A 64,884-nucleotide genomic window follows, 5' to 3' on the forward strand; every position below is an offset into this window, starting at 1 on the left:
TCTGTCCCGCTATTAATGGTTCGTTTCTTTTCGGCACGGGTATTAAGGAGAGTTGTATTAGAGTATGTCTCACATGTTTAATGAATCATAAATATTGTTAACAAAGGAGGCCTTTGTTTCTCCAAAAATATACTGCCGTCGCCACCGGCGAGGCCGACGCTGGCGCCGACGCCGTCCCTTCCCCTTATCTGTGTTGTCGTCTCCCTCTACCCCTACACACCATCCTTTGAACAACCAACAAAGAACCAGTGACGGAAATCCAAGAATTTTAAGAAATCCAAGAACCAGAAAAGAAATTGTCTCCTAAAGAAATTGCCATCCAAGAAATGGGCAAAAACATTTGCAAGAAAATAAAGAAATTACCTCCTAATCTGTAAATTTCTTCACCACGAACTGATCTCGAATCTCGCCGCACAGAGAGTGGCGAGAAATGAAGGCGGTGGAGGGTGGAGGCGAAGGGCGGCGCGGGTTGCATCGACGAGCGGTCGTCTTCTTGGAGGCACAAATCTGATAAGGAAAGAGGCGGAGGCAGAGGGGGGTGGATGGGGGCTGTCGGTATGTTTTTCTGGAGAGGGAAGCTTGGGGGAAAGGCGACGCGAAGGTGGAGGCGCTACGTTGGAGGCGGCACAGTACATGAGGTGGCGCTACAATGGAGGAGGTGATGGCGGAGGCGGCTGGAGCGAGAGAAAGGCGAGACGACAGTGAAGGGGGAGGAGACGATGAGATCCGGCGGAAGTGGAGGTGACACACAGAGGAGAAAGAGAGAAGTAGCGGAGGGGGGTGGGTGGACGCGGAGTCGCCGCGCCGCCGTTGTGGAGGAGGAGAGACGGCAAGGGTGTAACATGAGAGAGAGAGAGAGAGAGAGAGAGAGAGAGAGTAGTCGGGAGAGAGAGAGAGAGAGAGTTAAAGTGAGAGGGGTTTGATTTTAATTAAATAGGTTTAATAAGGCTTTTAATTAGGGTTTTAATTAACATTAATCACTCCCTTATTTTTTTCAAAATAGGAAACATGCCATCAATAGCGGGAGAACCCAAAAAGGAGAACGTGCCATTATTAACGGGACGGATGGAGTAACTCATAAATTGCTGGTAATTCTATTAAGAGTAAAAATACTAAATTTCCAAATTTTCCAAATTTCAACGTATGGGAGGAGACTATATTAATTCTACTTCCTCCGTCCCTAAATAACTTACTAGGAGGAAAAGACACGAGTTTTAAGAAGAAAATGCGAGAATGTAAAAAATAAGGGTAAATGGAGTATTGAGAATGGTGAAATTGTGAAAAATAAAAGTAAATGAAATATTATTAGTAGTGGAGTACAATCCAAAAATAGAAAGAGAATTTTTTTTAGGACGTACCGAAAAGAAAAAGTTAAGAAGTTATTTGGGACGAAATGAATAGTACGTAAATGATATTTCTACTAATACTCCCTCCGTCCCTAAAATAACTTCATATTTTTCCATTTTGGGACGTCCCCCAAATAACTTTCTCTTTCTTTCTTTCCATTTTTGGACACCTACCCCACCACTAATAATACTTTATTTATTCTTACTTTTCACTTTTCACCACTCCCAATACTAATTATAGCACTTTTCACAACTTCCAATAATAATTATATCATTTTTTCTCCACTATCAATACACTTTACAACTTTTCATTAAAACTCGTGCCGTCCCCAAAGAGGAAGTCATTTCAGGGACGGAGGGAGGTAACAAATAACACTTTCATCAACAATAAATGATATTTTATGGGCTAACTGCCTGTAAATCTATAATGTATTTCGGCTTTTGGAAATTGCACCTATTTTCAAAAACTGACTTCAAAATCCATAACCTTTTTTTTTTCATTTCAAATTTATTCGGTGATCGATTTTTTCTTACTTTGATGTCGAAAATTGACACAGTGGTAGTCAGAAATGACACGACGGCCGCCGGAAATAAAACAAAAAAAAAACAAAACAAAACCCCCCACCCATCGTCTACCCCATTTCCCCTCACCCCCAAACCCTAATTTCCCATTCCCAAACTTGTCGTCACCGCCCCCTGCCGCCACCACCACCAGCGCCTGCAGCCACACCAGAAACATACAAACACACAGCTTGCACGCTCGAGCAAAATCGTCGCCGCTTCCCAGAACCGCCACCCCTCGTCTGAATCCAGCGAGGGTCGCCATTCCCATATCCACCACGTCCCTGTTTGGCTCTCTTCTCAATTTCTCTGAACCACGCATAATAGAGGCAAAATGGTGAGCCCTAATTTATCCCGGTTCAGGCGCTGAAGTGCGTTCACCGCATCGTCAGTCTCTGGGCTCTATAAGCTACCAACATCGCAGTTTTCCTTAGGCTTCTTCTTAGTAGGTGGGGCAGCAAGGGCGGGTTTGGAAGCACAAGCTGACAGCAGCTTGTATGAGCTCTTCACTTTCACGAGCTTTGCACCATGTGGCCTCCCGCCAGATCAGGAGCGATGATGAGGAGATATGGTTCCTCCTACACAATAAAAAAAGTGAAGTATTCTGTTTTCGACTTCGCGCTTGTGATGAAGTTGAATTTTAAGCGGGTCTTCCTTCGATCCAATCTGAGCACGACGTGCGACACGTGGAGGCATATCGACGATCTATGGTGACCAGCAGAGGACTATATCCTCTTTGATCAAGAAAGTCATCGACAGGGACCGTCGGATATGAAACGATGATGGTAGCTTACACCTTCATGATGTCCTTGTTTGGGTGGTCCACAGTCTTATTTTTTGATCCGATAGACCCGTTGGCGTTCAGACATGAGTTTAGGCATTGGTTGATGACTTGGAAGCATTTAATCGATTTTTATGGGGCTCATACGTTCACAAGATCTTTTACCACTACACAATAAGTGTCGAGACAGAAAAAAGTGGCATTACTACGAGCTCTCTTGGGCATTAGGAACACATGTCACATTATTTTCACTTCTATTACGTGAAACATAAATATGAGATGATATACTATTTCCACAAAAATTATGTACATTTCTTGTTCAAAAGCCCAGCTATTGCAAAATATGCCCGTGCGAATATATTGATTATGTGTTGGCCTAGCGATAGTGTGATTAATGTCTAAGATCAGAGGTTTTAGGTTTGAGTCCACCATGACTCGATCTTCAAATTTCTTTATTGTAATACCCCGTTTTTCCTTAGCTAAGTTTAGAGTTATTTTGAACTTAGAATTATGAAACGATTCACGCCGAAGAATGAAAATGAATTTATTTAATTCCAACAAAACGATTTACAACAGATTAAAAAAAAAAACTTAGTCATTTAAATTCTTATGAATCACATATTTATTTAAATAGAGCATTTACGCGCATGATTTATTTAACGAAACCCGAAAGAAATATTTTAGATCCAATTCTTTTATCAGAAAATTTTAATTATCATATCATTCAAAGCATAGTGTTTAAAAATATCTACCATCAACCATGACTCTCTTTTTCTCAAAGCCATACCACCTCCCATACCTCAAGTACACCTACTCCTACACAGCCATACCTCCGTCCACACCTCTCTGCCATATCTCAATTATATCAAACCAAGGAGACTTTACTCATTCTACACAAAAAACATGTTGCATTCAAGAAACTCTCATGTGCATTCAAGAAGGCAAGAACGCACAAAAGAAGCCACCAAGCACCAAGCACCAACCACCATTAACCCTCAAGGTTTTCATCTATGAACTCCCTTGACTAATTCATTTTTTATGCATGATTAAGGCATGCTATTTTCAGTCTAGCAAATCAATCACAAATTTCAAAAGGATCATGTTACGTGGTAGCCAACTCATTCATAAATGTGCATTATATGTTGGCATATACAAATGATTTCAAGAGCTCAGTACAAAATCTGTGAATCAAACTTTAAGAGAAGGGAATTCTTTGTGTGTTTGAGTCTCGTTTCTTGTTGTTGAGCGTCGAACTCAGTCGGGCTCGGTGTGGTTGCGGGCTGAGAGAGTCGAGAGGCAGAGGGAGGCCAGGGCTCGGCGGCGGCTCCACCGCTGTTGTCCGGCCGAGGATGGAGCATGCGAGATGAGGGCTGGGTCGGAGAAGAAGGGAGGTTGATGGAAATGAGGGAAGTGCGACGACGGCGGTTGGTGGCTGTCGTTGATGCGGCCGCCGGGGGTACAGAGGGAGATGAGGCGATGGTTGCAACTAACTGCTGCTGTTCGCTGGTCTGTTTCGAGTGACGTCAGGCGGCGGCGGTAGGCCTTGTCGGCTGCTGCGGCCGCCGATTTAGAGAGGGAGACGGCCCGAGATGTTTGTCTGGGCGGGGTCTTTGAGTCGGAGGGGTAGAGTGACCGGCGGCGTTCGTCGCCGGAGAAGGAGAGGCGGCGAACCTTGCGTCCGTGAGTCGGCGAATTTTGTCTGGTCGTGGGGCTGAATCAGGGAGATTTGAGAGAGAAAAAGTGAGTGGACGTTTTGAGGGAGAGAAGAAGAAAGGGGTTGGGGCTTTTGGGCTTGAGCTAATGGGCCTTGCTTTTCTTGCAGTTGGGCCGAAAGTTTATAAAAAATGAGTGGACTGTTTTATTTGGGATGGACTACTAATTCTTTTAATTATAGGCTGCGAAATTCTTTAGATAAAAGAGTTTGGGCCACTGAATTTATTTATTTAAGATGTGGGCTGTGCATATATTAAGTGTAATCACTTACTACATGATTAAAGTATGAAATGAACTATGCATTTGCATCATGATTTAAAATTGGCTTTCATTAAATCCAATAGTGAAGAAAATCGAGTAAGGATATTGTTGGTGTCGTTGACTCAAGAAAGTTAGTTTTCAATCTTTATTATTAAATTTTGAAACCCGGCATGACGAATCATAGAATGTTAAGCTTTTTTCCCTAAGTTATTAAGTTAGCTTCACGAGACCTATTAAGAATAGAATTTCTTGTAGGCTTTGTGACCAGGGGGATTAGCGCTGCTTTCCCAAGATGAGTTTATGTGATTATGACCTTCAGGCTTTGCCTAGCTAGGTGGGCTTACTTTCCAAATGTATAAAGTATGATTGAGCTATTAAGCTCTAAATGTTTCAATGAAATGCAAATTGTTTATTCAATGAAATGCAAATTATTTATTCAATAAAATGCAAACTGTTTATCCAATAAAATATTTTGTGCACTCTGCTCCGTTTAAGGCTCGCAACAATGAATCGATCGAGGTTCTCTCTTGACCTAACACGTTATTTGAGAATTGTGTACACCTATTAGCTGACCTGGTGGGTTGATCTCCATCGGGCACTAATCATGTATGAGGCGTTATAAGGGTGCTCGACGGGATGTGTTCCGGAGCATTGGGTCCCAAATGGGAACTTGGCTGGGTTACGCCCTCAGTTCAAGCAAGCGGGAGTAATGGATCTGTCGGTGGCTAAAAGGTCCGGGATCACAGCGAGTAACGGAAAGGGAGTGTGACATGTGCGCACAAATGAAAGAAATTATTTTAACATGCTTAGAAGTTCTTTCAATTTAAAACCTTCTAAGTCATGTCAAGTATGATTGGATAAACTGCTCTTACAAAAATATGAAATATTTCAGAAAATGCATGCCCACTGAGTACATTAGTACTTAGCCCAAAAATACTTTCACATGTTTTCAGGTTGGATGGCCGGTGCTGACGGGACTGAGCTGAGGTTAGGGTTCAACTTCCAATTAAGACTTCCGCTGCAGCAGTAAATAATATCTTGTCTTTTGTTTTCTCGACTTAAGACTTTCATGTTAGATTTAGAATGACATCTCTGATTGAGCTTAACCACTTAACTCCTAGTTTTATGCTAATGAATACTGGTTACCAGAAGTATGAAACAAAATTTGTGATCCAAAGGGGCCTAGCCCGACTTGTTAACATTTATTCGGTTTCAACAAGGATTTTCCCTTGTGTTATTTCCATTTATTGGTTGCACCTCGATTGTATTTATTCCTTCAAGAATTGGGGTGTGACATTTATTTACTTGTTAATTTATCAAAAAAAAAAAAATTGTCATCATGTAAATGAATTTTCTGTTTATAAATAATCATTTTAATAATTGTTTCATAACATAAATTAGATCTCGATTATTTCCTTTTTCTTCTTTATTAATATATACGTCAAAATTCATAAAACAAAATGCTAATATATCAATTCATCCTTTGAAGATTGACGGAACAACGGCAGGGCGCCACTTCGGGCAGTTTGCTCGGATTCTCGTTGAAATGGATGTGTCGCAAACTCTTCCTACTACTCTTTAAAAGGTCTTATTTGATTGATGGAGAGGATCGTTCTTCCTACGTTGAGTTTGTTTTTGAAAATGCACTTGTCCTTGAGCATTAAATGCACTTATCCTTGAGCATTTAATGCGGCATTTTCTGATACTCTTTACTTCAGTTCGATGAAGAGTGTCGACTAGTACTTGATTTGAACTTCAGTTCGACTATGATGTGAATTGCATGAGTATCTCTGATTGGTGACTGTTGATTTTCAGTCACGATGCGTCCTTTGGTAGTCCAGTTCAATATGCTTCAGTAAGCATCCTTCGTTCTTCAGTTTGGTGACTTTAGAAAAAAATCTCCAGTCTTTGCCGCTTCAGTCTAGTCTAGTGAGGACTAAAACACTTAAGTCCATAAGAGAAATACAAATAAGAGAAGCGTTCTAATAGTTTTGGTATCATCAAAAATCAAGAGGTTGGATATCTTTTTGTGTCCCAACATCGTCCCAGTCACCCCAGTTGGCAGTGAGCCATGGCTGATTAGACGTTCTGCCTATTTTCCTTCTAACAGTCAGTCTTGTTAATGGCGAGTCGGGGCGCGCTGTTTTTTTTGCCCAATTTTCTTCAATTAATCAATCCGGTTCACTGTGCGCCATGGCTCCCAAGACTTGTACATTCTTTTTTTTGCATCATTGTGAGCTTACTTCAAGATCTTTAAATGCTTCAATGTCAGATTCTTTTATTCTTAAACTGAAACATCACAATTTTACACTAAGGTCAACTTGATACACAAAAATCAAATATTACCAATAAATTACACAACTTTTGCAAGAAAGTGCGACTAAACTAGCTAGAGAAAACAACACAAATTAAGATGAAACATGCGCCAATTTGACGAAGCCATTATTTATCTTCGTGCAAATAAATTTGTAGATCGGTGCCCACAACTTACTCTAGTTAACAACTGATAACACTCGTTTTTCTATAGTTTTTAATGTTCCCATGATGTCAATTTTGTAGGGAATTGAGTGTTTGATAATTGTTTTGTGCTTAAATTGCTTTATTTTGTGAAATGTGATACCTGCTTGTACTTTGATAAAATATACAAAAATATCGAATCTACAGCTGGAGATAGGTACATTCGTTCTGTTCTTGTAGATAGACTTCAACAAGCCTGCAACTTGATCAGAGAGAATTCTATTCAAGCATGCTTCCTGCTAGGGTTTGCCTATATATATACGATGAAGAGGACTGTATGTACTGCTGCTTTTATTGTTACTCTACTGCATATTGAGAGTATTTTCGTGGCCTTTGTTCAGACCATACACTACATGTAAGTGTGTTCTAGTTTGTTGCTTATTTCATCTTGTAAGTATTGTGGGTTGGATTATTTCTTTGATTTCTTGCACCAGCCTGTTAGTGTGTGTTTATATTGTTAGGTTTATGTGGAGAATGTGTAGCATTCACACTTAGAGGGTGAGTCATTGTCTTGCTCTCAATTGTTCACATAGGTGGTGGTTTGAGAAGATATAGAGGCTAAGTAGATCGATTCTTCACGTGTAAGTCATTTGTATATCTTATCATCACTAGTGGATAATTTACCCTAGACAAGGCCCCCAGACGTAGGTGTTTTGTCACCGAACTGGGTAACTAATTTAGGTGTTCTTGTTATTTATGTTTTATGCACGATTACTGCATCAGTATCTCTGCGTGTTCTAACTCTTGGGTGTGTGAGATTTAATGTATTTGGATAGGTGAAAATTTCAACAGTTATAAATAGGGGTGATCATTCGGTTATATAGTTCGGTTTTTGCTAAAACCAAACCAAACCATATTTTAGTTCGGTTTAAAAAAAAAATCGAACCGAACCGAATTAACCGAACAAACCGAACCGAATTAACCGAAATTTTTATAATTAAAACCGAACCGAACCGAAAAACCGAATTAATCCGAAGAAAACCGAAATTTTCGGAAAAAAATCGAAAAAACCGAAATTTTCGAAAAAAAACCGAAAATTCCAAAAAAAACTACTCCCTCCGTCCCCAAAATAAGTTCCTCTTTGGGGACGGCACGGGTTTTAAGGAAAATGGTAAAGTGTATTGATAGTGGAAAAAAATATGTTATAATTAGTATTGGGAGTGGTGATAATGTTAAAAAGTGTTATAATTAGTATTGAGAGTGGTGAAAAAGTGAAAAGTAAGAATAAATAAAGTATTATTAGTGGTGGGGTAGTTGTCCAAAAATAGAAAGAAAGAAAGAGAAACTGATTTGGGGGACGTCCCAAAATGGAAAAAGATGAACTTATTTCAGGGACGGAGGGAGTATAAAATTAAAAAAATATTAGAAGTTAGATATTATAAAATTATAATTAAAATATTATATATATATATATATATATATATATATATATATATTTATATATATATTATAAATATAATTCGGTTTTTCGGTTTTGTTCGATTTTAAAAAATCCGAACCGAACCGAACCGAAAAACCAAAATTTTATGAAAAAAAAAACCAAACCGAACCGAAAAACCGAAAAAACCGAACCATATTTTAAAATTTCGGTTTGGATCGGTTCGGTTATTCGGTTTCGGATTTTTTGCTCACCCCTAGTTATAAATTATACTCCCCTAGTTATAAATTATACTCATCAAAATTTAAAAAAGAGTTAATGGGCTCAATTAGCCCTTCTTATATAAGAAAAGGAAAAAGTGTCCACTCAAATAAAAATATGAAAAAACTAACATTTTTTAATGTAAATGTACAATTATACCCTTAATATAGTTACACATTTTTTTGCAAAAGTGTGTAACGTAAAAGTGTGTAATTGCGAAAAAGTGTGTAACAGTATAAAATATACTATTACACACTTTTCAAAAATCGTGTAATAATCGTGAAAATCGTGTAATAGTGTATTTTACACTGTCACACTTTTTCACAAAAGTGTGTAATAACGTAAAAGTCTTTGATTGCGAAAAAGTGTGTAACAATGTAAAATATATTATTACACACTTTTTTGGTTTTAAAAAGTGTGTAATAATATATTTTACACTGTTACACACTAAAAGAGTATTTTAGTCAGAAATGCTATTATTTCCATATTTTTATTTGTATGGCTAGAATTTCCTATAATTAAAAGGTTTTGGCTACATTAGGGTGTTGCCTCAAATTAAAATATAGGATCCCAAGTAAAATATAACATAGGAAATAACGCACGTAATATTTGGGGAAATTGTTCAACACAGGGAAGTAATTAAAATGAAAGCAAAAACAGGAAGAAAAAAAATGATCAGTCTTGATTGGCGAGCAGAGTGAGGAGAAAGGCCTTGTAATCGCCGGAAGTTTCCTTAGCAATTGCAGCCTCAAGGCTCACACTGTTCCTCTTTAGGTAAACCGCTTTTATTCCTTTCAAGTCTTTCTCTGCTCGCGTCACAATCACGCGCGTCACTGAATCTTCGTCAGTCCCCGCCATGCTCAGAGCATGGCGAATTACCTGAGAATTGCATAAAAAATAATTAATAAATTTTAAATATAATAATATAAAGTATGAAATTTTAACATTACCTTCTCATAATACTTGTGATGGTCGGTTATGCATCGAATAGCTGTGCGTAAAGCAACTACATAATCACTAGACGGATCATCCCTTAAATTCTGCAAAAAATTTATATAAAAACTCCATATCACATTCATTCTCACGATTTAAAAGAAGAAGAAGAAGCATGATTTATAATGATTAAAGGTGTACCTTAGTGATTGATGTGGAATGATCATCTTTATACTTATTGAGAGTTGCTAGGATTTGGAGTTTGCTCCTAGTGGTTATGATTCTAACAACTTCTTCATCCCCATAAGCCTTGTCACTTATAGCTTTGTGAAGACAATCAGCCTCAGAATTCGCTAATCTCGCATTAATCTCATCGCCGTTGTACCTATATACGCCCACCACTCCAACCAGAAGCTGCATTCAATTTAAATCCACCCATAATCTTCACCATTTTTCTTACCAAAATTCAATATACTGCAATTAATAATTAGATTTGGGGCGAAAATTAGGTCACCTTGCGAAGATCGCCTGATGCGTGTTGAGCCAGATCTTCTTCGACGGAGTGATGGTAGCGATTTTGGTAGGCGCGCTTTATAGCTAAAAGCTCATCGGGCGAAGAAATGCACGAGATTTCGATGATGGTGCGATAATCCACCACCGGTTTTTTCTTCATCGCCACATTCAGTAGTACTGCTTCGCGCTCTTCTGGGTCTAGAATCCATCGATACACAGCTTTCTGTACGTATTGTTCAAGTATATATTGAGTGATTAATTATTTTTGCCTTAGAAATAAGCGTTTTGGATTATTTTATAGCGATTTTCCGAATGATAAGTTCAGGGTAAATTTAAATACGAGGCCGTGTGTACAGGGCCGGCCCTGAGGGTGGGCGGGCATGGGCGACGGCCCAGGGCCCCAAAAATTTGAGGGCCCAAAATTTTTAATATATCCTAATAATTATAGATCTTATGTATACTAACAAAATATTTCATCTATTGATTTTGGGCCCAACATAATTTATTGTCAAATTTATATTTATACTATATTAAAAAGAGAGTTTTCAATTTGAAATCAATTTCAAATTAATTTCAAAATTAAGTGACAATTTTGTAGTTATAATAAAATTGAAGGTTTATATAAATTAATTAATAACAATACTGGCAGCGCCACCGCCGAGTCGCCCCCCTCCCCCTCCCCGCCGTCGGTGATTACCGCCGCCGATAATTCTTGCCACAAATTGTGCATTTTTTTGTAGTGGTAGTATGATAATATATTAGGGCCCCATTCTTTAATTTCGCCCAGGGCCTCAGTTTTGTCAGGACCGGCCCTGCGTGTGTATTACAAATTTTTTAACCGAGTCCTAGTAGATAGTACTCCATCCGTTCTACTATAAATGTCTCAAAACTTCTTGTCACGGGAAACTAAAGAGAAAGTGTAACTGAGTTGAAAGTAGTAGGGCCTACATTTTTTGAAGGGTTAAAATTTTCTATTTATGGAAAATACCACTTATAGTGGGACAGCTCAAAATAAAATACAAGCTATTTTTAGTGAGACCGAAGGAGTAGTAGTATTTTAAGTTCCGAAAATATTTCGCAACATCAACATCAATTATATTTTATATTATGATTTTTTTTATATTTTTTTTTTGTGATCATGAATTATCGATTTTATGTTAACTATACTTACCATTCATTTTCCGATTCTAAAAAATTAACGTGGTTCAGAGGATGCTAGGATTTATTTAGAATTATTATTATTATTATTATTATTATTATTATTATTATTATTATTATTATTATTATGTGCAATGTAAGTATCCAACAAGCCACATCAGTTTTTCTAAGACAAAAAGTGGATGGATAATATAATTGTTATCAAATCGATAATTCAGGATTTAAAGTAGACAAATGAAAATAATTTTGAGTTTAAAGTGGTACTTAAATTTTGTTAAATCGCGCGGACACAATTTTCCCAGAAAAACAAAGGATAAATTTTTTAAAAAAGGCCATTTATCCAATCAAAAGAATGGCGAGGGTTCAATTCAAAATTTCCCAACCCTCAATAAGAACTTTCCTTTATAAGATAATATCCGGTTGTCCTACTTTGTTTTTTCCGCATTAGTTTTAGATTTAGTAATTGTGGATCAAAATTGAATAATATTCAATTGTGGCTAGATATCATCAAATACATTAATACTTCCTCCGTTTACGAAAAAAAATTCTAAGAAAGAATGAGACGAATTTTAAGAGAAAAGATTATTAAGTGTATGAAGAGTGGAGAAAAAAGTTGTTGAATATATATATATATATATATATATATATATATATATATATAGGGTTGGGATCCATGAAGAATTAATATGTATTAGAGAATTGAGAATAAATAACTACCGTTAGATTAACATGATCATGCGGCCACCATTTTTTGCTTCAAACCGTTTAAATATTCAATTTAATTATTACTCCACAATTTCCTCCGAATTCCGTGCTGCCAACTATGTATTCAAATAATTTACATATATGGCAATTTATAAATATTCGAATAGTTTTAGCAGAGTATGTTTAGTTAATTTAATGAATAATTATATAAAATTGGTGAATACAAGGAATATGTTAAAAGAATTTGATGAATACATATTAAATATTATTTTAATTTAGTAGAATAAATAAATGGTTATGATGAATAATACATATTATTTCATATACATGCGAATAATATTTTGACAACAAAATTACGAATATCTGAATAAAACATTTCGAACAAAGCGTAAAAAATTACGAATAGCTAAATAAAATATTAGAATTTTCTTGCTGATATAAAATATTTCGAACAAGCATAAACAATTTACGAATACCTGAATAAAATATTTGAATATTTTTTTGGACAAAATATTTTACATATAACTTTTCGAATAATCATAACAAAATAACATTCATGTTTCTTTTCGAATGAGTCCTTGAAGTTGCATATTTTTGATATTATGTGATACAAAAAAATTAAAATTATCATAAAAAATTACCATGCGTATAAATATAATTCAAGAATAAAAAAGGAATAAAAAACAAACCAAAAATAAGACTTGCTATATCTAAGGGACGGTTACCGAAAATAACAAGATTTGGTCAACTCCTAAATAGATTAGGACGGTTACACACAAATAAATTACCTAATAACCTTTAATTTAATTTGAATATAAATTAGCACTAATTATCCAAACCGTTAGATCTGCTATATCCAAGGGACCATATTAATTCTCTATTCTCAAAAATATATGCATTCTCCATGGATCCATTCTCTCTATATATATATATATATATATAGGATCGCATTCAATGGAGACCATTTCTTATATAGAGAATGAAGACCAAATCAAGGTCATTCATCTCAATCCAATCAATGATCCAGATTATTTCATGATTTGATTTTCCATGTAATTAAATAATGGTTAATTACATTTATTTAATCCAAAAAGGGCAAAAACGTCCACTCAAATCTACTGAAATATGGGATCCCATTGAACAAATCCCGAAAATTCATCTTTTTCCATTCTGGGACCTAATCCGTCAATGAACATAATAGATGAACATTAGTATGTTCATTGTTTTCCTACGAACATCAGTATGTTCATTGGTTTTTCTACGAACATATCGACGAATATCAGTATGTTCATTGGTTTTTCTATGAACATATCGACGAACATCAGTATGTTCATTGGTTTTTTACGAACATATTAACGAACATCAGAATGTTCATTGATATTTTCTACGAACACTTCATTGACGATATGCAGATCTGCAAATCCGGCGACGGCGCGGCACGGCAGTCGCCACCACGAGCGTTCTACCATTGTCGTCTTCATCGGCTTCACCCTGACGACGCCGGGGCAGCACAGCCTCGAGAATCCTCCGCCTGCGACGCCGACGGAGCAGCAGAAGGAGGAGGAGATGGAGGCGATAGGGGAGGGAGGCGGTGGAAGGGAGAATGGAGGGGATGGCAGCGGAGCAGAAGCGGCGGAGCAGCAGAGATTGGGAGGCGTCGGAGCAACAGGGGATTGGGGAGGCGGCGGGGGAGGGGGGAGAGTGATTGAGAGATAGAGATAGAGAGAGAACGTGAATGAGAGAATGAGTGAGATTATGGTTAAATAGAAAATGACATGCTTAACCTTTTGATTATAAAATAAATTAAAATTAACAAATTTAATCAATTAAATTACCACCATTAGATTAAGTTAGATCAAGGAACCAGATTTGGTCTTCATTCTCTATATAGGGGAGTGGTCTCCATTGAACTCTCCCCTATATATATATATATATATATATTTATTTATTTTACTTGGGGGAGTTGAGGAGGGGGAGCAGTGGAGTTTAAACCCGAGACCTCACTGTTCACACACATAAGGTCGCACCGCTTGGTGTTTCCAATTAGGGACAAAAATTGTTGAATATATTGAGAATAGTGAAAAAGTATTTTAATTAGTATTGAGAATTGTAAAAATGTGAAAAGTAAGGGTAATTGAGATGTAAAGTGGTGGGTATAGTTCAAAAATATATAAAAAGATCTTATGTAGAAGTCCCAAAAAGAAAAAGTATGAAATTCTTTGGTAGAGAGATTGAGTATTATATCCTATACAGGTGGCATGGATTAATTTGTGATATTAAAATGACTCCATGAATAAATGATGATTAGAATGTATATTATATATATATATATATATATATATATATATACTAATAATAATAATTTAAATATTTTATTTGATATAAAAAATATTGTCCTTTATAAATTAAAAATCTGAAAATATTTACATAGATTTAAGTGATTCTGTATATCATCTAAAAAAGTAGTATGTGTAATACAAATTATAACTATAATTATTGTTAATTTTATATAACCTTAATACATCATATCAAATAACATATTATATTTTATCTCGTACATAGTATCAAATGTAATGAGAAATGTAGAAAGATTAGAAGTTGTGAAAGAGTAAACCTCAAAATCTCCAGAGAGCTCAGACTCGAGACGCTTGACAAGATCTTCGTGATACAACTCCTCGTATGCTTGCCTTATCATCTTTCTTTGGTTCGCATTTCTCCTTCCTATCACTCCAATGATTGTCTTCTCATCCGTTCCCCATCCTATCAAACAAAATTATTTTCTATTAAATCAAGACTATATATTTAAACCTTCAATGAAGTCAAATTTTGTCAATTTTATAGAACGAAAAATAAGAAGATATTAATGAGGAAGCATGGCGATGGGGTTGTCTATTCTCTTACAAACCAAAAGGATTCAAAATAAATAATTATTTAATTTAGGCATAAATATATATGGGTTGGAATAGATATTACCTTGAAAAGCCTTTCTAAGAGTTTCAGCATCTGCAACAGCAGAATGGTGGTCGGGGAAAACAATGGTAGACATATTTATGGAGCTCAGAAAAATGTAAAGTTGTTGCATGACTATAATTTTTAGGGGTATTTATAGGATCAAGACCAACTCGAGGTATTTAATGTTGGGCGTAACGCCGCTGCATTTCACCACCCAATAAATTATCTGAATATGGTAAACTGTTTTAATTTGTAATGTTTTAAGGTTTTGTCGTGGAAAAGTGATTGCGTGGTTACAGATTTGGGGAGAGCGGAGTAAAATATTTTTTGAGAATTATAGATATTAGTTTCACATATTTCATAGCATAGTTTCGTACGTAGATTGTATAATTTAGAACATATTAATGTAAATAAATAATTTCAAAAACTCAATTCTATGTAATATTCTGTCTACCTAAAAGGTATGGCGTGGTTACTTTTAATAAGTGATTAACAGATATGTATGAAATAAAGAAACAAGCCCACCAAATTTTAAATTATTAAATTATAGTCAATTTTTGTTTTTAACCCCAATATGTGAACTTCCTATAAAAATCTACCAACTATCGATTTTTTCTATGACGACAATTTTCGGCCAAATTTGATATCGGAATTATCCTATGTGACGATATTCACTTAAAACGTGGCAAAACGTGGCGTCGACGTGTGCAGTGTATGCCACATAACCCTATATGGATTCCACGCACGCACGCACGCAACCCCTCTCCCTAAATCTGTCTTATTTCTTTTCTCTTGATAGACGGCCGCCACCTCTTTCTCGCCGGCGACAACAGCCGCGGTAACCACGACATCGCTGCCCTTTTCCCCTCTCAAAACTCTTTCTGACGCAGAAGGGGAAAATCCCCAATCTGCTAAATCCCAAAACCCTAGGCCCCATTTGCTTCAATTTCAATTGAACAGCAGCCGAGGATCGACTCGCCGCTGCGGCAGCAGTAACGCCGCCCAGCCGCCTTCCTCCTCCATCGACCGGATGAGAAGCAGCAGCCCACAAGGACCACCGCCCAACCCTTACTCTCTCTCGACGAACAGCAGCAGTACAAGCCGCCACCGCCGCCGTCCACCATTTGCTCTCCCTCAGGCTCATCTCTCTTCTTAATTTCTATCCGGGAAGTACAGCGCACACACCACCGTGGGAACAGCAGTGTCGCTGCACCTCCAACGGTCCGACCGTTTTCCTTAATTCATCTGTTCAACGCCCAACAGCAAAACTCACTGGCGCCACCGTCTCTATTTCTGCCGAACAACATCAGCACAAGGCCTAGGCCACTGCCACCTCAACCCCCCGACTAGTCTAATTGAGGGTTTCAACGAGAACCCTAATTTTATTTGAACAAGAATGCGCAAAACGGCGTCGTTTTGGTACAATACACAACTACGTTGTTTAATTAAGTACCGGCGTGTCCACGTCGGATAATTCCGATTCCACGTGTGTACGGATTTGGCCGGAAATTGCCGTCATGAAAAAATTGGGAAAAATCTATAGTTAGTGGATTTTAATAGAAAGTTCAAAGATAGGGGGAAAAAACGGAAAGTGATAGTTTAAGAATTTAGAGGCAATTAACCCCTTAATTTATTAAGCAATTAATAAATTATTTGTAAGATTTTATAAATATTAATGTGAATGAGGTATTTTTATATATTTCACCACCATTCACATATAGTATTTTTATTTATAAACAAATCAAAATAGAAAACAAATAAAACACATACTTTTCTTAAGCGGATGAAATATCATATTATTATTATTCAACATCTCCTAAATGTTAATAATTATATGTTCATAAATGATGAGTGATCATCACGAAATATAGACAAGATCCTCGGTGGGGATTAGATGGTCTGATATAATATTTCCATTCTCATATTTTCTAACCTTTTTCAATATCTGAGATTGAATTGTACAGCATGGGTTTTACCGACTAACTACCTGGGGACTCAGATTGGAACCCGCCTGACCCGGGTGGCAGATTCTAAGTATATCGTCGACAAAATCAAGAATAGAATTTCAAAATGAAAGAACCGAAAGATTTCTATGGCCGGCAGGATTACTCTGATACGCTCAGGCCTCTCTTCGATCCCAATCTATCAACTCTCATATCTTTTACTCCCCAAGAGTATTCTGACTGAAATCCGAGCTTTGGTGGGTAATTTTCTTTGGGGAGGGGGTACAGAACAGAGAAAGATCCATTGGTTTAAATGGGAGAATCTCTGTGCTGAGAAGGAAAAAGGTGGGCTGGGAATCAAAGACCTGGAGAAATTCAATAAGGCCTTAATGGCTAAGTGGATTTGGCGTTTTCTCACCGGAAAAGAGACCTTATGGGCTCGGGTGGTCAGGGCAGTTAAGGGTGATATTGATTGGGATAAAGATGGGTTTACCTTGAAAGGGGGAAGGGATTCGGCTTCCTGTTGGTGGAATAAAGTGTTGAGTCTGAGCAAGGGGGAAAGTGGAAGATGGTTTATGGACAATTTGGAATTTCAGTTAGGAGAGGGAGAGTCAACTTCTTTTTGGAATCATCACTGGACAAGGAGAACGAGACTTTGCGACCGCTTCCCAAGACTCTTTCGCCTCAGCAACAACCCTGGGGGCAGCATTAAAAGTATGGGAAGATGGAACGAAGGAGTCTGGGAATGGGATTTTGAGTGGAGAAGAATTCTGCTTGATAGAGAGAAAGACCAAGTTTCTATCCTCCTGTCTTTTATCAAGAATTTTAAGTTGGTGATGGGGAAACCGGACGGTTGGAGATGGAAACCATCGCCGGATGGTTGTTTCACTGTTAAGTCGGCGTTCAAGGCAATATGCGACGGGGTTTGCACCCCCCAACAGAAGAATCCTGCCTTATCTTCCATCTGGAAAGCCCCGGCCACTCACAAGGCTAAAGTTACTGCTTGGAGGACGCTGTGTGGAAGAATGGCGACGACCGATAACCTTCTGAAGAGGCAGGTTCCTATCCCGAACTCGGAGACCGTTTGCAAACTCTGTAACCTTGATGATGAAGACACAGAGCATCTCTTCTTCTCTTGCCCCAAGTCCACTGAAATCTGGTATGTGCTTCTCTCCTGGCTCGGTTTACAGTCGGCTCTTCCTTCTACTAGAAATGACCATTTCCTTGCTTTCATTAATCTCGGGCGTAAGAAGGATGTCAGATTCCTTTCCGGTGTTTGGATTTGTGTGGTTTGGTGTATTTGGAAACAAAGGAATAGGTGCACTTTTGACCATGGGTGTTGGGCCAAAGAAAAAATTGTTGCATAAATTAAATCTCGCCTGTGGGGATGGCAGAAGACTTACCACTTGGGCTTATCTTCTTCTGATTTCACATCTTGGTTTGATGCAGTTAGTCTAGTGGACTGACCTTTTTGCTTCTTCTTTTGTTGTTTTTCTCTTTCGTCTTGTGACGACAGTTCTTCTTTCCCCTTGATCTGATGTTCTTGTTTTGGTACCTCTGGTACCTTTCGGTTTTTCAATAAATTTTTCCTGATAAAATATATATATATGGAAGAGTTAGAATAAAAACATATTTTTGTGTATGTGTGTGTATATATATATATATATATAGATATATAGGGAAGAGCTAAAATAAGAGCATTTCTTAAGATATAAAATAAGAATCATTTTCAGCCCTTAGATCATCAATATCTACGATTGATTCTATTGAAACATTAACTTTTTTTTTATTTTTTTTAATTGCCTATTGAAACATTAATTAATGTGGGGGTAATTCTATTCACAGCCCCCATTTTACTCACTGTAGCCTCCATATAAAATAAAAATAATAAATAGTTATAAATTTACTATTTTACCCTATAATTCATAGCCTCAAACTAAATATTATTCTTTTTATAGTCAAAATTAAATCTCTACTTTTATATAGCCCCCAACCACACCCTAACGCAATTCAGTGCAAAACTCTTCTTAATTTTTTTCATAGCCAAAATCATAGTCCCTTTGTTTGGCTTCGTCTCCGCCATCTTTCGTTTGCTTTGAGCAAGTAATACATGTTCTCCTGTTCTCTTTTACGTGCAGTGGAAAATGAAGAATAATTTTTCTTTGCTTCGAAAAAGGATTACGTTTGTTAATTGCAATGAATGCGTGAGCAAATTCTTGATATTTGAACCCACAAATCTTGAGAGGAAATGAATACGAAAATATTTTAGTAACTTTGATTGGATATGAAAATCGATCCAATTTAGGAAGATAATCAAATCCAAAATTTTCCTGAACTAAAACAATTTCATGGAGTTACTGCGATCATTCAATGTGCATTCTTTTGTTTAAATCTGCAGAAATCGCTATAAATCTCTACAAAAATTCCAAAAAGGTAGCCAAATGAATCTCAGATTACATCATCTGATAGCTACACATCGAATTTGTAAGAGGAAGAACTTCATAGTAAATCTTCTCAAACGATTGCAATGTATTTACAATTAATGAACAGATGTAAGCAAATATGACGTACACAAGCACCTAAGTTGTCTGGTTAAAAACTGCCTTCTAAACCTATACAGTACATACCATTGGTTTCGAAAAGAGAGCAAGAAAATCTAAAATGGTTAAAAAGTTTATAAGATCTGAGGAGAGTTTTTGCCATGAATTGCGTTTGTGTGTGGTTGCCGGTTGGAGGCTATACAAAGTAGAGATTTAATTTCACTATAAAAAGAATAACATTTAATTTGGGGCTATAAATTATAGGATAAAATAGTAAATTTACAATTATTTATTCATTTTATTTAATATGGGGGCTATAATGAGCAAAATGGGGGCTGTGAATATAATTACCCAAGGGGATGGCTGGTATGCAGAAATGGAATTAGAAGGGAATGGAATTGATTTTAGAATGGAATGACAGTGGGAATGGAATGGAATGAAATGTAGTATTCCCATGGTTGGTATTTACAAGGAATGAATGGATAGGATTGAAATAAAATTAACACAATAATAATAATAATAATAATAATATTATTATTATTATTATTATTATTATTATTATTATTATTATTATTATTATTATTATTATTATTATTATTATTTATTATTAATTGTTAAATTTATTATTATTATTATTATTTATCATTATTTATAATTATTAATTGTTACATTTTATTATTATTATTATTATTATTATTAATTTTATTATTATTATTATTAATTTATAATTTTTAATTATTATTTTTTACATTTTATTATTATTATTTATTTATTATATTATTTTTGAATTTTTATTATTATTAAATTTATTATTAAATAATATTATTATTAGTATTATTTGTTACTAGTACATTTGATTATATAATATTATTAATAATAATTATTTTATTTTTTTACAATTATTTGTATATTATTATTATTATGTAATTTAAATAAACTAAATATTTATTTTTGAGTATCTCACAATAAAATAATATTATTATTATTATTAATTGTTAATTGTTAAATTTATTATTATTATTATTATTTTATTTATCATTATTTATAATTATTAATTGTTACATTTTATTATTATTATTATGATTATTATTTATCATTAATTTATAATTTTAATTATTATTTGTTACATTTTCTTATTATTTATTATATATTTTTGAATTTTTATTATTATTTAAATTTATTATTATATTATTATTATTAGTATATTTAATTAAAATAAATAACTTTTATTTTTAGTAATATATATTCGTGGGAATACACAATACCATGGGGGAGGGAGAGGAATGGCTAATCCATATCCATGGGAATAGGTATTCCATCGGGAATGACGATTCCCACCACAAGGACTGTACCAGCCATAGGATTGGGAATGGATGCAGGAATCACCATTCCATTCCCATTCCATTCCTGCATACCAGCCATCCCCTTAATGTGGTCGTACTCGCTAGTGGGGAATATAGATGTCGATAATTTTATTTATTGCGAGTAAAACAGAGATAGGAATAATCTGGAATACAAAGTGATGAGCTGTAAATCTATTGACGGCCAGCCAGCCAAGCCTTGTGAACTTGTTCAAAATTTACAAATGGTTATTAATATCTTATTATTAGTATTGTTCGGATATGTAAAATAGTACTACCAAATATGATTGTGTGCGTGGATAGTTAACTACCGAAACTATTTACATAAAAGATTGGAGTATAATTTTACATTCGTGCGTGTGTGAAATTTTGGTGGGTGGCTTACAGCATCAACTATGCTAGGAAGTTAGGAGGTAGTACCATAGTGGAAGTTTTAAAAAATGGGGTAGCAAAAAATTGAGGTAGCAATGTTGCTACCCGGTTCTTTATCCCAAAAATGGGTCCCATGATATTTTTTTATAATTTTAATATTTTTTTGTTTTAATTTTTTCTTTCTTTTTTTACTTCTTTCTTTTTGTGCATGTATTCAAGTTGCTTTTTATTTATTTTGTTTCAGTTTTTAGTTTTTTTAGGTTAGTTTTTATTTTATTTTATTTTTTTTTACCTTTGTTTTAAAATTCTAAACCCTTTTCTATTTTGCTTTTGAGTTGCCTTTTGTTATTAATTTTTTTGAGTTTCTATTTTTTTTCTCATTAATTATTTTAATTTTTTTTCTCTTTTTTTTGTTTCTTTTATTTTACAATTTTAGGTTCTTTTTTATTTTCCTTTTCATTTTTTAGCATAACTATAGTTTTTAAATTATATTTTATTTAAAAATTTAATTTATTTGTGTAATTACATAAATTTTATTTAAGTAAAATATTATACAAAAATTAATATACATAAATAATATATATATATATATGTGTGTGTGTAGTGGTAAATATAATAATAATGATAGTGGGGTCTATGAATAGTTAAATATAAGGTAGTGGCACAGTGAATATGAGGTAGTTGAAAAAGGAGTTAGTTGTTGAAGTGATACACATGTGGCACCACTATGGGGTAGCACCATAGTGGATGATCTTAGGTGGCTTAATCAGGTTGAGTAATACTTTGTCTAATTAAATAGTGAAGGTACGTGTCATGCATTCGATAAAAAGATTGAATAAAATAAAATAAAATATTTATGTTGGTGGTCACGGTCCTTTCAATAGTTTAATACTCTATTTTTGACACTTGTGGAAATAACTTGGCATCATTTAATCATTTATCGGCAAAGGTGCACGATAGTACCTGAACTTGACACCTTAGAGCTTTGATCCCCCTAGATTCGGTCAAGTTGCGTTGACCTTCCTAAACTTTCAAAACAATGGTACATTTAAACCCCTCCGTTAAACGACGCCTAAACGCCATTTCCTTTAATTTTTTATTATTTTTTTAAATTTTAGGCGGGCCCCTACTACTCTCCTCCTGCAAGTCTGTGGAAGCTCCGATCCCCGTCGATTTAGTGAGTCCATACCCCTGCAACACCCCGACCCCATGGTACTTGTCCGCGAACCCCTCTATCACCTCCTTACTCAGTGGAGCGCCGCCGAAGAGCACCGTGTGCAGGCTGCTCAGATCGTACTTCCTCCTTATGCTGTCGGAGTGGTTGACCGGTGCCACCAGAATTGGCGGCATTAGCTGCAGGTACGTCGCCAAGAATTTCTGGATCGCATCAGCATCTCGTCCATCTCGAATTTTGAGAGGATCACCACCGTCAAACTGGAGGTGATCAGACCGGTGGCGAACGCCACCAATCCGTAGATGTGGAACATCGGCACCATGCAAATGAATGTATGCTTCCCGTCCTCCAATTTGAACCGGTTCACCACCGTATGGACCATCGCGATTAGGTTTCTGTGCGAGGAGATCACACCTTTGCTCGCGCCGGTCGTACCGGAGGAGTAAAGGAGCCTAATTTTTTTTTTTTAAGAAAACGGCGTTTAGGCACCGTTTAACGGAGGGGTTTAAATGCACCATTGTTTCGGGAGTTCAGGGAGATCAACGCAACTTGACCGAATCTGAAAGGTAAAAGCTCTAGGGGTATTAAGTTCAGGGGTTAATGTGCACCTTCGCCCATCATTTATTATAGACCTTAAGAAATGTTATTAAGTACATTTAGGCGAATACATTTGTGGTTAAAGTTTTGAGATACAACGTTCCACTAGTTCACCATTAAGTCATGTGATGAGATTTTTTTTCCCTATTCTTGCTTTTAGTTAGATGAAGTTTTCTTCTTTTTGCGAATAATTATATTTTTGTTATAAACTAGAGAGAAACGAGAGAATAGAGAAGAGAATATGTATTAAGCGTATTCAATATGAGGGCCAAAGGCCTCTATTTATACAAGTAGGAAGCTAGGGTTTTAGGGAGGTTTCTTGGTCAACACACATAAGATATATCTTATAGATATATTTACAACACTTCCCCTTGATTGACCAATCCCTAAAACAAAAAAATGTTGCCTCATTAAAACCTTGCTAGGAAAACCAATGGGACAAAACCTAGTCGAAGGAAAAAGAGTACAACTGCTTCCCCTGAACTTGAAATCATTGAATATCTTTGAGTCGACGCATGCCGATCTCGTGTACCAACTTTTTGAATGTCGATGTTGGTAATGCCTTGGTGAATAAGTCCGCCAGATTTTTACTTGAGCGAATTTGTTGCACGTCGATATCGCCACCCTTTTGAAGGTCGTGTGTGTAGAAGAGCTTGGGAGAAATATGCTTGGTCCTATCTCCTTTGATGTATCCTTCCTTGAGTTGCGCGATGCAAACAACATTGTCTTCATATAAAATAGTTGGTTTGGCCTTTGATGAAGCTAACCCGCACGACTCTTGGATATGACTCGTCACATTTCTCAACCATACACATTCTCGACTTGTTTCGTGGATTGCAATGATTTCAGAATGATTTGAGGATGTTGCAGTCAAGGTTTGCTTCACATATTTCCATGATATATCAGTTCCACCACATGTGAAAACATATCTAATTTGTGACTTAGCTTCATGTGGACCGAATAAAAATCCTACATTCGAGTACCCCACTAGAGTTATCAGATTTTTCTTGATAATATAATTCAAGGTCAATGGTAGCCTTTAGATAATGTAGAATGTGTTTAACACCATTCCAATGTCTCAAAGTGGGTGCATAGCTAAATCTTGCTAGAAGATTGACAGAAAAAGCTATATCCAGTCTAGTATTATTAGCCAGATAAGTCAACGGTCCAATGCACTTAGATATGGTACTTCTGGACCAAGTATTGTTTCACCCTCTTCAATTGGTCGAAATGGATCTTTCTTAGTATCAAGAGATCTACGACCATTGGTGATGCTAATGAATGTGCATTATCCATGTAAAAGTGTTTTAACACTTTTTCTGTATATGTGGATTGATGGATAAACGTTCCTCCACGGATACGTTCCATTTGCAAACCAAGACAAAACTTTGTCTTTCCCAAATCTTTCATCTCAAATTCTTTCTTCAAATATTCAGCAGTTTTATTGAGCTCCTCAGGAGTCCCAATTAAATATAAATCATCAACATAAACTGCTATGATTGCAAATCCACTTTCGGTTTTCTTAATGAAAACACAAGGGCAGATATCATTATTCTTGTATCCTTCTTTCAAAATAATTTGAAGACGTTTAATCAATGATTCTGCTAAACCATTTTGAGTATGGACACAAGATACTAGATGTTCAATCTCAATTTCAATAGTTATACAATAGTTTTCAAAAATGCTTGAGACGTAAACTCACTAGCATTATCAAGACGAATTCTTTTAATTGAATTGTCTGTGAATTGAGCTCTTAATTTTATGATTTGAGCAAGTAGTCTAGCAAATGTTGCATTTCTAGTAGAAAGCAAGCATACATGTGACCATCTATAAAAGGCATCAATTAATATCATAAAATATCGAAAAGTTCCACAAGGTGGATGTATAGGTCCATAAATGTCTCCTTTAAGTCTTTCTAAGAAAGATGGAGATTCAGTATTATCCTTCGTATATGAAGGTCTAATGACTAACTTGCCTTGCGCACAAGCATCACATGACATTCATTTGTAGAAAGAACCTTTTGATTCTTATGTTGTGCCCATATGAATTATTGATTATTCAGCGCATTATAGTTGCTCCAGGATGTCCAAACCTATCATGCCAAAGCTTAAAGCTTTTGTGTCATTGAACTTCACGTTCATGACATGGTTTGTCTCAATTGCTTTTATGAATATATAATACATTCCAGAAGGTAGTGATGCTAATTTTTCTTTTGTCAGCTTATAGCTTGCAACAAAAGAATTTATGCAAAGATATTCATTTTTACCTTCCAAACAATTGTCTCGATGTGGTATCCATTATTACGGACATTCTTGAAACTTAGTAAGTTCTTTTTAAACTTACTAGAGTACAGGGCATTTTCAATATCTAATTTAGTATCATTTGGCAAAATGATACAAGCTCTTCCGGAGCCTTCAATGATGTTTGATGCACCTGATATTGTGTTAACATTATTCTCATCTAATGTCAACTTAAGGAAATACTTCTTCTTTTGAAGAATAATATGTGTATTTATTTACCAAGACAAATATCACAAGATTCCATATGATGTTAGTGTATAGATGTTCATGCCTTGTTAAAAACCTCTCCGTAAAAACCCATGGGAAAAATTCGGTAGAGGAAAATAGTACAAGACATATATTTACTCATATATTGCACTAGTTGTCTCGTTAAAAACCTTAACTAAGAAAACCTCGTAGGAAAAAACTTAGTAAGGGAAAAAGAGTACAACCATTCGGCCTTTAGGGTCGTTTGACCTTCAAGGTCTAATTTTCAAGAGCATGTAATATGGATTGCTCTTGAAGAGTATGTAATATTCTTCATGGAATATTGATTGTGCTACATCGGGAGCAACAATATGAATCAAATAGATAAAGATTCAAGGATATGTTATCCAAATATTTAATTTACTTGCTCTTAGAGCATGTAATATTCTTCAGGAATATTACTTGTGCTACTTTAATATCATCAATTTAAGATCTTGAATGTAATATTATTTAGGAATACTACGTGTGCTACTTTAATAGCATCAATTAATTTTCAAGATCATTTCAGAAAAATAGACCATATATAATGTGTCAAATCTCAAAATAAGAGCACAAAAATCACAGAATTTGACATGAAAATTGATAACAATAAACTTCACAATAAACAAATTGATTTGATTTATTTTAATGAATATCAATTCGTCATATTAGAGGAAATTATAAAAGTAGGAATTTGATAAAATTCTATCAATTCTCGACAAAAAGAACATTTATTGATCTCATCACCGAAGCATGTGAATAAATTGAATCCGAAAAAGGGGCCTCCAATATCTCCATTTTAAAGCATGGAAAACAACGATTAAAATGATCAAACAATTGAATCCCAAAGTTGAACTATCGAAATATTCATTTAAATATTGTATCAATCGAATCCAAAAGCTCTTAACAATATCAGAAATAAACGGACATAAATTTATTAGAATATAGGACAGTACTTAGAAATAGTCGAATTCAATAATGAATACTAATACTCCTATCATATTATGAATTACGCAATTATTATGTCGAAGCAATGGTACGAATTGAAATTCAATTAATTAATTAATTCTATTTACCTTGATTTGAGATTGATGTAGAATTCTGCTTCAAACATCTTCCATTGATACGTACAACGGCCATTGCTTTCCACGCCATTTTTGATGGAGTAAGTCGGAAGAAAGAAAAAACAATTGAATCAAAACACAAAAATAATTGCTAGAGTGTTGACTCCATCAGATTCACAAAATACAAATCATGCGACTTTTTTTTTTTTTTTTATGAAAATAGTTTTAGGATAAACCATAACACCAACAATAAAAGTAGAGCAATCGTGCTGATAACGTGTTATAAACTAGAGAGAAACGAGAGAATAGAGAAGAGAATATGTATTAAGCGTATTCAATATGAGGGCCAAATGCCTCTATTTATACAAGTAGGAAGCTAGGGTTTTATGGAGAGGTTTCTTGGTCAACACACATAAGATATATCTTATAGATATATTTACAACAATTTTGGCATTATGACTGAATACTGCTACGTCATAATCGGAAACTCGACTACAGATTTTTGGAAATGAATGCATAAACTTTGTTTCATTTTGTTCTAATTCGAAGTAGAGGGAACTAGGTTAGCAAAATTCAAATTATAGTTAATATCTCAATTATAAATATAAAGAGCCATGGATATAATCACCCCACGAATAAGTTCGCATAAATTTTGGGTATAATCACCAATTTTGCAAATGTGCTCCAAGCCTATCACCAATTTTTGCATCATGACTAATTTGTATGTCACTATTCCATTCACGCCAAATTTAAGCATCGATATTTTCTTATCTTTTAACGACTTTTCCCTTTTGGTTGGTCAGATTTATTGACTCCTCCTATGTTGTCATAATTTGTCTTATCCTCCGATTAAAGGCGGACGTAAAAAAATAGTTTCACAAAAAAAAATCAACTCTTTTTTTCCACAGGGAAATGCTAAAATAATCTAAAATTTTAAAAATATGAAATATAAAGTAAAGAAAATATTAAGGGAGTGTTGGTGCTCCCCTACCACCTCTGTGTCCACCACAAGACACAAACCACACCGAGAAATGGGAGTTTACTTATGGAGATTAATTTTGATAGATGAAAATAATAAGGTCAATTTCTTGCTTTTCTAAATTAATTGAAACTTTGAAATATTTGAAGACTCTTGATTATTTCTATCATTTAGACTAATTTTATTTTATTTATATCTTGGGTTAAGTACCAATTTTCCCCCAACATTGATACCCCTATCGCCTTTAACATCCTAACGTCAGGGTTGACGCAGTTTACTATATATCAACGTGTCAACGGCTGTCCAAGGCGGGGGGCGATTTGCTTCAGTTTTGACACATTAAGGTAGTAAACAGCGTCAACCCTTACGTTAGGGTATTAAAGGCGATAAGGGTGTCAACGTTGAGGGGGAAAGTGGTACTTAACCCTTATATCTTATAGATAGGATGAGATTGGAGAAATTATACTCTTATGATGCGTTTACTTTGCACGATTGATAAAATGCATGATTGAGTATTTTTATCTTCAAGACTATCATTTCTTCAATCTCATCCATTTAATGGAACAAGGATCAAGCAAAACTAACTTAAATGATAAAAATAATCAATGATTATGGGATATTCCAATTCTAATCCATCAAAATAAACAATGAATATAATTAATATTATTATTTTTATCCATCACGAATAATCCTCCAAAATAAATGTCCTCTCAAGAATAAATATGTTTAATTATGCATATAATTAATTATATAAAATAAACGCCCTTAAGAATATAATTTTAATTCCCTCAAAAAAGAATACAATTTTAATTGTTTTATTAGTCAAAAGTTTAGAGACGGTTTATATCATAACCGAATTAATATTGGGTGACATATTTGTATTTTCTGTTGACGTTTGGATTTGGCATATGTGTCACGATACAAATTTTGGCTATAAATTTCATTAAAGATGTTAAAATTGAACAGATGTGAGAAAATTGAGCATGCCACGTTATTAAAGAGATAGTTCCGTCCAAAAATAGGCTTTTCGAGATCCCCTGCGAGCCTTATGTTTAGTACTATAATGTTAGGCCAAGCTAGGCTGACATTTTTCAAATTTATGTGAGTATAATTTAGCCTAATGCGTCCAAAATTCAGGTTTTCGGTGATGGTTGTTGACCGCTCTAGGCCACACAGTAAATATTAGTAATAAAATTACCACCATGTATAAATTTAAAGAGTGAATTTTAAAAATGTTCCAACTGAAGTAATAAAAATAAAAATTACAATTCACTAAGATAAACAAATTTAAAATTAATTATACTTATCATTTTATTCTTAGGACAAAATACATAAAAACTTGAATTCGAATTTTTAAATTCAAATTTACAAATAAGATTATTATAAGTTGTGAATTCGAATTTTAAAACTTGAATTCATAATAAAAATATTCTTTATAGTGAATTATAGCTTTAAAACTCGAATTCATGATTAACTTATTCGAGTTGTAAATTTTAGTTTTAAAATTTAAATTCACAACTTAAATTCGTCACTATTTTAAAATTAGTTGTGAATTCAAAAATATTATGAAAATACAAACATCACAAAACTCTCGATTCAAATAAAAATAATTTCTCAACTTACCTTTGCTTTGGTAAAATTACCAATACACTGATGATTTTTGTAAGGATCACAACCAATATATATTTGAGTTGTAAATTATAATTTTAAAACTCGAATTCATAACTAAGATAACTAATTATGAATTCGAGATTTAGAACTCGAATTCATAACCAACACTAATGATTCAGTTGTGAATTCATTGAATTGGTTGAGAATTTAAGAACATTAACCATACAAACTCATCTCGGTCCACATCAATTTGACAACACGCAATATCAAATATTTGATTAAATCTACATTAATTTCTCCACAAATCAAACAACTCTTCCACCATTGTCGTCGTCCTCACCACATCATCATCTATATTCATCAATATTAGTGTCACGACCGGCCTTAATTAGGGATAATTAAGTCGGGAAACCATGACTGGGGAAGGGAAATTACGAAGCGGGTTTAGAAAGAGGTGCATAAAAGAATACTCAAAGAGCTTGAATACGTGTGAAATATTCCTTAAAAAGGAAAAAGGCATAGTTCGCATAAAAAGGGTACTCAAAGAACTTGTATACGCATTATATTCCTTAAAAGGAAAAAGGCATCGTTAGGGGCTTGGCTAAAACATTATCAGAGTTTGCAACGGAAGGCGTAACTGAAATAATCAGTGTTTACAGCGGAATGCATAACTGAGATACATGTATGAAGACATGTATCCTTTCTGAGCCTACTTTAAGTTCGACAAAAACTCCACTCAGCAACAACACTTCATCGCCCATCACAGCTCAACCTGCACAAACATAAACATCGAAGGGCTAAGTACAAGAGTACTTAGTGGGCAGTTGCCAAGCATATAACATAACATCAACAACAAAACACAACATCGCATAAGAGGCATAAGTTTCTTTCAAATCCTTTGCTCATTAAACATTTCCAAATTCATAAACAGCATGAGCGCATTCTTCATCATTAACAATCATAAACACGCATCGTGTCGTGGAGAAGGCCTTCCCCAACGAACACGGGCATCGCGCCGTGAAGGGGGCCTCCCTCAGCGGTCACGGCATCGTACTATTGAGGGAGGCCTCCCCCAATAGACGCTGTAACACTGGCATACTGGCATACTGGCATCGCGCCGCGAGAGAGGCCTCTCTCAGCGGACACGGGCATCGCGCCGTGAAGAAGGCCCTCCTCAACGGACACGGCATCGTACTATTGAGGGAGGCCTCCCCCAACAGACGCAAGCATCAAACATAAGCATAAACTTATCAGCGTAAAGCATTCAAGCGTAAATAAGTGTAATCAAGCGTAAATTACATAGGGCGTAAATAGTATAAACAGCATAGCGTAAATCATTTAACGTGCAGCATAATAAAGCTTAACTCATTTAAGCGTAATAAAGCATACCATACTTGAAGATCCAATTTGCATTTTAAAGCATAACATTTGCATAGCATTTTATTTACGCGTAAGGAATTGCCCACCTGATAGCAAAGTTTTGCTAAGGTACTCTAACTCCTTGTGTAGTTCTTACTCTCGCGCTTGACCTTAATCACGAGAATATAAAATAAGACATTGCCTCGAGGAAAATTCTCAATTAATGAGAAAGCGTAATTTAACTATGCATGAATCTTGTATGCATGAACTAGCATTTTCGAACGATATTCGGGGCATCCTACTATTTATCCTCGTTAATAGATTTAACTAACTTCCGTCCAACGCGGTCGAATAGAGCTGTGATTCTTCCTTTCCCATCGGAATATTCAAATTGTAAAATAGATCTCGCATTTGTACTCGATTGAAAAATGACTAACTCGGCTTTAAACGAGGTGTGACCTTGTAGAAATTATCGGGCTTTTCGATAGAAACATCATTACTAGCGTAACCTCAAATAATTAATAGGCTCAAAAGAGAGTAGTCAATTAATTAAATAAACCAGCGGCTTTAAAGAAATAAATGATAATAGCTCGTTTTAAAGTCCGAAGTCCAAAAACATTAATTAATAAACTGGGCGGCTCATTACTGAATACGAATCGGCTCACCCACTGATAAATAATTGGGCTCCATCAAAAATTGATACTGCTAGGCTTAGCTCAAAGGAGTAACTTCAGCTCAAGCTTTAAAAGAATTAAAGCCCAACTTAAAAAGTCTTCGACCCAAAATAATTAAAATAGGGGTCCAATTAATAATTAATGTGGACTGAAAAGAATTAATCTTAGCCCAAAAAGGCAATTTAATCGGCCCAAATGATGAATTAAACTGGCCCAACGAAATATAAATGGGACTAGAATAATAGCCCATCATAAAGTATGCATCAGCCCAACTCCTTAATTAAATCGAGCCCAATAGAAATAATGAGAAGGGCCAATTAAATAAAAGACTGGCCCAACAACTTAAGCCCATTCACTCTTTCCTTCTACATTTTCGGCCCAATAGCCAAATAAAATGGCAAGCCCAAACAAATTTAGCCCAACACTTCCTTATTTCCTCCATTCGGTCCTTCTCTCTCGCACGCCTCTCTCTTTTCTAAAGGAGCCGCTTGCTCTCTCTTTTCTCAAAGAAACACACACACAGACGCATATCTCCCATCTCACGCGATCTGCCGCCGCCGCCTAAGACCCGCGAAGGGTCCGGCGAGCCAGTCGGTCGTCGCCACAGTTCTTCCCGACGCCTCTCATCGTCTCTCAATTTAGATACTCTCTTCGGTCCTCTCCCTATCTCTCCCTCTCGATCCGGCCTCAGCCGAGGCGGGTGCCACCGCTGTCACGCCCTTGTCTCGAATCTGGCGAGTCAGCCGGCGATGGTCGTACACGCCTCTCCTCTCGTCTCAACCATGAAAGGGAAGCAAAGCCCTAACTTTTTCCCTGAAGTTCAAACTGATTTTCTCCCTTAATAATCGATCGATTTCTGCTGCTCAAAACCGGTCTGCGTCGTTGCTGCTACGTTCCTCCCGGCGGCAGGTGAAGGCCCGCTGATCCGCTGCTGTCCTTGGATCGTTGCTGCTGTTTGGGGTCCCGATGAGGTTGGGCGAGTTCGCCCTGTTCCGACCATCGTCGTCGTCATCGGGCAGTCAGCCCTTTCTCTCAAAGCTAAGTCTTTTTCTTACTCAATTATCTCGGTTCATGTTCAGTTGGTAATGGTCTGGGAAAAACTCTCATAGTTTGTTGTTCTAGAGTGCAGCCTGTTTGTGAAGTTTATACTTTCTATTGTACGAAATATCTAGGCTATTTGATGTAGATGAACTGTGATATGCTAGATATGGATGCAAACTGAATTGAATATTTGGGATATCAAATTACCTTGAGTATTTTGTGTTGGTAGCTGCTGTTGTTGATAATGAATTCAATGGGGAAGGAACTGAAATTGCAAATATTGTTTCCTCAACAAATGCAGAAAGAACCAAGTATGGAATGAAGAAAACTTAGGCCAAGACTTACCTCTCGATACTTGGCAGTTGGCAGCAGGAATTAACTTCTCTTCATCTCCCTTTCTGGTGCTTAGTGTATGAGAGAAGGAATGAATGGAGGTGAATGGAGGAAGGTTGCTGCTGAATTGTTTGCTTGAAGAAGTGTTGGCTAGTAGCCTTCAAGAATCGAAGATGGTGGGGAGAATGTAGTGGAGGAAAGCAAAAGGTGGTGGGCAAAGGATTGTAGTGCACACTTTTCCTTTTCTTTTATCTTGCTTTGCAACATTTTGTTTTTTTAAAACTCTCTCTTTCGTGGTGGAACGTTGGTGCCAATTGAGTGGAGTTGGTGGTGATTATATAATTAGATAGTGGAGTTGGCCCAATCTAGAGATGATTTGAGAGTTGAATGTATGATCTTCTGGTGCAATCAATGACTAAAGTCGTTCCACAATAAAATAAAATTCTAGCAAATGTGAAAATCAAAAGGCTACTCTTCCAAGTAGCGGAAATGGCTGATGGATAACGGCGGTGGTAATAATGCGTGTATAGTGTGATGTCCTAATTGTAAATAATAATAAATCTTCGTGTCTTGGTTACTCAGTGCATCTGCTATTTAATCGCGTGTTTGCAATCAAATACTGGCTTCTGCTCATTATTCGTGTATAAATTAAATACGTAGATTTAATCTGCGTTGCAGTCGGAATAATTCTCGACTTCAAGTAGCACTAATAAAATATAACTGCTTCTGTTTTTTGATTAATAAATAACATGACTTTGCTAAGTCAGTTATAAATTGGAAATAATAATTATTGAATAGCATAATAATCCTCGTCGCGTTTTTCTCATACGTTAAAAAAATAAAGCTAAAATAATAACTCTGTTTCTAAAAAAATCAAGACCATAAACTGGATTTATTATATATATAAAAGAGCGGGTCACTACATACTACCCCTCTTAACAAAAATTTCGTCCCGAAATTTGCATATCTCTGCTAAACAGTTCGGGGTATTTTTCCTTCATCTTGTCTTTAAGTTCCTGTGTAGCTTCTCTTGTCTGCGGTGTGTCCATAAGATTTTCACTGATGTGATTGAGGCTGATTTCGCAAGTGTCCACGTATTGCTGGCAAAGGGGTGCGGGTGTTTCCAATTGCTGAACCTCGTTGTCTGATGGGGCATTGCGTGGAGTAGTGACCTTTTTGGCCACAATTGTAACAACCGTTAGTTCCAGCTCGACAAACACCCCTATGCATCTTACCACAATTTGGGCAAGGTGAAATTCCTCTCTGACTTTGGCTACCCCCAGTTGACTCGAGGTTAATCTGTGCCTCGTGCCTTGGTTGAATAAACTATTCGGCCCGTTCCTTTTCTTGTCGCACTTTCTTACTAGTCTGATTGATATTGTCTTCGTTATTGTCCCACTTGCGCTTCCTTTTGAGAGTATGTGAGACTGCTGGGGGATCGTTTGGCGTCGAGATAAACGGTGGGGCCGACTTGTCTAACGGCATCGCAGCTTCAATGTCAAGTGCCCTGTTCAAAGACTCCGTGTATGAGAGTCCTCCGTGGCTTGCTAGAGCCATTTAAATTTCGTACCGCAGTCCGGCACAAAATTTCTCTGCCATCTTCTCCTCTGTGTCCACTTGTTGTGGAGCAAACCTCGACAGGTTGCAGAATTCCTTGTCGTATTCAACCACATTTTTCTTTCCTTGCTTCAACTCGTAGAACTCAGCTTCTTTCTTCTTCCTATAGCTTTTTGGAATATATTTATCATATAATCCTGTCTTAAAATCTTTCCAAGTATAACTTGCCCATTGTTCAGGTGTCAGAATTTTTCGACGTGCTTCCCACCAGAAGTCAGCTGATCCTGTTAGCTGGAATGAGACGCAAGATAGGCGCTCCTCATCAGTACAACGTAGAAAGTTGAAGATGCGTTCCATTGCACGCACCCAAATCTCAGCTTCAGCTGGTTCACTCGTTCCGTCAAACGTAGGTGGGTTTTGCCTTAAAAAGAGTTCTTCGACTCTCCTAGTTGGGGGCGGAGGGGATGGGTTATGTCCTCGAGCATCTTGTGGTTCTTCGGGTACAGCGTTACGGTTTCTGCGATTGTTATTGTTTCTCGCAGGGCGTCCTATCTTAGGCGGCATTCTGATAGCAGGGATGTGTCAATTAGTACACTCTAGCATAATCTAATACAAGCCTCTAAAGAATTCTTGTACAGGTTAACTTATTCTAACTTGTAAACAAGTCATAACTCCAATGACAACATTGATGTAGTAAGCTTTAAGGGTCCTTAGCATCTCATATCCATGAGTCATAACAATCCTTAAGCATATAATATCTCATCATCTAAATTGGATACTTAAGCATAAGTCATGGAGATTCATAGCGGCTATAAAATCATGAGCTTAAGAATTATTCTATACGTATCACTTATCTTGCTGCCTTCACTATAGCCACCAAAAGATACAATCTAATTTCTTCTATGTTTGCTTCTATGTTCTGTCGTAGTGGTGATCTCATATCTTAATAGCTCTATGTTCATAGGGATTCATTCCATAGGCATACTTAATCGTACTTGCGTAAATCATTTCATTCAATAACAACATAACAAAGCTATTGACAGTTTCTCACTTTGTTATTACGATAATTCTCACTTTTCGTAAACATTAACTTAAAACTTGGAAGAGCTTACCATTCTGCTTCGTTGAGTGTGATGCGATGAAGTGCTGAGCTTTGTCGATTGAACTCTAGACACTTTAGTGATCCATTCTAAGTTTGGCTTAAATAAACTCTTAGGCTCAGAGCAAACGAACTGCTCTGATACCACTCTGTCACGACCGGCCTTAATTAGGGATAATTAAGTCGGGAAACCATGACTGGGGAAGGGAAATTACGAAGCGGGTTTAGAAAGGGGTGCATAAAAGAATACTCAAAGAGCTTGAATACGTGTGAAATATTCCTTAAAAAGGAAAAAGGCATAGTTCGCATAAAAAGGGTACTCAAAGAACTTGTATACGCATTATATTCCTTAAAAGGAAAAAGGCATCGTTAGGGGCTTGGCTAAAACATTATCAGAGTTTGCAACGGAAGGCGTAACTGAAATAATCAGTGTTTACAGCGGAATGCATAACTGAGATACATGTATGAAGACATGTATCCTTTCTGAGCCTACTTTAAGTTCGACAAAAACTCCACTCAGCAACAACACTTCATCGCCCATCACAGCTCAACCTGCACAAACATAAACATCGAAGGGCTAAGTACAAGAGTACTTAGTGGGCAGTTGCCAAGCATATAACATAACATCAACAACAAAACACAACATCGCATAAGAGGCATAAGTTTCTTTCAAATCCTTTGCTCATTAAACATTTCCAAATTCATAAACAGCATGAGCGCATTCTTCATCATTAACAATCATAAACACGCATCGTGTCGTGGAGAAGGCCTTCCCCAACGAACACGGGCATCGCGCCGTGAAGGGGGCCTCCCTCAGCGGTCACGGCATCGTACTATTGAGGGAGGCCTCCCCCAATAGACGCTGTAACACTGGCATACTGGCATACTGGCATCGCGCCGCGAGAGAGGCCTCTCTCAGCGGACACGGGCATCGCGCCGTGAAGAAGGCCCTCCTCAACGGACACGGCATCGTACTATTGAGGGAGGCCTCCCCCAACAGACGCAAGCATCAAACATAAGCATAAACTTATCAGCGTAAAGCATTCAAGCGTAAATAAGTGTAATCAAGCGTAAATTACATAGGGCGTAAATAGTATAAACAGCATAGCGTAAATCATTTAACGTGCAGCATAATAAAGCTTAACTCATTTAAGCGTAATAAAGCATACCATACTTGAAGATCCAATTTGCATTTTAAAGCATAACATTTGCATAGCATTTTATTTACGCGTAAGGAATTGCCCACCTGATAGCAAAGTTTTGCTAAGGTACTCTAACTCCTTGTGTAGTTCTTACTCTCGCGCTTGACCTTAATCACGAGAATATAAAATAAGACATTGCCTCGAGGAAAATTCTCAATTAATGAGAAAGCGTAATTTAACTATGCATGAATCTTGTATGCATGAACTAGCATTTTCGAACGATATTCGGGGCATCCTACTATTTATCCTCGTTAATAGATTTAACTAACTTCCGTCCAACGCGGTCGAATAGAGCTGTGATTCTTCCTTTCCCATCGGAATATTCAAATTGTAAAATAGATCTCGCATTTGTACTCGATTGAAAAATGACTAACTCGGCTTTAAACGAGGTGTGACCTTGTAGAAATTATCGGGCTTTTCGATAGAAACATCATTACTAGCGTAACCTCAAATAATTAATAGGCTCAAAAGAGAGTAGTCAATTAATTAAATAAACCAGCGGCTTTAAAGAAATAAATGATAATAGCTCGTTTTAAAGTCCGAAGTCCAAAAACATTAATTAATAAACTGGGCGGCTCATTACTGAATACGAATCGGCTCACCCACTGATAAATAATTGGGCTCCATCAAAAATTGATACTGCTAGGCTTAGCTCAAAGGAGTAACTTCAGCTCAAGCTTTAAAAGAATTAAAGCCCAACTTAAAAAGTCTTCGACCCAAAATAATTAAAATAGGGGTCCAATTAATAATTAATGTGGACTGAAAAGAATTAATCTTAGCCCAAAAAGGCAATTTAATCGGCCCAAATGATGAATTAAACTGGCCCAACGAAATATAAATGGGACTAGAATAATAGCCCATCATAAAGTATGCATCAGCCCAACTCCTTAATTAAATCGAGCCCAATAGAAATAATGAGAAGGGCCAATTAAATAAAAGACTGGCCCAACAACTTAAGCCCATTCACTCTTTCCTTCTACATTTTCGGCTCAATAGCCAAATAAAATGGCAAGCCCAAACAAATTTAGCCCAACACTTCCTTATTTCCTCCATTCGGTCCTTCTCTCTCGCACGCCTCTCTCTTTTCTAAAGGAGCCGCTTGCTCTCTCTTTTCTCAAAGAAACACACACACAGACGCATATCTCCCATCTCACGCGATCTGCCGCCGCCGCCTAAGACCCGCGAAGGGTCCGGCGAGCCAGTCGGTCGTCGCCACAGTTCTTCCCGACGCCTCTCATCGTCTCTCAATTTAGATACTCTCTTCGGTCCTCTCCCTATCTCTCCCTCTCGATCCGGCCTCAGCCGAGGCGGGTGCCACCGCTGTCACGCCCTTGTCTCGAATCTGGCGAGTCAGCCGGCGATGGTCGTACACGCCTCTCCTCTCGTCTCAACCATGAAAGGGAAGCAAAGCCCTAACTTTTTCCCTGAAGTTCAAACTGATTTTCTCCCTTAATAATCGATCGATTTCTGCTGCTCAAAACCGGTCTGCGTCGTTGCTGCTACGTTCCTCCCGGCGGCAGGTGAAGGCCCGCTGATCCGCTGCTGTCCTTGGATCGTTGCTGCTGTTTGGGGTCCCGATGAGGTTGGGCGAGTTCGCCCTGTTCCGACCATCGTCGTCGTCATCGGGCAGTCAGCCCTTTCTCTCAAAGCTAAGTCTTTTTCTTACTCAATTATCTCGGTTCATGTTCAGTTGGTAATGGTCTGGGAAAAACTCTCATAGTTTGTTGTTCTAGAGTGCAGCCTGTTTGTGAAGTTTATACTTTCTATTGTACGAAATATCTAGGCTATTTGATGTAGATGAACTGTGATATGCTAGATATGGATGCAAACTGAATTGAATATTTGGGATATCAAATTACCTTGAGTATTTTGTGTTGGTAGCTGCTGTTGTTGATAATGAATTCAATGGGGAAGGAACTGAAATTGCAAATATTGTTTCCTCAACAAATGCAGAAAGAACCAAGTATGGAATGAAGAAAACTTAGGCCAAGACTTACCTCTCGATACTTGGCAGTTGGCAGCAGGAATTAACTTCTCTTCATCTCCCTTTCTGGTGCTTAGTGTATGAGAGAAGGAATGAATGGAGGTGAATGGAGGAAGGTTGCTGCTGAATTGTTTGCTTGAAGAAGTGTTGGCTAGTAGCCTTCAAGAATCGAAGATGGTGGGGAGAATGTAGTGGAGGAAAGCAAAAGGTGGTGGGCAAAGGATTGTAGTGCACACTTTTCCTTTTCTTTTATCTTGCTTTGCAACATTTTGTTTTTTTAAAACTCTCTCTTTCGTGGTGGAACGTTGGTGCCAATTGAGTGGAGTTGGTGGTGATTATATAATTAGATAGTGGAGTTGGCCCAATCTAGAGATGATTTGAGAGTTGAATGTATGATCTTCTGGTGCAATCAATGACTAAAGTCGTTCCACAATAAAATAAAATTCTAGCAAATGTGAAAATCAAAAGGCTACTCTTCCAAGTAGCGGAAATGGCTGATGGAAAACGGCGGTGGTAATAATGCGTGTATAGTGTGATGTCCTAATTGTAAATAATAATAAATCTTCGTGTCTTGGTTACTCAGTGCATCTGCTATTTAATCGCGTGTTTGCAATCAAATACTGGCTTCTGCTCATTATTCGTGTATAAATTAAATACGTAGATTTAATCTGCGTTGCAGTCGGAATAATTCTCGACTTCAAGTAGCACTAATAAAATATAACTGCTTCTGTTTTTTGATTAATAAATAACATGACTTTGCTAAGTCAGTTATAAATTGAAAATAATAATTATTGAATAGCATAATAATCCTCGTCGCGTTTTTCTCATACGTTAAAAAAATAAAGCTAAAATAATAACTCTGTTTCTAAAAAAATCAAGACCATAAACTGGATTTATTATATATATAAAAGAGCGGGTCACTACAATTAGATTCTCGTCAATGCGGATTTTGCCGATCAAGAAAAAAAAGGACTATTTTTTCGATGGCACCTTGAGAAAAAAACGGCTACACCGAGTGGTTGGAAAATCATGATCTGGTGGATCCGAGCAGCGTAGCGAAAAACGCGGTGCAGTGACGGACACACCTACTGCCGGAGAGAGAGAGAGAGAGAGAGAGAGAGAGAGAGAGAGAGAGAGAGAGAGAGAGAGAGAGAGTATTAAAAAATTAATGGTAGGAATAACATCGTCTTTTTACATAAAAATTGATTAATTTTTAATTTTTTTAGTGAGTATTTTTTATTTTTGTTATATAAAAATAGATATATTAATATATTTACTCTAAATTAAATATGAGTATGTATATTGTCTTGTGTATTGTAACCCGTGAAATTGCCTCATACCATTTTTTGCATAATTATTTGGTAAAAGCATGTAAAAGTTCAGAAAAATTTACTCATTTTCGTTCATCAAATACATCTCTATAATCTATTTCAATCAAAAAACTTATTCATTCTATATTTTTAATATTTCCTCACACACAACTACTGAAAATCTTTAATATTATCCCTTATTTATCAATATTATCATTAATCAACCTATTATTCAACCAAATTAATTAATTAATTTAAAACTACAACAAAAGTGAGACCTCTATTCCATCCACACAACCACTTAATTAGAGCATCCGCATTGGGGGTTCCTTGATAGCCTACTTGATAGTGTTTGTGTTATTGAGTAGGTAGTGCTGTATTGGGGTTCCTTGATAGCCTACTTGATAATATTAGTTTTGATTTTATGTTTTTCATTTAAATTTTATTGCATAATTTAAATAGCATATTTTTGTAATAGTTAAATACTGGATTAAACATAAATTTTAAATTACTTAAAACATTAAAAAAAATACATAAAAATTTTAAAACACCTAAAAAAAATACATAAAAATTTAAAAAACCTAAAACATCATTAAAATCACATTCCTTGATAGCCTAGGATAGACCACGACGCCTGAGCACGTCGGCGACCATGGACGCGTGCAATGCACGTTGTGCGTCCGTCATGTGCGTCGTATCCGTGTTCAGGAGCTGCATATCGAGCTCCCTCTCCCGGATATCGTTCCTCCGCTGGTACTGGGCGATGAATGCCCTCATCTGCTCGTCGGTCCTCTCCAACCTCTCCACTATTTCTGGTGGAGGATCCGAGCTCGTATGCGACGCTGCTGCCTTCCCTTTCCCTTTCGCCGCCGCCTTCGCTGCCTTGTTGCCAATGGGCCGGGCAGAAGAGATCTCCTCGCCCGACGCCGAGGTGGTGAAGCCGCCCTCTTCCGTAGTCTTTTTCCTCTTGGAGGCATGCACGTCTCCAAGGAGGTACATCGACTTGAACTTGGGATTGTTCCGGAGAACTCTCCACGCGTTCCAGAAATTGAAGGAGGTCCTGTGTGGGCTTCGAGCCTTGAATAGGGTTTGGGCCTTTTCACGAATCATATCATCCGAATGACCGGACGGCCAATTGTTGCGCGTCTCCACCCAAACAGCTTCCCAGAGACGTACATCCGCGCTCACCCGGGACCAGTGGCCTTGAAGTTGCTTGATCTTAAGGTCGACGCCGAGGATGGGGTTCACACGTTCGCGGATCCGGCCCCAATATGCCTCTCCCTTCTGATCCGTCCCACGGATCGAGTCGTTGGTCTCCTCCGCCCAAATTTGGACGATGAGATCCGTATGCTCGGGAGCATACGTATGACGGTACCTAGCGGCCTTGTCGTGCTTGATTTTGGTGGCCATTTCCTTCCTTCGGCCGCCTTTCTTTGGTGGGGAGACACTCTGCTGAGCACTGACCGGTTCCTCCTCGGGCGGGCTCTCCTCCAAGTTGATTCCTCCCATATCAGGATGATAATCGGAGGAGAGATCGGGGCACCAATTTGGATCGTAGAAAGGGTTGTGTGGATCCATGACGGAGAAAATTGTAGGAGAAGAAGAGGTATGAAGACAAGAAAATTGGAGAAGAAGAGGTGTGAAGATTGTGGGGGAGAAGGTGGGGTGTTTTAAAGAAGAGAAGAAGGAAAAAAAAAATGAAAACGGTCGGTCAAAGGTGCGGAAACCGAGGAGCTGCAGTCAAAATTCAAATAAAATTCGAATTTTCAAATTTTTCCTTTTTTTTATAAATTGGGCGCGTGCATTGCACGCGCCATCTCCTCCGCCCTTGGAGCATACTCGATAACTCGAGGAGTTCTCGAGGAGCTCCACGCCGCAACGCCCTCCTCGACACCCAGTGGCTCCTCGAGGAGCTACTCGAGTACCCGCGTTGCGGGTGCTCTAACCCTCAATTTTACCCACATTATTTACCAATAGAATTAATATACTACTATAGCATCTTTCATATTGCAAAATAATTTTTTATTCATTAAGATAACAAAATTATAATTACTAGCATATTTAATGTAAATGTACCAATATACTATTAACGAAATTTTGAAAACTAATTCAAAAAGATAAAAAAAGACCCTTTCCCCTCCCTATTTCTCTTCGCCACTGCGATCCCATTTCCCCATTATGCACTGCCGTTGTCACTTGCAAGCTTTTTCCACATCTTTCTCTCTCTCTCTCTCTCTCTCTCTCTCTCTTGATAGATTCACTGTAAAACACACACGCACACAAACTCTGCCTCCACCGTCGTTCCATCTCCAGCCAGCAGTCGCCTCCCAACTTCCTCTCGTCTCTCATTTTCTCCCTATTTAAAATTTCCTATATAAAATCCTAATTTCCCCCTCTTTTTGAAACCTGCCATGCGCTACCTCTAAAATATGCGATCGTGGTCTCAATGCCTTCTCTTCTGAGAATTGCGACCGTCGTTGTCGTTCAATCATCATCAGACCTCCTACTATTTTCTTTCACAAATCACATATGTCACCTCTGAGCCCCTTTCATCTAGAAAACTCGGGCAAGCAGTAGACACGCAGGTTGCCACCGCCACGCTGATCTCTTTTTTTCTTTTTCTTTTTTAACTTAGATAAATAACGAAAGCCCAACAATCGTTGTTGTTATCTCCGTTTCTGCGTCAGCCACCACCACCACCGGTGTCATCAAACACCGCCTACATACCTTTGCAAAAATAATGTGCAACAATATAAAATATATTGTTACTCGATTTTCATGAAATCGTGTAATTATCGTGAAAATCGTGTAACAGTGTATTTTTACACCGTTATACACTTTTTTTTCTTCGTAAAAGTGTGTAATAGTGTAACAAGTGTGTAATTGAGAAAAAATAATATGTAATTGTATAAAGTACACTGCTACACACTTTTCGCGACTATTACACAATTTTCCAAAATTGTGTAAATCAAAACAAATGTGTAACAATGTATTTTACATTGTTGCGCACTATAAGGATATTTGGTCACAATATTGTATTCATATGGATAAAATTTCCTTTTACTATATGATTTTGGCTAGAATGTGGCAATATAACACTGCCTCTTTACCAATATTGTCATTATTGGACCTACGACTCAACCAAATTAATTAATTTAAAATTACCACAAAATCGGGACTCTTATTTCATTAGTAAGTCTCAACACACACAACCAATTTTATTGAAACTCCTGCCATTATTAAATGGGGATGCATTTAGGGGACGAAGTCAGTATTAATAAAATAATCAACTTTAAGTTTTAGCTATAAGAAGATTTCTGTTTTTTCATCGGTTTTGGTTGTGTAGAAAAGCATATAATCACATTCACCATGTCGTCTATTTGGTTATAAATTTGTCCCATTACAATAGTACGACAAAGATGGGCTACAAGCATATATACAACCACATTATTTATATCGTATTTGTTTCGAATGATAATATATTATCTCGCTCTTTATATTATAGCAAGTCTATCTTTTACCCAAATGGATAAAATATGGTTTAAAATTATAACACCATCCTTTAGTAATAAAATTATACCCTGCTCAAGGGAAAATGTGTTGCCCAAAATTTTATATAGCATTCTCAAATTTTTTATTATGTCAAAGCAAATTAATTATAAAGTGGTAAATGAAGCTTATCCATTTCTTATATCTCAAAGCAAACATACCCAAAAAGTATAATTTTTATTTTTATATATATATAAAATTACATCAGCCCACAAAAAGTATACAACTTGGAGTTCGGCACGAGTTTTAACAAAATAATTGGTATCAATGTGTGTTTGTGGAGAAAGGGTCTCACCATGTAAAAATTAATGGTTGTAGTTGAATTAAGTTTGGGACATTGTGGGTTTTGAGTAAATAAAGAGTAAGTTGTAAGGGTGAAATATAAAAAAAGAAAGTGATGTCATGTTCGAAAAATAAAAGGTACTCCCTCTGGGAAATGTCTAATCTACACAATGTGCATTACACATTGTCGGTAGGATCGTTACACGTGTAATTTCATTAAAGTTCTTTTGGTTTGGGTTTTCTTCGATCGGTCTGAGTTTCTTAAGTCAAATACCACCTACCTTTTTTTTCTCTGTTTTCTCAAATACCACTTTCCCCTTTAGATCATTACACATGTCCCTATTAATATTGTAGCATTTCCTTAGTAATTTTGAATACTCATGGGGCACGTTTTGCACATATATTTATTTAGATCTTCCCTCATACTTTATACCCACCGTCGGATTATAGTTGTTGTTTGGCGTCGAGAAGAAGCTTTTCGAGGTTCATGAAGACATTTTTCTCATAACCAACAATATTTTTGTAGGAGCCGTAATCAGACGCTGGGGAGGGGGGAGAAGAGAGGAAATGCTTGCGTAAAGTTATAAGGTAAACATTTACGGTTCTGTGGGTAATTAAAATTAATTTCAGTATCGTAGTTGACAATAGTATTTAATCTGTGTGTCATAGTTATTACATTAGAACTGTTTTATGATCGTAAGGGATGTTAGAAAATATTAATTATATTGTTTCGTGTAAATTTAATAATATCTTGTATTTATTTAGTATTTGCTTATGATGGGTTTAATTTTAAATCGTAAACGTTGAAATGTATAAAGCTATGATAGTCATAAATTTAATCTTGTTGGAGTAAAAGACATGCAATTGATACGATTCTATACACTGTAAAACTTTGATTAAGTACATGAAATGATAACATTATATTGTTATTGGAAATGTGTGTAGTTATGTTAATTTTGGAAATGTTGGTTCGCTACTTAGGAGTTTATATGGTGCCTTATTTTTTGGAGATGCAGTTGTATATTTATAATATTTGTCTTTGTTTCGCTTTTATAATTTTCTTAATTTTTGAATTCTTTTCCAGATACATATTATTTGCAGTTCGGGCAAATGAATATAGATTTGAATCTTTCTTGTGGAAGTGATGGCGGCGAAGATAGTTTCTGTGGCAGTACGGATATTGGGGCACTTCGTAAAGATCGGCGCGGAAGTGAGTCTGGAAAATCCAAAAAACACATTATAGAGTTGAATAGCTCTTCTGATAAAAAGGAATCCGATGAGGAATCTAAAGATTGTAGAGATGGCGAAGATGATGAAGATGTTGTTAGTTCCAATAACTTTGATAATGGTGAATATGGTGATACGGCAGCAAGTGTGTGTTCCGTGCAAGTTTCTCGAAAATTAGTGGAAGGTTTGATAAATGTTAGATGTTATGTTGACACTTTGGAAAAGGTACATGTGTTGTATCGTGAGTATGCACGATTGACGGGCTTCTCTGTTAGAAAATGAAGTCAATGTTATTTCCTTAACAGGTTGTGTGTTCGAGCGAAGATCTATCATTGTTCATGTGAGGGTTATCCTGATAATAAAGCATCCATTGGAAAAGTATCGGTATGCAAAAAACAGTCATATAGGTGCAATTGCAGGCTAAGCTACGTGTTTATCAAGATGATGTTGAATCACCATGGAAAGTGACTATTTTAACGAGGACCACAACCACAAATTGTTCGACCCTAGTGAGAGTTACCTTCTTCGTTCTGCCCGCAATATGTCTCAGTCGAAGAAGACTTTGCTTATAGCTTTGACGTCTAGCAGTATTGGTGTCAGTTGTGCTTATCGGTTTATGGAGAATGAAGCCGGTAGTCGTGCAAATATCGGATTTTTACGCAAGGATGCGTACAATGAGCTTACTAGTGAGTGCATGAAAATGTCAAAAGTACCAAATGCAGATGTGAACAGGCAAATAGAGTATTTCACGGAAAAAGGATTGATCGGCCCTTTCTTTTATTAGAAGGTGAAGGTATGTGAAGATGGAAGGCTTCAAAATTTGTATTTCCGTTATACAAGGTGGCTTATAGACTATCAATATTTTGGTGACGTTGTTTCAGTTGATGCCACGTACAAATCTAACAAGTACAACTCGGTATGTGTTCCTATCATTGGGATTAACCATCATCGTACTAATGTGTTGTTTACAATGGCTTTTTTGTCGAATGAGAAAACAAAATCCTACGAATGATTGTTTTCAACATTTTTTGAATCCATGTATCGTAAGGAACCGACAATCATTTTTCCGGACCAAGATCAAGCTCTAATGAACAGACTGGACAACACTTTTCGCCAAGCATGTCACAGGTTGTGTCAATGGCATATCAATAAAAATGCCAGGAAGCGGTTTGGTAAGTTGAGCTACAATAGACAATTTAAGAACTTGTGGTACCGTTGTATGAATGGCTGTGAAAACGAGGAAGAGTTTAACGTTACCTGGAATCATATGATGGAGGAGTTCAATTTATTACATAATAGATGGTTTAAGAGCATGTATAAGCTTAGGAAGCGATGGTCATCGCCCTTTAGTTTAGACAAATTTTGTGGTGGGTTGCATGCAGCCTCTAGAAGTGAAGTAACAAACAAGGTGATCAAAGAACTGTGTTGTAGTACCTCAAGTGTCTAAGAATTTATACTTGGTTTTGAGAATATGCAGAAAAGTTGGCGTACTTGGAAGTTTGAGAAGGACGCGTTGTGTCGGGGCATGCCAGCTATGTTTGTCCAATGCACAGGTATTATGATGCAGCTTGGTGAGCTTTGCACTAGAACTATCTTCAAGATTTTGGAGTCCGAAGGTTTGAATTCGATAATAGTGAAAATGACTGAAGAACCCTCTGATCTAAATGTGGAACTTTCGGTCTTCAAGATTCATTCTTCAACTGCTATCAAAGGTTATAAGGTTGTCACGATAAACCAACAAACGAAAATTGGTGTGTGTTCGTGTCATATGTGAAAGTCGGAAGGTATAATTTGTCGGCATCTATTTAAAGTCTACTTTCATTTGAACTTGGACAGAATACCAAATGACATGGTTTTGAATCGGTGGCGGTGTAACTCGAAGAAGCGTATACAATTAAGCGAGCGGGCTATTGATAGTGTCAAACATAACAATTTCACGAACATGATTTTTGTTAATCACAACACTAAATGTATTTATGATTTGTTGAGCAAATGCAAGGACAATAAGACTTGTAGGGATGCAATAAATGAATATATTGGCACGATTATAAAAGGTGTTCGTCGCTTGATAAATGGTTCAAAGATTTACCAAAGAGACCTAGCATCGACCCATCCAAAATTCGATTGTGAAGAAGAAACGAAAGTGTAGACGGAAGATTATTGTATAAGACTTGGGCCTTAAGAAAATTTTAATTATGGAAAAATTCTATATTTCTCTTTTTATTGGGCTTGTATGACATCCGAATTCACATTTTGGGTCATGGAACCTATTTTGAGTGTATCTAGGTTCATTGGGCTTACGGATATCGTAAGTTTATTTATTGTTGAATTTATGCTGTCAACCCATTTATATCGTAAATAGGTTTTAAAAATTATGCCTATACAAAATATGTTAAATCAACTGTTACATTCAACAAATTATATTTTGCATAGCCACGAGTTATAATTTGTTTCGATGAATTTGGCAAACAACAAAATGAAATTAATAGAAAACGGCGTTCATGATAGCCACCGTGCATAGTTAATAATAGGCTGAAATCGTGTTTGCATTCTACTTAAAATACAAAAAGAGCTCATTAAGGCCATATTTGCTTCTAACATGTTCAAAAAATAAAAAACAAATTTTCTCGAAATCTAAATAGCTAGCATAATACATACTTTGCATAGGATAAATAAGATTTTTGGAAAATTCGATAGGGGTGACTAATTTGGCCAGAGCTATATTTTACTCGCAACACATTTCATTTCTGCATAATCAAACAAAAAGAACAAATTAATATTAACTACAAGGGCATATACGTTGGATTACAAATTGGCCAATAAGAGAAACCTAATATCATCTCGCAACATAAAGTGTAACTACAAGGGCATATACGTTGGATTACAAATCTACTAAAAAAAAACATTCCTTCACAGTTATGTGTTTATCACGACTCCGCTTTCCATTGCAAGCGCTTCGACATAGTCTTTGATACATTTAAAGAGCATGGTGTTCAGCTGTTCCAAGGTTCAAAATTTGAAAAAATAAAATAAATGAATACCACTTATTACACCACTAAGATTAATTTATCAGTTTGCAAAACTGAATTTTTTAAGATATCTCTGAGTAATATCTAACTCCGACGAGAGAAGCTTTTTCAGCACGGTGAGTCTCCTTCATTTGGGTCACTTCATCAGCATTTGCCAACGCCTCCTTCAGCTAAAATCAAGCACAAAGATAGGAAAAATCATATATCCGCAATAGTAACTTGTTAACTTTTTACTTTTTTTGGAGTTTTTTTCCTATCATGTCATCTCCTGCGGTAGTAATGAAAAGCTTGATTAATAGTGAATCTTGTGAGACTTGAGTACAAATAGGGCACTACATACAATATACGGAAAGATAACTCAAAATTTATTGTACAAATGGGTTTTCACAACTCAAATACACTAATTATAACTTAATCTAAAAATATCTTACCGTTGACGGCATATTCGCATCAATCAATGCTTCAATGCATACCTTGATGTGACCACATCTCAGCACACTGCATTCAAACAACGCGTGTCAATATATATCCAACATCGACAAACTTACATCACATTCTACGTGGAAACACACATAAACAACTTCATAATACATTTATTTCTAAACTTATTGAGGATGGTGGGTGCCACCCTCAAAGGTTGGGGCGAAGCATATGCTGCATTTCAGATAGGTCTCCTTCACCGTTTTGCTAGGACCCTCTCCATCCTTCTTTGTTTTCTTCCTCTGCCCTTTGCATAGCTTGCAAATGCACGGAGGAGCATTAGGGTCGTGGACATCCTCTCAATCGCTGGAGTCTTGCACATCAACGACAAGTACATCTTCAGTGTTTTGACGAACTTATTGGGTTTCCAAAGTCGTTGGTAGCAAAGGACCAGAGCCATTCTCCTACCCATCAATTAGAGCAAAGATGTTTCGACTCGTATCATTTGGGAAAAGGTTAGTGGAACGAGCCTCGTTGCCGGGGTAAAGGAGAGAATGGCGACTTCTTCGTGGATGAACGTTAAACATTTTTTTTAATCTTTTTTTGGTTGGAGAAAACCCTAAGTGTGGAGGATGAACTTCGGGGATGCCGATATAAATTGTGCTTCACTTTTCCATGTGATACTATAAATTCAATTATTTTATGGAATTGTACTTTTTCTTGGGTTTCTATTTGGAATTAGCGTGAAATGTGAATTTGCAATTTGGTTTTGGAACTTCATGTGGTTTCTATAAAATTTAAATCGCGTACGACAAGTTTCTCTTCCATGACACAAAAACGTAAGTAGGTGTAGTCCTTTCTCTTAAAAAATTACTAGTCATCAACAATGATACAAAACGACAATGGAGTCCCATGCACGAAATATAGTCCAAACACTTATTATCATTTATCATTTAAAAATTGTTATACATAGTATTTTGGTACTCTAACTTTGAATTATTGAACCCAAATAATATATGAGTAATCCAAATAAATATACCCAAAAAAATTGTAAACCCTAAGTAAGAGTGACACACAATGGTGAACATTACATTCTGGGACAGAGGATCCCATCTGCTACTTTTTCGATTTCAAATTACTCCAACCATTTAGATGAATGTGCCTTATATGTGGAAATTATTTCTTCCTCATCAATCTGATGAAGCATTGGAATTAAATTGTGTACGCACTATTTTATTACAATAACCATGTTCATTACCAACTCAAGGAAAACATTTCAACTAGATAGAGGCATTAACATATACAAATATAAACATGTTTTTATTTGCATCCAAACCCGTGTTTGGATTTTATTTCGAAAAGATAAAAGTACATATAATTAGTATTGAGAAGTCAACAGAAGTATCACAAACTAACTTTGAATTTTTAAAAATATATATATATCTCATTCACTCCACATGATTTACATAATTCTTAACAATTACGTCAATACATCTAAACTTATCCAGCTTCCACAACATTTGTATACAACCTCTTGCGCTTAATTATAAGTCCAAACGTAGTGGTGCATTCTGGACAACGTATATAGTCCCCCGTACACACGTTAATACGCAGTATAATGTCAAATTGTAGGCGCATGCTTCCCAACGTGTATGTACATTAATTTTTTGAACTTAGACAAGGTGTTTAAAGAGTTAAAATATTTTTTGCCAAAGTAAAGGTTACACAACATAATTGGATACCTCAAATTGATGTTTCGACGCAGGTAATAAACAGATCGTGTGTCTGGTAATTCATGTTGCAAGGTGTTGCCACCTGATGGACATGGATGTTGCACTATTTCTTCATGCGACGAGCGAAATTCTACGAAGCTTCATTCCAAAAGTAGCCGGCATTGTTTGCAGTTGGGTTGGGATATGCATGCAAAATAAATAGTGCAAGCTAATGTGATAAACAAGTGAGAACGCAATGGCAAATACGACGACAAAGATGAAAGATTTCATGTTTCCCCGATGCAAGATCATGATATAAGAACAATAAAGTGCTTATGAAAGAGGTTTCACGTGAAAGTGGCCACGAAATGGAATATATGCATGTGGACGTCACCGACTTCAATTACGAACCACAAATTAAATCAATGCGTTGAAAATGTAATATTTTTAGAAATTGTACACATGCACGGTAGTTATTATTCTTATTAAATAAATAAATAGATAAAAAAAATCTGATACGATTAAGGGAATAATAACATATGCAATAGTTACTTTCCAACAACAACAACTTAGTGACAGTCCAAAATAAATACATCCAAAATGAATGCTTTATACACATGCTCAAATACTTATTCTTTACCATTCGATAGGATTTTATAAGGGCCCAACATAAAACAACAATTCTGCTCACCAAATTTCTCAAAACTCAAACACCTCTCCCAGTGATGGAAAATCCACACCAACCCTTTGATGATTGGGTTGATTGGTCCGAATATAAGTACTTCAAAAGCTTGAACCTCAGCGTTTCACGAGTACCATCTCGGTTGTCAGGCCCCTTGTGCAAATTCGATATCCGTCCGGACAATGAGGGTATACTTAAAGAGAGACCACCACCGCATATAGAGTGATGAAAACACGTGGCAGACGTGAATATAAAGTGTTTCTTTTGTTTACGTCCCATTCAATCAGCCGGAGAACACCGAATTAGGTATGCACCGCGCCTTTAAACATATCGGTAAATGTGTGCAACTTTTAAGTTTTTATTCAAATGAATCGAATAATACATACTGACTCAATTATTTTTTTAGTGTTTGCCCTTGTGGCCTAGTATTCGGTTATTCGTGCATGGAAGAGTCGATCTTGCACAAGAAGGAGGTAAAACACGATATGCAAAATGCCACGAGGTTATCCGTATTATTAGCTAAAAAGGTACTTACTTAGATAAATTGCAGAAATAAATAATTCAATAATTACTAATGAAAAACAATAAAATTAGTAAAAAAATAATATGAACACAATAGATAAAATTTATACTGACTGCTATTAATTGATTGGTGTTGTGAATTCACTATAAGAATCTCTCTTACAATTCAATTGAAGCAGATTGTCGCGGCGGCGAGGCGATCCTTCGGCTGCCGTCCGGTTGAAATCGAAGCAGATTGTCGAGGCGGTGAGGCGAGGTGATCCTCCGGCTGCCGCTCGGTTGAAATCGAAGCAGATGGGGACTAGGGTTTTGGGATCTGACAGATTGGGGAGTTTCCCTTTTGCGTGAGATACTGTCAAGGAGAAGAGAGTGTTTTACTTGGGCATTGATTTCTCTACCGGTCGTAGGAAAGTGAGGCTAAGCTCATTAATGGAGAATCCACCAGCTCAAAGGATAAAAAAAGAAATTGGTAATGTATAAACTCATTATGTCCAAATGATATATTCGTATTTAATTTTTATTTTATTTGATTTCATGCTATTGTTTTTATATACAGAAAATTTAATGCTCATTTATTTATATATATGTCAACACACAAAATAAAAGTATATATATGTCTTATTTATTCCAATTAGTATTTATAAGAAATGTATAAGAAATTAGACTAAAAAAAGGAAAAATTGGTTTATACTATAACTATGTGCGTATGTATTGCACAAATTCATTATATTCAGATGATTTATTTCTATTTAATTTTTTGTTTGATTTAATGTTAGTGTTTTTATAAATAGTAAATTTCTTTTTCAATACTCGAAAGGAGTTAAAAAAATTTCTATACTCGTAATGAGTTCAATTTTTTAGTATATTTAACTATCAATTTAATATATCTTACTTATCTCAATTAGTATTTTATTATATTTAACTATCAATTTAATAATATCAATGCTCTTTTAATAATATCTTACTTATAAATTGTATTTTATTATATGGGTTAAGTACCAGATTCCCCCCTATCGATGGCGTCCCTATCGCGTTTAGCCCCCTACCATTAGGGGGGAGAGCTGCTCACTACCTCAACGTGGCAAAATCGCACCAAATTCCCCCCGCCACTTAATGGACACTAACACCGTTAGAAAAAATCTTTTAAAAAAAAAATCAGGTGGGCCCCACTCATCTTTCTCTCTCTCTCCCCTTGATTTTCAGATCTGGCGCCTCACCGCCTCACACCCATCGACACCTCCAACGAAGCCAATCGGCAGAATCCATCGCTGTTGCTCCCTCCGGCGAAGCCAATCGGCATCGGCTGCCCATCGGAGAAGGTGAGAAACAGAAAATGGAGCGTCCTTCCGCTCTCTACTGCTCCTCCGTCTCCTGCCTCTCCTCAATTTTCTCTCTCTAAATTCAGTCTGCGGAAGCGGCGCCGGTGCCGACACCATTGGTGTCATCAAAGTGAATTATAAATTCGTCGGCTTCGATGCCAATCTCAGCACTCTCAGCGCTCACGATGATGTCCGCCACCTCTCCATTCTCGTCGACGTCGACCTGCCCCTCAGAGGCACCAATCGTAAGTGGGGGAAATGGGCTGCCAAGATACGGAATAGGCTCTCTCTCTGCAGATCTAGGTTATCAACTTCACACCACCTCAAACTATCACTTATCGAACGCTCCTCCACGAACATAAGGCATCACAACAGGCAATATATCCTCCAAATGTGGCCTTGTCAGTGCTTCCTAAATTCAAAGACATACCATAATTTAAGCAAGGACTCCAGACTTATGAAAATGACAACTAAAATCTACAAACTAAAATACAATGCTTAACCAACAACATATCTTCAAGCATGTTCAATTGCGATGGGTGATTGTGCTTGATTGCTTGTCGAAATTTATAATAAGCAAATTAATTAGCGTGCTGAAAAAAATAATGGATTATATATTACATTAACACATGGGGGAAACGAAAAAAATATCATGTAAGGACAACAATTCGTAACATACAGTATTCTCAAGCCACCCATCTTGCCTCCACAAAATTTTGAACCACACCAGATTAACATACTGTAAAATCTCAAATGGAGGCATTACTAAATTTTCCCTACAAAATATAAACGGATCCATAACACAACTTACACAATTTCATACGTCAATTAATAAAAAATAAAACTTAAAACAACTCAAATTCGTGTGCTATATTTAAATTACCGGATAGAATTCATCGGAACATGTACACATGCATTGAAAGGCTCCAACTCGGCATACAACAAGTCACTCTCGTTGGGGTCGTATAAGGACAATCCAACAACATCATCGGAGGAGACACCACTTCGTTTACTCTTCGTGCATGTAGCTTTAGCCGCTACATCGTTAGGAATATGAGTGTCACAATCTATGTTCGTTGGATTAAGAATGTGAGGAATCGCTGAGGGTATGCATGTCTCCGACATCTAGATCAAAGAACTTCTTCTTGTCCGCAGAATCGACCTTGGCGTTTGAAAACTAAATTCCTGTTATATCTAAACCCTCTTTACAGTTGCATGAGCAGCCACCAATGTTCGTACACTTCTCCATCAAAGCTTCGAACTGTATAAACTCCATCTGTACATATTCCTCAAAACATTTAATTTGACCCTTGAGGCTTAACAACAATGTAATGATATCCTGTTTCAATGACTGTGGCACCTTCCGGAGTAACAAAATTTGTATTCGAATTGTTATCGCTCCAAGGTGTACCATCACTGAAATAACACTAAACTTTACACTTCTTGTTAGACTTCGACACCAACCGTTTGAACTCCTTCGCTTCAATTACCGAACAATCAACAACATCAATACTCTTCACAGAAGTACTCCTCATTGGTGAACTACCCAACCGTGAACTTTTTCTTTTGGAAGTTTGCTTTTTCGTATTTGATTGGTGACCGTCCCCACTGCTAAAATCTAATTTCCGTCCCACATACTTCGTTACGTCAGTGAACGCAGCTGGCAAAACCACATGCATCGATGGGCTCATACCAAGCTCTCTTATTTTTTTTAATTTCAGTTGTCGTTAAAGTCATGCGTACCTACGCAGCCATGCAAGACAAAAGTTTAATTATAGGGTAAACATGTCGACGTAACATGTAGCTAGCAACACAATTACACACTCACAAGATACAATTACAAAAAATACAAGTACAAAATATTTACTTACAGGTTTGCATCTATGTTCCGCCAAAAAAAACTTGCGCAGATCACCATCTTTCGATGTCAAGTTGCGACTAACAATCCATTTCAATATTCGAGGAAAACTAGTCAAATGTTCTGTATTCAACGTCGCACAAAATGTTCCAAGCGCATGAACTACTTCATACGCCCAACACTGTAACGTGGACAAGCAATGTCTTAGTCTGTGACTCTTTACCAATAGTTGTTAAATCGCACTTTAATCGATGAGTTGAAGTAATAAGATAATGATAAGAAACAAGACCCCAAGAAAATTCATTGAACTTATCAAGATCGTCCATCAAATGCAAATATCCCAAGTCCAATTTGCCACTATCTTGGTCATTGAACAACAAAAATCCATAAATTAGGACTAAGTAAGCTAACTTCAAACTCCTAACAGATTTTCCACCGCTAACTTTACATTCTTTATGGAATTCATTCTCAATATCAGCAAACACCAAATTGGTGCGAGAAAGAAACACAAGACCATGGAATTTTGAATATGTGGGTAGTGACCTATCACCACTAAACTTCAACCCTGTCATAACACAATAATCGGCTCCTCCAAATTCAACTACATGATCGCCAAGGTTGAATAACTACGAATTTTTAGCAAGACTGTTAGAATGTAGTCTCCTACATAGTAGTTTCAATAATTCGCCTTGAAACTGAATCTCACAAATGTCCAATAGATGCCCTAAACATGACTCACGCAAGATAGACATTTTACCCTCTGACAAGAGTTCTCATATCTCTCCAACATACTACAATTGACATCTCGGTGTCAATGCAATCCCTATAATCACAACAACCAAAAAGATAAACTTAATCACTAACATTTAACAAGTAATTATTAAAAAAAATCCAACATATTAATGCTAATTACCTACATAAGCTAATGCATTTTTATCTAAGTAATAAAATTTCATACTGCGTATAAATAAATCAAAGTAAACATTTTTGTTGGAAAATTTTCGGAACAATACCTATAATTATTAGTTAAAAAACTCCAACATTACTAACAAACTACTAAACATTTATTAATTTTCTATGTGCAAAAGTTGATGCAACTACTTCTGTATTTTTTATGCAACTACCGCACATTCATGGCTTGTACTATGTCACAGCCCGCCCTAACTATGGATAGTTAGGCCGAGTGATCCACGACTAGGGATGGGGTTAAAGAAGAAGGGGAAGAAAAGGGGCGTCATTTATAGCCGTAAAACTTATTCATCTTAATAAAACTCGTCATTTTTATTCATTAATACTCAATTGAAAACAGTCTATGAAAGACAGCATAAAACTTAATTAATATCATTAATCAAGTTATACATCGTATGAAACCATTCTCTTAAGACTCAAAGTATGACATAACATACTATAACATCAACAACATCTTGCAGCGGAAAGTAGCTAGACATATGTATGAAGACATATTCTAGACAGGTTAACTATTTATTAACAACCCTGGAGACTCCGCTCATTGCAGCACCATCATCACATCAGCTCAACCTGCACATTTAGAAAACATATGCAGGGCTGAGTACAAAAGCACTCAGTGGGCACGTATGCCTAGGTATAAAAATACATGCTTCAAAACTGTAAATTGTCATGCCATCATAAACAGTACAGCAAGGGAGTTTTTCGCTAAAAAGGCCCAAGCTTACTAAGTTCATTTGTGATTCTTAAAGTTCGTCTGATCAGACTAAGTTCTTTTGTAATCTATCATATCTGAAACTGTGTGCCGGAGAGGTGGCCACCTCTCACGGTCACTTGACCGGCCAACCCGCTAGATGACTCACGGTCACTGGTGTACACTAGCCCTGGCAGGATAGCTATCAACTGCTCAGGACCCGAATTCGATTGCATCATTGGCAAAGCCAAAGCAGATAGATATCATACTAAAATTTAAACATTTTATGGCAAGACAATACTTGAAATAACTTTAACTCAAATATTTTGTAACGAAATAACTTGCTCAAATGTAACATTAAACTCATTTGATAGATATATATAAAACTAAAATTAACAGTTAAATCATCTCATGCATTCATTCGTATAAGAGGCCTACGACACGCAGGGGATCTCTATATACGTATAGTAAAAGTAATGCCCACCTCGTTGTGTCTCTGTATCAATGAGTAACGTCACTCTCTCCCTCAAGTCGTTACTTCCCAAAAGGACCTTCATCGTTATGAAGAATTGGTGAGAAGTTATAAAAGAAACCTCGATTAATAATCTAATTTCTTTTATGAAACATTAGTATCTCTAATGTTCATCTCTCTTGATTGTTAATCAATATAACAATTATTATCTCTCGTCATTACTCATTAATTATAACATCCTTATGTTATAATTAGCAGCGCTTCAATTAAAAGAAATATTTAACACATCGAAAAGTCCACTTTCTTAGCAGATCTATTCGCTCTCATCTCGTCTAATTAACCAATTAGAAAGTTAAACTTTCCATTAGGCATGTATTTGAGTCACGGGTCAACAAGAATCGACTATGCTCAAATTCTAATTTCACTAAAAATTTCGGCATGACCTATTCATATATCATGTCAGCCACGAGATTTCAACGCGTGAATCTCACTACGTGAACTCGTCTCTCGACTCAAAACTTAACATCTTGACATCTTTTCAACGCAACCCAAACAATTCAAAATCATCAAAACTCTTTATCAGTAAACTATCATTTATACTCGACACCAATTGTTCGAGTGTCAGATACCAACATTTATGTGCGTTAATCATAACTCTCACAACTCACACCATTTAGTCATATCGTATCATCCATCAAAACAAATATAATCAAGTTATTTTCTAGAAAGTTTTGCTGTTTTGTGTCATCTTTAAAACTTCATAACAACCAACTCAATCATCATAAACTCTCATACCAATTGATCTCAAAAACTTCATGAAGTGTAGTTCACTCTAAAAATGGTAGTTAACCAAAAAGGTTAAAGGTTTTTGGAGATATTGCTCTTTTAGTGCAGGCTGTCAAAGATTGACAGTTTCTGCCAATTTTGTTTAGGCCATTAGAAACCAAGGTAAACCTTAATAAAATTCCATCAAATTTAATCATCCAAAACTAAAGGTATCCTTGAAGATTTGGTTAAAATTTCACAAGAGAAAACGTTCATATGATCTGCCAAATAAACAATGAAACTCATACACTTTTACTGTTGGACAAATATGACAGCAGAACAGGGCATTTTTGAAATAATAAACTGCTCTGTTTCAGAGGTCATAAAAATCGAAATCTTATGTTTTTAGAAAAGTATTGAAGTCTAGTTTCGTTTAAAAAAAACGGTGATGCAAAATCCTTTATGGATTAATAGATATAAACGTTTTTGTGAAGTCTACCAATAGTTGACAGATTCTGTCAAGGATTTTTCAAAATATCTTTAAAATAGCAAACATCATCCAAAAGACATGAAATTTTGCAGCAACGAAATACACATATCATAGATAAACATACTAAAATTTCAGAGCCATCAAGCAATGAAAACTCATCGAAACATAAGCTTGAAACTGCTGTAAAATTTTGACAGAATTCCAGTTTTAATTTCGTTCAACAATTATCATCCATAAATTGTAAATCAATTAGCATGCTCATGTGATATCGTAGAACACATATACGCAATAATATTCATTATGCAACGTCTCAAACTTCACGAATTTAAATAATCATACTCTAAAAATTTATACAATTTTCGTGCTTGGAAAAATACGAATTTAATATATATCGATTCTAGCATACCCCTAAGCACAAATATCAAGTCAAAACGATCAAACAAAAATCGAAAGACAAGCTAATATGTGAAAAACGGGGCTGCCCTCATGGGTTTCATAGCTACGGTTCGTTCCGTTCTTACTCCCTTCATTAAACATGCTCAACATCTACCCAAGAACAACATACTAAAATTTCACGACGATCCGACGTCGTTTCAAAATAAAGTCGAGAATCGACGTTTTTCGACGTCGACGAAAATCGAAAAGAAAACCATCAAAACGTAGGTAGAGATCTTACCTACTTAGATACGTGATCGAAAAGATGATCGACGCTCGTCTCGGTGCTCAAATCGGAGGTCAAAAGCTCCAACACCAAAGAAAATGGTGTTATGCGTGAAGTGTGTGTGTGTTTTAGGTGTTAGTGTGTGTGTTGTGGCTGATATCAACGTGATATAGTGTGAGTGAGTGGGTTTGGGCGGTTGGGGGGTGGTTAGGGGTAGGGTAGGTTAGATATTTAGTCGTTAAATATCTCGTCTCGTCTCGTTTTAACGACTAACTACCCATACTCTTCGTTACTCGCCCTCTCAACCTCTACTCACTTTCATTACACTCGTAATTCTATATAAATATAGAAAATACAAGCTCGTTCTCGAAATTCTGATAAACGAGATCTACACGTTTATCGAGAAATCCCGATTCACTATTCACTCGTCGTCAAAAAAAATAAAAACTTTCATTATTGGACTCGTATCGAAAAACTAAGAATATTTCTCGACGACGTGCACATAAGATTTTGAAAGTCGACAAAAAGACGAAATAGCAGTATTTTACTATTCATCGTCAAAAAGTCAAAATTTTGAAAAACGTCTTAACGGACTCAGATCTCACTTCCGAGTTCATCATTCTCATTCAAATAATTATCTCGAATTATTCAAATACTCAAACTCAAATACGGATATAAAATCTCACATCATTCTCACATCATCGAAAGAACATCTCAACATCTTAAAAAAAATAACAAGAAAACTTCATATAACTCCTCATCTCTTTACAAAGTAAATCAAACAAGGGATCTAAACCTTAATTACTCAAACTCAAGAAATTAAACACGTCATCAAAAGCCCGGGTATTACATACCCTCCCCCTTAAAATAAATTTCGTCCCGAAATTTGTACCTCTTGTAAATGTTTCGGGTACTTCTCTCACATCTTATCCTCAAGCTCTCTTTCCACTTCTTTCTAACTATCATATCTCCATTGGACCTTATCCAATGCAATCGACTTATTACTCAATTGCCGAATTTTATGATCTAGCATCATCTGAGGTCTCTCTTCATAACTCAAGTCTGGTTCTAAGATCATTTCTTCTTAGTAAACCACATGGTTTGGGTCGAAAATATATATCCTCTCAATTGTGACACGTGAAACGCGTTATGCACATTTCCAAAGCTAGGTGGCAAAGCCAACCTATACGCTATTGGACCTATCTTTTGCAATGTCTCGTAAGGACTTATAACTCTGGGTCTAAGCTGTCCTTTAACTCCAAACCTATTCATCCCCTTTGAGGGTGAAACCTTCAAGAAAACTTTGTCTCCTACCTCGAAACTTTGTCTCACATCTTATAGGCAAACTCAATTAGTGGCAATACATTCTCCCGATGTACTCCTCTATCAAGGATAATAGTTCTTATCATATCTTCTATCGTCTGCTATGCTAAAATTCATCCTTGTACCCAACTCTTTCTGTAACTCATCCAAAAACGTGATGTAAATTTTTTTTTATTGATCTCTTTCTGAGGTGATCTTACATCGGTACTCAAAGCAATCTTATAATCTCACGAACGTACAATTGTGCTAACTTATCTGGTCCATACGCGATTAGGATCGGTATGAAATGTGCAGATTTTGTTAGTCGATCTACAATCACCCAAATTGCTGTATTTTCTCTTTGACTTTTGGGTAAAGCTGTCACAAAATCCATCGTTATGTGATCCCATTTCTACTCGGGAATCTCCAACGGTTTTAACTTCCCATAGGGTCGTTGGTGTAATGCTTTCACTTGCTGACAAGCTAAGCATCGCTCTACAAACAAAGCTATGTCTCGTTTCATTCCGTCCCACAAAAATCTCTTCTTTTTTTTTCCACAACCTGATACATCTGTGTGCCTCCTGGGTGGGCGGTGTAAGGCGTGTCATGAGTCTCACTCATGATCGTATTCTTAAGTTCATCATCGCGGGGAATGCATCTTCTCCCCTCAAATAAGATAGCATTGTCTGATTTTTTTTTTTTTTTTTGTAGCTCTTGAGATCTCCTGCTCTTATCCTTTCTCGTAACTTGTTCATTGTCTCATCTTTCCTTGTGCTTCAATCACCATTTTCCTCAAACTAAGCATCGTCTCAACAATACTCGCTATCGTCCCTGGTGGTTTTATCATCTCTATCCTCATCTTGTCAAAGTCCTTTATAAGCTCATCCTCTCTCGTGAGAAGACATCCTAACTTTGACGAGACTTTTCGGCTCAATGCATCGGCTACTACATTGGCCTTGCTAGGGTGATAATTAATGTCGCAGTTAACATCCTTTACTAATTCGAGCCATCTCATTTGCCTCATGTTAATATCCTTATGCTTGAAAAAGTATTTCAAAGTTTTGTGGTCCGTGAAAATCTCACATCTAACTCCGTAGAGATGATGTCTCCAAATTTTTTTTTTTTTGGGCATGCACAACGGCTGCAAGCTTTAAATCATGCATTGGATAATTTATCTCGTGGGATCTAAGTTGTCGTGATGCATAGACTATAACTCTTCCTTCTTGCATCAAAACACATCCTAGCCCATTCTTTGACGCATCTGTGTAGATGGTATACTCTTTATCCATTTCCGGGACTAGCAGCACTGGTGTTGTAGTCAATTTCCTTTAAGCTCTTAAAAACTCTCTTTACACTCCTCTTTCCAATTGTACTTAGCTTCTTTTCTCGGTCTTGCTATCGTGGAAAATCCTTCAATAAACCTCTTCTAGTATCCTGCTAAGCCTAAAAAGCTGCAAATCTCGTTAGGCGTAGTTGGTGATCTCCACTCATGTACAGCTTGTACCTTGACGGGGTCAACTTTAATTCCTTTGGATGATACAATATGTCCTAGAAAAGTTACTTCGTTCAACCAAAACTCGCACTTGGTGAATTTGGCAAAAAGCTTCTCAACTCTTAGCGTTTCCAACATCGTTCTCAAATGTTTTGGCGCTCCTGCTCATTCTTCGAATAGATGAGAATATCATCTATGAAAACTAGGATAAATTTATCCAGTTATTGATGGAACACTCGATTCATGTGATCCATGAAAACTACTGGTGCCTTCGTCAAACCGAATGGCATAACTATGAACTCATAGTGCTCATACCTCATTTGAAAAGCTGTCTTAGGTGTATCCTCCTGTCAAAATTTGAACTAGTGGTATTATGATCTCAAGTCAACTTTCAAGAAAAACTCGCTCCTCGTAATTGATCAAACAAGTCATCTATCCTCGGCAAAGGATATTTGTTCTTGAGTGTCAATTTATTCAGCTCTCGATAATCTATGCACATTCTCAACGTGTCATCCTTCTTTTGACAAAAAGACTGGTGCTCCCCACGGGGATACACTACGTCTAATAAAACCTAACTCGAGCAATTCTTGTAGCTGAATCTTCAGCTCTTGTAGCTCCTTAGGCGCCATTCTATAGGGTGCCTTCGACACTAGTGCTGATCCAGGTTCTAGGCCGATAGTGAACTCCAACTATCTTGTTGGTGGCAATCCTGGTAAGACCTCGGGAAATACATCTCTATATTCCCTTACCACTACTACATCCTCAAAGTTTTTACTTGATTCTCCTTCATCATTCAAGTAAACTAGGTAAGCTTGTGCTCCTTTCTTCTTTACCAATTTCGACGCCTGAAGTGCCGAAATGATTGGAACTCTCTTCTTTCTATCAATGCCGTGAAAACATGTCTGTTCCTTCCCAGGTGGTTGGAAAGCTATCTGTCTCTTCTTACAATCAATCGGGCCAAAGTTCTCTGCTAACCATTCCATCCTTAGAATAATGTCTACGTTCCACATATGCATTAAGTGCAAGGTTCTTGCTTTCATCTTTAGTGATCCTAACTCAAGCTCTAAGTTAGAAATCATGTGAGAAACTGTAGTAGCTCTTCCTACAGGAGTGATTACTCTCAACTCGGGACTAGCTTGTTTTGGTTCGAGTTTGAAGGTAACATGCTTCAACCAATTAAAGAATGCGAGGCTCTTGTATTAAACAGGATTCTAACTGGTGCATCCAATAACTTGCCCATACTACCTTAAAGTCCTGTCTTAAACCGGCACTTAAAACTCAGACATCTCATCATCAGTATCCATCTTCTGATGAGCAAATCGTGATAGCTCACAGAATTCTCGGTTATACTCTACAACCGATTTCTTTCCTTGCATCAAACTTCGATAGTCAGCCTCTTGCTGCTTACTGTACTCCTTGGTACATATTTCTCAAGAGTAGCCTTGAATTGTTCTCAGGTGTAGTTTACCAGTTGCTCGGGTGTTAAAGTCTTCTGACGTGCCTCTCACTAGTCTTATACATCAAAAGAATCTACTAGGATAACTCAAAAGTTGTAAGGGTTCAACACTAGAACGACATCAAAACAAATTGTTCAAGAGACTCAAATGAATGACCAGAGGGTAGAATGAAGTAACTACCAGGTCGAACAAAAATGACCTAGAGTAAGAACCCATCTGGCTTTTCAACCGAAAGTTTAAACACATGGGTTTATAAACCCAAAACACGTCTACTGAGATTTGGATCATGCGGACTGGCCAGGTCCAACATAATCACTCCCCAGTCACACGGGATATACTATCCCGAACTTGGAAATTCTGTGTCTTCTAAACCCTCAACATACTATACATAACAAAACTTAAGTTCACACCAGCAAGCTAAAAGCTTAAACTCAGGGTCCTATGTTCTAGACTCTTGTTTCGAAAGTTCAATATTTTTTTACTCTCCTCTCATGTTGCGGTGGTGGTGGCGGAGTATTATCCCGCCTATCCTTCACATCACACTCTTGATGACATCTTTGAGGCATTTTTGAAATCACAAAAGGAAAACTCAACTCGACCACGCTCTAAGCATCCTCAAAACTCAAGTTCAATTTACTAACTCAACTTTAAGGAAACCCTCACGGTCACCTTAACATTCATCTGTAAGGCAATAAGCACTCACGAAATGCTAACAAAAAGACCACTCGAGTCCACAAAATATATCCATCAGTAGAATGCCTCTTTTTAGAGGGCTTACATAAAGGGGTTATTTAAACCCTACAAAAACCATAGTATCTATCGTAATGTCCCTTCTAAATCGACACCATTAATAGTACTATGTCTCGGTCTGGACCTCCTACGGTAATTGCTACCAGTTAACTCATCTAGTTGCTACTTTAGCACACTAGGAACATCCATCTATTTAACATCAGTAGGGTACTAAATTCGCATGCTTATCTATCATCATGTCAAAATCTCAAGTACCAGTATCTCCTAAGTAAGTTATATACATCGCAATGTAATTGCAACTAATCAAAAACGAGGGTGTACCGCGCATACTCTCAAGATCATCCTTAGCTCTAGCCTACATCGACTTCTCTTCTCATCCTCATCAACTCTAGCCCTCCTCGGCTACTTCTCATTCTCATTATCGTTTATCATTTTATCATCTTTGGTAACTGATACTCAAGGATCGACTCGATATCTACTACACTCTTCTAGAGTCCCTGGTAGAAAACAAGCATCCGGTCAGTAGATCCGCATAGAAAATCTGGGTATCTGTAACAAATCCCATCTCCTGTGGGTCCAATGCTCAAGACGACATGTCCCATCATATTGAGTGGCTTTCTTCCTTGCTCAATCCTACCACTCGATTGGTAGCACGGGGACTAGGTGCACGATGCCATCCAGTCTAGTAACAACCATAAGGCTTTCATCCTTTCATAGTCTATGAACATGTGTTTGAAAATCTGCTAGGGTATCTCTGTACCACATACTGTACGCCTCGTCCTCGTATCCGATCTTTCCTGAGTTCGATCTCACAACAGTCCACTTTCGTGCAGTGCCAACAGTCCTGGCCAACCTATAAGGAGAACTTAAAGGTGACTCTAGGAACTAACTCTACTTGGCTCCAGCAACAGAAATAAACAAAACATAACTTAGCAAAACTCCTATTAAGTAGTACTGTTATCTTAAAACTCAAGCTCAAAACATCTAAATTCTCATCTCGTCCCGTCTTTACTTAGTAGGGAATCTCTCTAAACAATGATATTAGATCCCTTAATCTAAATCATCGTGACTCAGTAAGACAACTCAACAATTCTCTCTCAAAGCCATCTCCAAAGACTATGGCTCATGATACCTCCTCAAGTACCATTAAGGTTGCGTGAGCAAAACTCGCGTCACAAAATAACTCAACATATCGTACAATATCTCATTGCAGCATGCTAATAACTCATCATTAATCATGCTATTATACTCAAGCTCATAACTCAAACTCATAACTCAAACCAACAAGTACTTAAAGCAATTGCTAATTCTCTCAAGCTTTAGCTCTAAGTTCTCATTTCATCCTTCTACTTAGTAAAAAAAATCTCTCTTAACAATGACATTAGATTCCTTCATCTAAATCATCGTGACTTATCACAACTGCTCAAACAA

General features: G+C 36.8%; 1 protein-coding gene and 4 long non-coding RNA genes across 5 annotated transcripts; 1 reads left to right on the top strand and 4 right to left on the bottom strand.

Annotated features, from left to right (window-relative positions):
• Positions 1-9,373: 9,373 nt before the first annotated feature.
• Positions 9,374-15,279, bottom strand: LOC131022388 (annexin-like protein RJ4). The gene is made up of 6 exons (XM_057951837.1): positions 15,101-15,279; positions 14,742-14,887; positions 10,266-10,487; positions 9,953-10,165; positions 9,769-9,858; positions 9,374-9,697 (listed from the first exon to the last, which is right to left on the bottom strand). Exons 1-6 carry the CDS (start codon positions 15,207-15,209, stop codon positions 9,494-9,496), a joined length of 984 nt encoding a protein of 327 aa, XP_057807820.1. The 5' UTR covers positions 15,210-15,279; the 3' UTR covers positions 9,374-9,493.
• Positions 15,280-29,746: 14,467 nt separating this feature from the next.
• LOC131022390 (uncharacterized) lies at positions 29,747-33,146 on the bottom strand. The gene is made up of 4 exons (XR_009101258.1): positions 32,665-33,146; positions 32,527-32,584; positions 30,712-30,774; positions 29,747-30,017 (listed from the first exon to the last, which is right to left on the bottom strand). It is a non-coding gene; the product is annotated as an uncharacterized LOC131022390 (long non-coding RNA).
• Positions 33,147-35,589: 2,443 nt separating this feature from the next.
• Positions 35,590-39,116, bottom strand: LOC131022391 (uncharacterized). Its single transcript, XR_009101259.1, has 4 exons — positions 38,508-39,116; positions 38,370-38,427; positions 36,555-36,617; positions 35,590-35,860 (listed from the first exon to the last, which is right to left on the bottom strand). It is a non-coding gene; the product is annotated as an uncharacterized LOC131022391 (long non-coding RNA).
• A 4,968-nt stretch (positions 39,117-44,084) lies between these two features.
• LOC131022392 (uncharacterized) lies at positions 44,085-45,318 on the top strand. Its single transcript, XR_009101260.1, has 2 exons — positions 44,085-44,223; positions 44,720-45,318. It is a non-coding gene; the product is annotated as an uncharacterized LOC131022392 (long non-coding RNA).
• Positions 45,319-55,717: 10,399 nt separating this feature from the next.
• LOC131022393 (uncharacterized) lies at positions 55,718-59,667 on the bottom strand. Its single transcript, XR_009101261.1, has 3 exons — positions 58,468-59,667; positions 56,549-56,615; positions 55,718-55,943 (listed from the first exon to the last, which is right to left on the bottom strand). It is a non-coding gene; the product is annotated as an uncharacterized LOC131022393 (long non-coding RNA).
• Between the last annotated feature and the right edge of the window lie 5,217 nt (positions 59,668-64,884).

Source organism: Salvia miltiorrhiza, chromosome 4 (assembly GCF_028751815.1).
Source record: "Salvia miltiorrhiza cultivar Shanhuang (shh) chromosome 4, IMPLAD_Smil_shh, whole genome shotgun sequence".
Classification (NCBI taxonomy): Eukaryota; Viridiplantae; Streptophyta; class Magnoliopsida; order Lamiales; family Lamiaceae; genus Salvia; species Salvia miltiorrhiza.

Bases quoted from the DNA above. Each gene is read 5' to 3' on its own strand.
- LOC131022388 (XM_057951837.1), bottom strand. From the start codon at position 15,209: ATGCAACAACTTTACATTTTTCTGAGCTCCATAAATATGTCTACCATT. The intron at 10,488-14,741 runs GTTTACTCTTTC...CAATACGTACAG, and splicing joins AGCTCTCTGGAGATTTTGAG to AAAGCTGTGTATCGATGGAT. The intron at 10,166-10,265 runs GTGACCTAATTT...AATTGAATGCAG, and splicing joins CATCAGGCGATCTTCGCAAG to CTTCTGGTTGGAGTGGTGGG.